This window comes from Salmo trutta, chromosome 10 (assembly GCF_901001165.1).
Source record: "Salmo trutta chromosome 10, fSalTru1.1, whole genome shotgun sequence".
In the NCBI taxonomy this organism is placed as follows: domain Eukaryota; kingdom Metazoa; phylum Chordata; class Actinopteri; order Salmoniformes; family Salmonidae; genus Salmo; species Salmo trutta.
Window position 1 is genome coordinate 4,651,222 of NC_042966.1, and position 68,069 is coordinate 4,719,290.

At 44.5% G+C, this 68,069-nt stretch overlaps 1 protein-coding gene across 1 annotated transcript; it reads right to left on the bottom strand.

Annotated features, from left to right (window-relative positions):
• Nucleotides 1–23,350: 23,350 nt before the first annotated feature.
• Nucleotides 23,351–41,413, bottom strand: LOC115200982 (26S proteasome regulatory subunit 8). The gene is made up of 12 exons (XM_029764152.1): nucleotides 41,329–41,413; nucleotides 40,687–40,758; nucleotides 40,498–40,567; nucleotides 40,179–40,276; nucleotides 40,016–40,072; nucleotides 39,489–39,719; nucleotides 39,005–39,131; nucleotides 38,491–38,681; nucleotides 31,619–31,717; nucleotides 30,306–30,416; nucleotides 28,939–29,025; nucleotides 23,351–23,554 (listed from the first exon to the last, which is right to left on the bottom strand). The coding sequence occupies exons 1-12, from the start codon at nucleotides 41,353–41,355 to the stop codon at nucleotides 23,501–23,503; spliced, it is 1,224 nt and encodes a 407-aa protein (XP_029620012.1). The 5' UTR covers nucleotides 41,356–41,413; the 3' UTR covers nucleotides 23,351–23,500.
• Nucleotides 41,414–68,069: the final 26,656 nt, after the last annotated feature.

The window sequence follows — 68,069 nt, forward strand, 5'->3', positions numbered from 1 at the left end:
TGTTCCGGGCATACTCCACCCAGACCAGGTGTCGGCTCCAGGTAGTGGGGTTGGTTGAGACCAGGCATCTTATGGTGGTCTCCAGGTCCTGGTTAGCTCGCTCCGACTGGCCGTTCGACTGAGGATGGAATCCGGAGGATACGCTGGCCGACACCCCAATAAGGCTGCAGAATGCCTTCCAGAACTGAGGACCCCCGGACAGAAACCATATTCACCGGGGGTCCATGGATCCTGAAGATGTGCTGTACCATGAGCTGGGTCGTTTCCTTGGCAGACGGAAGTTTGGGGAGAGGGATGAGATGAGCGGGCTTTGAGAACCAATCCACCACTGTCAGAATGATGGTGTTGCAATCAGACGGGGGAAGCCCAGTGACAAAGTCCAGAGAGATATGAGACCAGGGACGATGCGGGACCGGTAGTGGCTGAAGAAGGCCAGAAGGAGCTTGCCGTGGAGTCTTGTTCTGGGCACAGATCGTGCACGCGGCGACAAAGGCAGAGACGTCAGAAACCATTGTGGGCCACCAGAAACGTTGTCAGAGGAATGCTATGGTACGGAGGAAACCGGGATGACAGGTCAGTCAGGAGGAATGAGCCCATTCCAGGACCGGACTGAGTTAGGGACAAACAGCAGGTTAGCCGGGGCCCCCTTCAGGTCCAGGCTGGGAACGTTGTGCCTTGCGAACCAGGGTCTCAATACCCCAACCCACTGAGGCTGCAAGGCATGAGGTAGGGAGTTTGGTTTTGGAGACTGAGGGTATGGCAGAGGAACTGTATAGGCAGGAGATGGCGTCAGGCTTCACATTCTTGGACCTGGTCAGTACGAAATGGTGAAGTTAAATCTTGTAAACAAGAGAGCCCACTGGGCCAGCCTGGAGTTAAGGCGCTTGGCTGTATGGAGATATTCCACATTTTTATGGTCGGTCCAGACCAGGAATGGCTGTTCTGCTCTTTCCAGCCAGTGCCTCCACTCTTCCAATGCCATCTTGACCGCCAGTAGTTGCCTACATCGTAGTTCCTCTCTGCAGGATTGAGATGATGGGACAGGAAGGCACAGGGATGAAGCTTTTGGCCTGGGCAGATTGCTGGGACAGGATGGCCCCCACTCCAACATCAGAAGCATCAATCTCTACCACAAATTGACGGGACGGGTCTGGATGGGTGCGGTGGTGAACCGATGCGTCAGGTCCACAAAGGCTCTGTCAACAGCTGGAGACCATGTAAACGGTACTTTGGGAAAGGTGAGTGCAGAGAGGGGGCCCGCCAGGGTGCTGAAACCCCAAATGAAACGGCGGTAGAAGTTAGCAAAACCCAGGAAATGTTGGAACTGCACCCTGGACATAGGTTGAGGCCAATCCACCACTGCTTTCACCTTTCCAGGATCCATCTGAACATTACCCTTGATGACATATCCCAGAAAGGAGATGGTAGAGCGGTGGAACTCACACTTCTTGGATTTTACGAACAATTGGTTCTCCACGAGGCGCTGAAGGACATGTCTGACATGAAGAACATGTTCCTGGGCAGACCAGGAAAAAAACAGGATGTCGTCAAGGTAGACAAACACAAAACGGTTTAGCATGTCCCGGAGCACATCGTTTACTAGTGTCAAGGGGTGCGTAACTGGTGGCAGGGAAGTCAGATGCAGGAGAGCAGAACTTGGTAATAGCCGGAGCAGTTTAATTGCAAAACCAACATAAAGAATAACTAACATGGGTACAAAACCCATCGCGCACCAGTAAACATGTGCACAAGCACTTACAACAAGCAATTCCGCACAAAGACATGGGGGGAACAGAGGGTTAAATACACAACACTTAATGAGGGAAATGAGAACAGGTGTGTAGGAAAACAAGACAAATGGAAAATGAAAAGTGGATCGACGATGGCTAGAAGACCGGTGACGCCGACCGCCGCCAGATCAAGGAGAGGAACCGACTTCGGTGGAAGTCGTGACAACTAGAGCCTGGAAGACAGCGTGAGTCCACTCATAATGTCCGCTGTGTCACGGTTGTCGTCGGTGATGGAGGACCAAAACGCAGCAAGTATGTGCAGGCTCATCTTGACTTTTATTAACTATCAAAATGAACGTACAAAAATAACAAAAACACGAACGATCAACAAAAACAGTCTGGTAAGGCACAAGGCGAAACACAGAACAATCTCCCACAAAAGACAAACACAAACACACCCACATATATGGGACTCTCAATCAAAGGCAAATAGACAACACCTGCCTTCAATTGAGAGTCCCAACCCCAATGAATCCAAACATAGAAACAGACACACTAGACTCAACATAGAATTCATGAAACTCACCCAGTGCCCAAAACCCCGGAATACTAAATCAAATGCCCTCCTAACTCATACAACACCCAGAACCACATAAAACAAATACCCTCTGCCACGTCCTGACCAAACTACAATACTAATTAACCCTTATACTGGCCAGGACGTGACAGTACCCCCCCCTTAAAGGTGCTAACCCCGGAAGCACCTTAAAAACAAAAAAACAACAACCCCAAACAACAACAACAACAACAAAAAATTCCCCCTTACTAAAGGGAGGGAAGGGAGGGTGGCTGCCGTCAACGACGGCACTGTGCTACACCCCCCCTCCCCAACCCACCTATATCAGGAGGTGGCTCCGGTTCTCGCCGTTCCAGGCAGTCAGGCCACTCTGGCAGTTCGGGGCAGTCTGGCCAGTCTGGCCGCTCGGGGCAGTCTGGCAGCTCGGTGCAGTCTGGCAGCTCGGGGCAGTCTGGGCAGTCTGGCAGCTTGGGACAGTCTGGGCAGTCTGGCAGCTCGGGACAGTCTGGCAACTCGGGACAGTCTGGGCAGTCTGGCAACTCGGGACAGTCTGGGCAGTCTGGCAACTCGGGACAGTCTGGGCAGTCTGGCAACTCGGGACAGTCTGGGCAGTCTGGCCACTCGGGACAGTCTGGGCAGTCTGGCCACTCGGGACAGTCTGGGCAGTCTGGCCACTCCGGCAGTTCAGGGCAGTCTGGCCACTCCGGCAGTTCAGGGCAGTCTGGCCACTCCGGCAGTTCAGGGCAGTCTGGCCACTCCGGCAGTTCAGGGCAGTCTGGCCACTCCGGCAGTTCAGGGCAGTCTGGCCACTCCGGCAGTTCAGGGCAGTCTGGCCACTCCGGCAGTTCAGCGCAGTCTGGCCACTCCGGCAGTTCAGCGCAGTCTGGCCATTCCGGCGACTGTTGACTGGCGGGCAGCTCCGACGACTGTTGACTGGCGGGCAGCTCCGACGACTGTTGACTGGCGGGCAGCTCCGACGACTGTTGACTGGCGGGGCTGGGTTTACGCACTTGAAGGCTAGTGCGGGGAGCGGGAACAGGACGAGTCGGACTGGGTTGACGCACTTCCGGGTCCGCACGAGAGACAGGAGCTGGAAACCCAGGGCTATGGAGGCGCACAGCCGGTCTAGATCTTACCTCCTGCACAACCCGCCTTGGCTGGATGGAACTAGTAGCCCTGTACGAGCGGGGTGCTCGTACAGGGCAGACTGGGCTGTGCAGGGGCCTGATGGTAGCCGTGCGTAGAGCGGGAGTTGGGTAGCCTGGTCCTCGGAGGCGTACCGGCGACCAGATGCGCTGCGCAGGCATCCTCCTACCAGGTTGGATGCCCGCTCTAGGACGGCACCTGCGAGGGGCTGGAATAACTCGAACCGGACTGTGCGTGCGTATGGGTGAGATAGTGCGCTCCTCAGCGAAACATAGCGCTCTCCACCCCATACGCTCCTCCATATAACCACGGGTAGCTGGCTTCCGGCTCTTCCTACGCCTAGCCAAACTACCCATGTGCCCCCCCCAAAAAATTTCTTGGGGGTGCCTCTCGAGCTTCAACGCTAGTCGTGTACCTCGGAAACGTTCCCGGTCCATACCAGCCTTTCGCCTTTCCTCTGTCTCTCTTACCACCTGTCCCCATGGAAGGCGATCTTTTCCGGCTTGGATCTCCTCCCAAGTGTAGGAGCCTTCTCCCTTCAAGATCTCCTCCCAAGTCCATCTCTCACCATAGTCCAACTCAAAATCCCACTGCTCCTTCTTCTGCTGCTTGGTCCTGGTTTGGTGGGAGATTCTGTCACGGTTGTCGTCGGTGATGGAGGACCAAAACGCAGCAGGTATGTGCAGGCTCATCTTGACTTTTATTAACTATCAAAATGAACGTACAAAAATAACAAAAACACGAACGATCAACAAAAACAGTCTGGTAAGGCACAAGGCGAAACACAGAACAAATTCCCACAAAAGACAAACACAAACACACCCACATATATGGGACTCTCAATCAAAGGCAAATAGGCAACACCTGCCTTCAATTGAGAGTCCCAACCCCAATGAATCCAAACATAGAAACAGACACACTAGACTCAACATAGAATTCATGAAACTCACCCAGTGCCCAAAACCCCGGAATACTAAATCAAATGCCCTCCTAACTCATACAACACCCAGAACCACATAAAACAAATACCCTCTGCCACGTCCTGACCAAACTACAATACTAATTAACCCTTATACTGGCCAGGACGTGACACGCTGGCTGTGTTGAAGGCTGTCTTCCACTCATCTCCTTTGCGTATTCGAACCAGGTGGTAGGCATTCCAAAGGTCCAGCTTGGAAAAAATGGTGGCCCCCTGGAGAGGTTCACAAGCAGAGGAGAGGAGTGGTAGGGGGTAACGATTCTTGACTGTAATGTCATTCAGACGCCGGTAGTCAATGCACGGACGCAGGGCCTTGTCCCTCTTCTCCACAAAGACAAACCCTGCGCTGGTAGGAGATGCAGACGGACGGATGGCCCCAGTAGCCAGAGACTCCTCTATGTACTCCTCCATGACCTTGGTCTCCGGCCCAGATAGAGAATATATCCTACCACGAGGCAGCGTGGTGCCTGAGAGGAGATCAATGGCACAATCATAAGGATGGTGCGGGGGAAGAGAAGTAGCCCGTGCCTTGCTGAAGACTTTCAGGAGGTCGTGGTACTCTGTGGGGACAGCAGAGAAATCTGAGACTTGACTTAAGCCCTGAGGAGGCCGTCTCGGGGAAGGCTGCGCTGCTTTGAGGCAATGGGAATGGCAGAACGGACTCCAACCCAGGTGTGAACTTGTGGTCCAATCAATAACGGGTTGTGTTTCTTGAGCCAAGAAAATCCCAAAACAAGAACATGTGGAGACTCACTGAGGAGAAGTTGTATAGCCTCCCTGTGATTTCCTGCAACCCGCAATTTAACTGGAACAGTGCTACCAACTACCAATGGAGCGCCAGTCCAGTGCTCTAGCGTCCATGGGAACAGAGAGGAGTTGAGTGGGGAAACCGAATTCAGAAACTAGGGTAGCATCCATAAAACTCTCATCCGGCCCAGAGTCAATGAGCACCCGGAGAGATTTAGACTGGTCTCCCAAGAGCAGTATCACAAAAATGGAGTGCAGTTGATGGGATTTAGAGGATTCCCAGTCTGGCTCACCAGAGTACTTGTACCAACTACAGAAATAGGTCTCTTAACCGGGCAGGTGGCTATATAATGTCCCGCAGCCCCACAGTACAGACAACTGTTGGAATTTAGCCTATGTGAACGGTCCCTAGGCAATAATCTAGCTCTGCCCAGTTGCATAGGTTCCGGAGTATCTGACTCACCCGTCGCCGATGATTCTCGAGGGAGCTCGGGTGGCTTTGGATCCTCTCAGAAAAACAGCCTTCGGGGACTTCCGGATTCCTTCGAAGGTGAGCGAGCCATTCCAGATGAACTAGTGTGCCCTAGGCCAGACCTCCTCTCACTCCTGCGTTCCCATAGACGTCCATCAATTAAAAGAAAAATATTTATTTAAAATTTCACCTTTATATAACCAGGTAGGCCAGTTGAGAACAAGTTCTCATTAACAACTGCGACCTGGCCAAGATAAAGCAAAGCAGTGCGACAAAAACAACACAGAGTTACACATAAACAACCATACAGTCAATAACTGTCACGTCCTGACCAATTAAAGGGGTTATTTGTCATTGTAGTTTGGTCAGGGCGTGGCAGGGGGTGTTTGTTTTGTGTGTTTTGCTGTTTTTGGTTTATGTTCTATATTTTCTATTTCTATGTTGGGTTTTCGGCAATGACCTCCAATTAGAGGCAGCTGGTTGTCGTTGTCTCTAATTGGAGGCCATATTTAGTTGGGTTTGTTTTCACTTGTGTTTTGTGGGTGGTTATTTTCTGCATAGCCTGGGAGCCTTATGGAACTGTTATCTTCATTTGTTTATTTTGTTTTGAGTGTTCTTTAATAAATTAAGAAGATGAGCACTTTACCCGCTGCGCCTTGGTCCAATCCTTACGACGTCCATGACAATAACACAATATAATTTTTTTTTTAAATCTATGTACATTGTGTGCAAAGAGTAGGGAGGTAGGCAATAAATAGGCCATAAATAGGCCATAGAGGCGAAATAATTACAATTTAGCATTAATACTGGAGTGATAGATGTGCAGATGATGTGCAAGTAGAGATTCTGGGGTGCAAAAGAGCAAGAGGGTAAGTAATAACATGGGGATGAGGTAGGTGGGTGTGCTGTGTACAGGTACAGTGATGGGTAAACTGCTCTGACAGCTGATGCTTAAAGTTAGAGAGGGAGATAAGTCTCCAGCTTCAATGATTTTTGCAATTCGTTCTAGTCATTGGCAGCAGAAAACTGGAAGGAAAGGCAGTCAAAGGAAGTGTTGGCTAGAAAACTGGCAAAGATAAAGCAAAGCAGTGCGACGAAAACAACAACACAGAGTTACATATAAACAAAAGTACAGTCAATAACACAATAGAAAAAATCTATGTACAGTGTGTGTAAATGTAGAAGATTAGGGTGGTAAGGCAACAAATAGGCCATAGAGGCGAAATAATTACAATTTAGCATTAACACTGGAGTGATAGATGTGCAGATGATGATGTGCAAGTAGAGATACTGGGGTGCAAAAGAGCAAGAGGGTAAGTAATAATATGGGGATGAGGTAGTCGGGTTGGCTATTTACAGATTGGCTGTGTACAGGTACAGTGATCGGTAAGCAGGTGTTGGCTCTGGGGATGACCAGTGAAATATATCCGCTGGAGCGCGTGCTGCGGGTGGGTGTTGCTATGGTGACCAGTGAGCTAAGGTAAGGCGGGGCATTACCTAGCAAAGACTTAGATGACCTGGAGCCAGTGGGTTTGGCGACGAATATGTAGCGAGGGCCAGCCAACGAGAGCATACAGGTCGCAGTGGTGGGTAGTATATGGGGCTTTGGTGACAAAACGGCTGGCACTGTGAGACTGCATCCAGTTTGCTGAGTAGAGTGTGGGAGGCTATTTTGTAAATGGCATCGCCGAAGTCAAGGATTAGTAGGATGGTCAGTTTTACGAGGGTATGTTTGGCAGCATGAGTCAAGGAGGCTTTGACTTGAAATAGGAAGCCGATTCTAGATTTAATTTTGGATTGGAGTTGCTTAATGTGAGTCTGGAAGGAGACTTTAGTCTAACCAGACACCTATGTATTTGTCCACATATTCTAAGTCAGAACCGTCCAGAGTAGTGATGCTAGGTGGGCGGGCGGGTTCAGGCAGCAATTGGTTGAAGAGCATGCATTTAGATGTAGGAGAGTAGGGAGGTAAGGCAATAAATAGGCCATAGAGGCGAAATAGTTACAATTTATCATTAACACTGGAGTGATAGATGTGCAGATGATGATGTGCAAGTAGAGATACTGGGGTGTTAGAGAGGGAGATAGAAGTCTTCAGCTTCAATTATTTTTGCAATTTGTTCCAGTCAAGGAAAGGCGGCCAAAGGAAGTGTTGGCTTTGGGGATGACCAGTGAAATATACTTGCTGGAGCATGTGCTATGGGTGGGTGTTGCTATGGTGACCAGATGAGATAAGGCGGGGCTTTACCTAGCAAAGACTTATAGATGACCTGGAGACAGTGGGTTTGGCGACGAATATGTAGCGAGGGCCAGCTAACGAGAGCATACAGATCGCAGTGGTGGGTAGTATATGGGGCTTTGGTGACAAAATGAATGGCACTTTGATAGACTGCATCCAGTTTGCTAAGTAGGGTGTTGGAGGCTATTTTATAAATTACATCGTCGAAGTCAAGGATCGGTAGGATAGACAGTTTTACGAGGGTATGTTTGGCAGTCAAGGAGGCTTTGACTTGAAATAGGAAGCCGATTATAGATTTAATTTTGGATTGGAGTTGCTTAATGTGAGTCAGAACCGTCCAGAGTAGTGATACTAGACCGGGCGGGTGCGGGCTGCAATCGGTTGAAGAGCATGCATTTGGTTTTACTTGCATTTAAAAGCAGTTGGAAGCCACGGAAGGAGAGTTGTATGGCATTGAAGCTCGTTTGGAGGTTTGTGTCCAAAGAAGGGCCAGATGTGTACAGAATGGTGTCGTCTGCGTAGAGGTGGATCAGAGAATCACCAGCAGCAAAAGCAACATCATTGATATATACAGAGAAAAGAGTCGGCCCGAGAATTGAACTCCGTGGCACCGCCGTAGAGACTGCCAGAGGTCCGGACAACAGGCCCTCTGATTTGACACACTGAACTCTATCTGAGAAGTAGTTGGTGAACCAGGCGAGGCAGTCATTTGAGAAACCAAGGCTATTGGGTCTGCCGATAAGAATGTGGTGATTGAGAGTCGAAAGCCTTAGCCAGGTTGATAAAGACGGCTGCACAGTACTGTCTTTTATCGATGGCGGTTATTATATCATTTAGGACCTTGAGCGTGGCTGAGGTGGAGAAGGTACGGTGGGAGGTTGAACAGGCTAGTAATTGGGTTTCAACGATTTCGGTGGATCATTTTAGAAAGAGAGGGTCCAGATTGTCTAGCCCAGCTGATTTGTAGGGATCCTGATTTTGCAGCTCTTTCAGAACATCAGCTGTCTGGATTTGGGTGAAGGAGAAGCGGGGGGGGGGGGGGGGGGGGGCTTGGACAAGTTGCTGCAGAGCTGTTGGTCGGGGTAGCCAGGTGGAAAGCATGGGAGGAGGTTCTGTCATTCTCCATGGACTTTACAGTGTCCCAAAACTTTTGGGAATTAGTGCTACAGGATGTCAATTTCTGTTTGAAAAAGCTAGCCTTAGCTTTCATAACTGACTGTGTAGATTGGTTCCTGACTTCCCTGAAAAGTTGCACATCGCGGGGGCTATTCAATGCTAATGCAGAACGCCACAGGATGTTTTTGTGCTGGTCAAGGGCAGTCAAGTCTGGGGTGAACCAAGGGCTTTACCTGTTCTTAGTTCTACAGTTTTTGAATGGGGCATGCTTATTTAAGATGGTGTGGAAAGCACTTTTAAAGAGCAACTAGGCATCCTCTACTGACAGGATGAGGTCAATATCCTTCCAGTATACCCGGGCCAGGTCAATTAGAAAGTGTTAGAAAGTGTTTTAGGTAGCGTTTGACAGTGATGAGGGATGGTTGTTTGAACGTGGACCCATTACGGACGCAGGCAATGAGGCAGTGATCGCTGAGATCCTGGTTGAAGACTGCAGAAGTATATTTAGAGGGCAAGTTAGTCAAGATGATATCTAAGAGGGTGCCCATGGTTACGGATTTAGGGTTGTACCTGATGGGTTCCATGATAATTTGTGTGAGATTGAGGGCATCTAGGTTAGATTGTAGGACGGACGTTGTGTTAAGCATATCCCAGTTTAGGTCACCTAACAGTACGAACTCTGAAGATAGATGGGGGGCAATCAATTCACACATGGTGTCCAGGGCACAGCTGGGGGCTGAGGGGGGTCTATAAAAAGTGGCAGTGTTGAGAGACTTGTTTCTGGAGAGATGGGTAGAAGCTTGAATTGTTTTGGCACAGACCTGGATAGTATGACAGATCTCTGCAGTAAATTGCAACTCCGCCCCCTTTGGCAGTTCTATCTTGTCTGAGAATGTTGTAGTTGGGGATGGAAATTTCAGGATTTTTGGTGGCCTTCCTTAGCCAGGATTCAGACACAGCTAGGACATCAACGTCGCAACAGAAGAGCCTGTTGAAATCACCTCGGACGATTACGTCGGCAGACCAGTCATGATGGATTGGCGAGGCTCCAGGTCGGCAGTAAATGGTCCAGGCCAATTGGCAAAAGAGGCATTGTAGCCCAAGAATTGGCTGGTGGATCTCTTCGGCTAGCCGGGAGATGGGCCTAGCTCGAGGCTAGCTCAAGGCTAACTGGTGGTTGCTTCGGGCCAGAGACGTTAGCCAGGAGTAGCCACTCGGATTGCAGCTAGCTAGCTGCGATGATCCAGTGTAAAGGTTCAGAGCTTGCGGTATGAATCCGGAGATGTGGTCGAGATAAAGCAGTCCAATATGCTCTGGGTTGATATCGCGCTGTGCAGACTGGCAGGTATTGACTGATCTGAGGCTGGCTGGTGTCCGAGTTAACGGTTGAAGACCGCTAGCAGTGGCTAACTGGCTACTAGCTAGTTAGCTGGCTAGCTTCTGATGGGGGTTCCGGTTCTAAAGTATAAAAACAACAGATCCGTACCACATTGGGTGAGGCGGGTTGCAGGAGAGTATGTTCAGTCTGTAGATGGAAAGTGAAATTAAAATATATCTGAATTATATATGAAAGAAAACGATATTTACACAGGACAAGACAAAACACATGTCCGACTGCTACGCCATCTTGGATCCAGACTCACATGAGGCTCAGGTGCACGTAACGATGGTGACAGGTGTGCGTAATAATTAGAAAACTGGTGACAACGAGCACCAGAGAGGGGGAGCGGGTGTAGACGTGACAGTACCCCCTCTCTGACGCGTGGCTCCAGCCACAGGACGCCAACCAGAGGGACGGTCCCGGGGACCAGGAGCGGGCCGGTCGCCTCTGCTGAGGTGCGGGAACCTGTAGAATCAGTTTAGGCGTGGGAACCTGCAAATCCAGCTGAGGCGCAGGATTCAGTAGATCCGGCTGAGGCATGGGAGCCTGACGAGCCGGCTGAGGCATGGGATCCTGACGAGCCAACCGAGGCTTGAGAACATGACGAGCCAGCTGAGGCTTGGAAGCCTGACGAGCTGGCTGAGGCATCCCTGGTAGCTTCGGCAATGGAAGCCTGATGAGCCAAACGAGGCTTGAGAACCTGTCAAGCCAGCTGAGGCTTGAAAGCCTGACGAACTAGCTGAGGCATCCCCGGTTGCTTCGGCAGCGGCCCATGGACCCGACGTAACCAGTAAAAAATAAACCCCTGTTGCTTCCCTTTGGTGAGGTGTTATTCTGTAACGTGTACACTAATAATCGGGAAGCAAGTACAGGGAGTGAATTTAACAATGTACGAACATGGAACAAAACAAGAAACACGAGTAGCGTACAGACTTGAAACATATAAATAGACACAGAGTCAGGATTCTGAAACGTATACGCTGGGAGTCAGAAAGCAAGTGCAGGTGGTGAGTTTAAATGTTTATTTTGTAATTTATTTTATTTTTATTAAAATATATTTTTATTTTGGAAAAATGTTTTGCAAGTGCAGGTGGTGAATTTAATTATAAGCGGAGCATCGAACTGTCACAGGCATCGATGAAGGGGGACCAAAACTCAGCGGGTATAGTGCTCATCTTCTTTTATTACTTAATAAAGTGAACACTAACGAAAACAATGAACCGACAAACAACAGTTCTGCAAGGTACACAGACTATGCAGAAAGCAACCACCCACAAAGACACAGGAAAAACAGGCTGCTTAAGTATGGCTTCCAATCAGAGACAACGAAAGACACCTGCCTCTGATTGGAAGCCATACCTGGCCACACATAGAAAAAGAAACATAGAAATAGAAAACTAGAACCAAAATCCCCTAGAACCAAAAAACCCCAAAACACACCAAACAAACACCCCCTGCCACGCCCTGACCATACTACAATTACAAATGACCCCTTTGCTGGTCAGGACGTGACACGAACAATATAACAAACACGAGTAGCGTTTAGACATGAAACACAAACAGAAACAATAACGCCTGAAAAAAGAACCAAGGGGAGTGACAGATATAGGGGAGATAATCAGGAAGGTGATGGAGTCCAGGTGAGTTTCATGAGGCGCAGGTGCACGTAACAATGGTGACAGGTGTGCGTAATAATGAGAAAACTGCCGACTATGAGCGCCAAAGAGGGGGAGCAGGAGTAGACGTGACAAAGAGTTTAAATATATATCCAGCTGGAAATTGTAGAAATTGTCGTGAAATACCCACCGCATTTACCATGGCAAGGTGACTGGGAATATGGCAGAATACAAACAGGGTAGTCATTCCCTCCGCAAGGAGATCTAACAGGAAAAACGTCAGTATAGAGACAAAGTGGAGTCGCAATTCAACGGCTCAGACACAAGATGTATGTGGCAGGGTCTACAGACAATCACACACTACAAAAGAAAAACCAGCCACGACACCGACGTCTTGCTTCCGGACTCGCTAAACACGTTCTTTGCCCGCTTAGAGGATAACACAGTGCCACCGACGCGGCCCGCTACCAAGGACTGTGGGCTCTCCTTCTCCATGGCCGACATGAGTAAGACATTTGAACATGTTAACCCTCGCAAGGCTGCCGGCCTAGACGGCATCCCTAGCCGCGTCCTCAGAGCATGCGCAGACCAGCTGGCTGGTGTGTTTACGTACATATTCAATCTCTCCCTATCCCAGTCTGCTGTCCCCACATGCTTCAAGAGGGCTATCATTGTTCCTGTACCCAAGAATGTAAAGGTAACCGAACTAAATGACTGTCCCCCGTAGCACTCACTTCTGTCATCATGAAGTGCTTTGAGAGACTAGTCAAGGATCATATCACCTCCACCTTACCTGTCACCCTAGACCCACTTCAATTTGCTTACTGCCCCAATAGGTCCACAGACAATGCAAAAGAACCTCTAACTCAACGTCAAAAAAACAAAAGGAGGTGATCGTGGACTTCAGGAAACAGCAGAGGGAGCACCCCCCTATCCACATCGACGGGACAGCAGTGGAGAAGGTGGAACGTTTTAAGTTCCTCGCCGTACATATCACGGACAAACTGAAATGATCCACCCACAATGACAGTGTGGTGAAGAAGGCGCAACAACGCCTCTTCAACCTCAGGAGGCTGAGGAAATGTGGCTTGTCACCTAAAACCCTCACAAACTTTTACAGGTGCACAATTGAGAGCATCCTGTCGGGCCGTATCACCGCCTGGTATGGCAACTGCAACGCCCACAACCGCAGGGCCCTCCAGAGGGTGGTGCAGTCTGCACAACGCATCACCGGGGGAAAACGACCTGCTCTCCAGGACACCTACAGCACCCAATGTCACAGGAAGGCCAAAAGCTTCCTGCCATCCAGGACCTCTATACCAGGCAGTGTCAGAGGAAGGCCCTAAAAATTGTCAAAAACTCCAGCAACCCTAGTCATAGACTGTTCTCTCTGCTACCGCGAGGCAAGCGGTACCGGAGCGCCAAGTCTAGGTCCAAAAGGCTTCTTAATAAGGATCAGACCCTTTTTTCAATTTTCGCCTAAAATGACATACCCAAATCTAACTGCCTGTATTTCAGGACCTGAAGCAAGGAAATGCATATTCTTGATACCATTTGAAAGGAAACACTTTGAAGTTTGTAGAAATGTGAAATGAATGTAGGAGAATATAACACATTAGATCTGGTAAATGATAATACAAAGAAAAAAACATGAGTTTTTTTGTATTTATTTGTACCATCATCTTTGAAATGCAAGAGAAAGGCCATAATGTAATATTCCAGCCCAAGCGCAATTTGCATGTTGGCCACTAGATGGCAGCACTGCATTTGCAAAGTTTTAGACTGATCCAATAAACCATTGTATATCTGTGCAAAATGTTGTATCAAGACTGCCCAAATGTGCCTAATTGGTTTATTAATACATTTAAGTTCATAATCATAAGTTCACTCTCCTCAAACAATAGCATGTCATTCTTTCACTGTAATAGCTACTGTAAATTGGACAGTTCAGTTAGAATAGCAAGAATTTAAGATTTCTGCCAATATATGATGTGTCTATGTCCTGGGAATTTTTTTTGTTTCTTACAACTTCATGCTAATCACATTAGCCTATGTTAGCTCAACCATTCACGGGGGGGACACCGATCCCGTAGGGGTTAACAGCTTCTACCCCCAAGCCATAAGACTCCTGAACAGCTAATCAAATGGCTACCCAGACTATATGCATTGTCCCCCCCCACCCCCTTACCCTGCGGCTACTCTCTGTTTATTATCTATGCATAGTCACTACTCTCTGTTTATTATCTATGCATAGTCACTTTAACTCTACCTACAGGTACATATTACCTCAATTACCTTGACTAACCTGTGCCCCCGCGACCGGTACCCCCTGTATACAGCCTCGCTACTATTATTTTACTGCTGCTCTTTAATTATTATTATCAATTTTTTACTGTTACAAGAAAAGCTGTATTAAAAATAGCCGGTTTGATGAACTAATAGCTCAATTACACAGATAAGCAGATACAAACAAGTAGCAGTCATTTTGGTTGTGAACTGCATTATCAAAAAGCTTTGTCCCTTCTTTAAAACAAAATGCAATTTGCTACTTGGCTGTCTATTCTATCACCCTGTCACAGGCCCTCCCAGTCAACATCACCTCATAAGACGAGGAAGTACATTGTTTATGAGGATTGCCTGCTGCAGTTGTTTGAGAGTTTGCAGCCGAACATGCAACATTGAGAACCAGCAAGGGGACCCTCAACATCACGCAGACATGCCCTCGCTGTGAACATTCCTGTAAATGGAACAGGGAAGACACTTGAATCAGGTTGGTGACAGTTTTGTCCCAATTCCCTTTCATAACCTCGCATGGTGGAATCAAGCTGATTGCTGTGTTTACCATTCTACCCGGGCATGGTCGATTACATTATTGATGGTGGTTATGATTAGCATGGTGGAATCAAGCTGATCGCTGCATTCACTTTTCTATTTCACGTCAGATATCATAATTACATCGATAATGTAATCAGTGCTCTCTGTGTGTGTGTGTAAGACCAGTATCTTTGATGAGGGGCCAGGAGCTGACCTACCCGGCTATGCCCATCGATGGGGCGCTGGCAAAGACCTCACCTCCAGCCTCATCTCTTGCTTGCTTACCAATTGTCGTCGATGGGGAGACCAGAATTAGGTAGGTTTAGGCTGACCTGTTCAAACTTCAACATAGGTGATATCTGACAAACAAACATATACTATCCTAACTGCCATTGGTAATAGAACAGTGACTGTAAGTGCCTTGCAAAAGTATTCATCCCCCTTGGGGTTTTTCCTATTTTCTTGCATTACATACTGTAATTTAAATGGATTTTTATTTGGACAAAATAGTCCAAATTGATGAAGTGAAATGAAAAAAATTACTTGCTTAAAAAAGTTCAGAACAAATAAAATAAAACGAAAAGTGGTGCGTGCGTATGTATTCACCCCCTTTGCTATGAAGCCCCAAATTAAGATCTGGTGCAACCAATTACCTTCAGAATTCACATAATTAGTTAAATAAAGTCCACCTGTGTGCAATCTAAGTGTCACATGATCTCAGTATATATACAGCTGTTCTGAAAGACCCCACAGTCTGCAACACCACTAAGCAAGCGGCACCATGAGGACCAAGGTGCTCTTCAAACAAATCAGGGACAAAGTTGTTGAGAAATACAGATCAGGGTTGGGTTATAAAAAATATCAAAAACTTTGAACATCCCACGGAGCACCATTAAATCCATTACTAAAAACATTGAAAGAATATGGCACCACAACAAACCTGCCAAGAGAGGGCCGCCCACCAAAACTCACGGCCCAGGCAAGGAGGGCATTAATCAGAGAGGCAACAAAGAGATCAAAGATAAAAATAAGCAAACACGGTTGGTGTTCGCCAAAAGGCATGTTGTTGACTCCCAAAACATATGGAACAAGGTATTCTGGTCAGATGAGACTACAATTGCGCTTTTTGGTCATCAAGGAAAACGCTGTCTGGCGCAACCTCAACACGTCTCATCAACCCGAGAACAGCATCATGCTGTGGGGATGTTTTTCCATCGGCAGGGACTGGGATACTGGTCAGAACTGAAGGAATGATGGATGGCGCTAAATACAGGGAAATTCTTGAGGGAAACCTGTTTCAGTCTTCCAGAGATTTGAGACTGGGATGGAGATTCACCTTCCTGCCGGACAATGACCCTAAGCATACTGCTAAAGCAACACTCGAGTGGTTTAAGGGGAAACATTTAAATGTCTTGGAATGGCCTAGTCAAAGCCCAGACCTCAATCCAATTGAGAATCTGTGGTATGACTTAAAGATTGCTGTACACCAGCGGAACCCATCCAACTTGAAGGAGCTGGAGCAGTTTTGCCTTGAAGAATGGGCAAAAATCCCAGTGGTTGGATGTACCAAGCTTATAGAGACATACCCCCAAAATACTGGTTTAGTCTGCCTATCCTACAGTAACTGCTATTGGTAATAGAACAGTGACTATGTGTGTATGTGCCCACAGAAACATGTATGGAGCCAGCACATGGAGACTTGCAGACTGAGAGACGGGCTTGATACTGATGTCTCTAAATGGCACTCGGCATTACAATTTTACTTGACACAACTTTTACTTATAATGTATTTTCTTTTCATTATTGAATTGAATGGTATCAGTCAATATGGGGTGTGAGTGAGAACCCTGTTTTTTCTGCAACATGATTAGGGAACTCCTGTTGTACAGTGCCTTAAAAGTATTCATACCCCTTGACCTAAACCACATTTTGTGTTACAGCCTAATTTCAAAATGGGTTCAATTGACACAATATCCCATAAGGACAAATGTATTGAAAATTAAAACAGAAATCTTATTTACATATGTATTCACACCCCTGAGTCAATACTTTGTAGAAACACCTTTGGCAGCGACTACAGCTGTGAGTTTTTTCGGGTAAGTGTCTTAGAGCTTTCCACACCTAGAGTGTGCAACATTATTCTTTTCAGAATTCTTTAAGCTCTGTCATGTTGGTTGTTCTTTGCTAGACAACCATTTTTAAATTTAATTCAAACCTGGAACTCGGCCACTCAGGAACATTTACTGTCTTTGGTAAGCAACTCCAGTGTAGATTTGGCCTTGTGTTTTAGCTTATTGTCCTGCTGAAAGATGAATTAATCTCCCAGTGTCTGGTGGAAAGCAGACTGAACCAGGTTTTCCTCTAGGATTTTGCCTGTGCTTAGCTCCATTCCATGTCTTTTTTATCTTGAAAAACTCCCCAGTCCTTAATGATTACAAGCATACCCATAACATGATGCAGCCACCACTATGCTTGAAAATATGAAGAGTGATACTCAGTAATGTGTTGTATTGGATTTTCCACAAACATAACAGTGTTCAGGACAAAAAGGAAATTGCTTTGCCACATTCTTTTGCAGTATTACTTTAGTGACTTGTTGCAAACAGGATGCATGTTTTGATTCTGTACAGGCTACCTTTTCATTCTGTCAATCAGGTTAGTATTGTGGAGTAACAACAATGTTGTTGATCCATCCTCGGTTTTCTCCTATTACAGCCATTCAACTCTGTAACTGTTTTAAATTGGCCTCATGGTGAAATCCCTGAGCGGTTTCCTTCCTCTCCGGCAACTGCGTACGGAAGGATGCTGTGTCTTTGTAGTGACTAGGTGTATTGATACACCATCCAAAGTGTAATTAATAACTGCATCATGCTCAAAGGGATATTCAATGTCTGCTTTTTATATATATATGTTTTTACCCATCTAACAATAGGTGCCCCCTGTTTTTGAAATCCACTGCTTAACTGAGGGTCCTTACAGAGATGAGTCATTGAAAAATCATGTTAAACACTATTATTACAACGTATTAGTCCATGCAACTTATGTGACTTAAGCATATTTTTACTAATTTAGGCTTGCCATAAAAGGGGTTGAATACTTACTGACTCAAGACATTTCGTCTTTTAATTTTTTATTAATTAATAAAACATTTTAAAAACATAATTCCACTTTGACATTATGGGGTATTATTGTGTGTATGGCAGTGACAAAAAACAGAAATGTAATCAATTTTAAATTCTGTCTAACACAACACAATATGAAAAAAGTCTAAGGGTGTGAATACTTTCTGAAGGCACTGTATACTACACACGAAGGTATGACCACTGTGACATTGTTTGCGAAGGTACTGTAGACCCATTAACGCCAGACAAAATACCACAAGGCACAGTATCTGTATCGCCTGGGAATGAAACTGACCACATTTACATGTGCCCAGTATTCCGGATAGTGGCTCATATCTCGCTTAAGGTCGTATTTGGGATAAGCTGTTTACATGCACAGTTGATATCCCACTCACAAGAACCATGAATAAACAGAGTATTCCTAATTTAAGTTCATATGGGTTAAATGGCATAGTAACTGAAATATGGACACACTGTAGGCCTATAACCTCTTACAGGTATTGAAATATAATTTTTACTAACTGCATAATTATGCATTTCTTGCAGTAAAATTATAGAACAAATGTTAATTTTATCGCAGGAACAGAGAAATATGATGCATTTCTTTCAGCATCTCTTGAGAAAATGTGAATGCGCGCGTAGTTTATCTTTGACACTGATATGAAAGCAGACAGTATTTCAACCACATAAAATATGTTTTTGAGTTGACGCATATGTTTACATTTACATTTTAGCCATTTAGCAGACGCTCTTATCCAGAGCGACTTACAGTAGTGAATGCATACATTTCATACATTTTTTATTTTTTTTTACTGTGCTGGCCCCCCGTGGGAATCGAACCCACAACCCTGGCGTTGCAAACACCATGCTCTACCAACTGAGCTACAGGGAAGGCCGCGTCAACTCAAAAACAGAATACTTCAGGATTCTGAATAATAATGGAATATTGGTGTGCATGTGCTGACCTATGCAAAGCTTCTTCCAGCATCTCACCATACATCTGCCTGTAGTTAATGAACTCAACCTGCAGGAGGTTTGTTTGTTGTGATTGAGTGGGGGTTAACAGCTGTGGGCAAGGTTCTGACAGATTGGTGTGTCTTGGTGGTGGCAAGAACACACACAAGAAACACTCACATCAACCCATACCCCCAAGCCAACTCATGTTTGGCTTCTGTCATGGCCGCCAGCATTTCTTGAGGAGCAAGCCCAAAAATGAGGCCAAGTCTGCGGTTGCAGTTCCCTTTAAGTCAAACTCAACCTATGGGGACACGCCCACCCCCATAGGGACAGCAATCGCATCCTATTGACATACATACTTTGAAAAAGTGAAAAGCAGCTCAGTTTCACAATTTGAGAACAAAATAGGCAAAATTCATTCAAATGGACAGGATAATACCTACGTACAGGTAGCTGCCAAAATAAATGAAACATCAATGTAGGGCGTGGAGCTACCATGAGCCAGAACAGCTATAATGCACCTTGGCATATATTCTACAAGTGTCTAGAACTCTATTGAAGGGATGTGACATCATTCTTCCGCAAGGAATTCCATAATTTTGTTTTGTTGGTGGAGGAAAGCGCTGTCTCAGGCACAGCTCTAGAATCTTAAATGGGTTGAGATCTGACAGACGGCCATGCAATATGGTTTTCTTTCTTATCAAACCATGTGGAGGTCCTGGGCTGGCGTGGTTACACGCGTTCTGCGGTTGTGAGGTCGGTTGGGTGTACTGCCAAATTCTCTAAGTTGGAGGCAGCTTATGGTAGAGAAATGAACATTCAGTTCTCTGGCAACAGCTCTGGTGGACATTCCTGCAGTCAGCATGCCAATTGCACACTCCCTCAAAACTTGAGACATCTGTGGCATTGTATTGTGTGACAAAACTGCACATTTTAGTGGTCTTTTATTGTCCCCAGCACAAGGTGCAATGATCATGCTGTTTAATGAACTTTTTGATATGCCACACCTGTCAAGTGGATGGATTATCTTGGCAAAGGAGAAATTCTCATTAAGAGGGATCCAAACAAATTTGTGCAAAACAGTTCAGAGAAATAAGCTTTTTGTGGATAAGGAACATTCATGGGATCTTTTATTTCAACTCATGAAACCAACATTTTACATGTTCAGTATACATGAACCAAAACATGATGAGAGGTTAATTGATTAATTAATCCAGGAACCACATCTGTGTGGAAACCCCTAGTTTCAATACACTTTGCAATCCTCATTTACTCAAGTGTTTCCAGCAGCTACAGTAAAACCAATACTTTTAAAACATCTGATACTCCTGAATCTCTCGCTCTCCACTCGCTCTCTGTTCCATGGCTAGGAGGACCTTCAGATGAGGCAGTCGGTCGAGTGTTATGGCCACCTAATCACATTTACATTTACATTTAAGTCATTTAGCAGACGCTCTTATCCAGAGCGACTTACAAATTGGGTTCTAGTGAAGGAGGACTAAGACAGCGACCATGTAAACTCAGCAAAAAAAGAAACGTCCCTTTTTCAGGACCCTGTCTTTCAAAGATAATTTGTGAAAATCCAAATAACTTCAATCTTCATTGTAAAGGGTTTAAACACTGTTTCCTATGCTTGTTCAATGAACCAAAAACAATTAATGAACATGCACTTGTGGAACGGTTGTTAAGACACTAACAGCTCACAGACGGTAGGCAATTAAGGTCACAGTTATGAAAGCTTAGGACACAAAAGAGGTCTTTCTACTGACTCTGAAAAACACCAAAAGAAAGATGCCCAGGGTCCCTGCTCATCTGCGTGAATGTGCCTTAGGCATGCTGCAAGGAGGCATGAGGACTGCAGATGTGGCCAGGGCAATAAATTGCAACGTCCGTACTGTGAGACACCTAAGACAGCGCTACAGGGAGACAAGACAAACAGCTGATCGTCCTCGCAGTGACAGACCACGTGTAACAACACCTGCACAGGATCGGTACATCCGAACATCACACCTGCAGGACAGGTACAGGATGGCAACAACTGCCCGAGTTACACCAGAAATGCACAATCCCTCCATCAGTGCTCAGACTGTCCACAATAGGCTGACAGATGCTGGACTGAGGGCTTGTAGGCCTGTTGTAAAGCAGGTCCTCACCAGACATCACCGGCAGCAACGTCGCCTATGGGCACAAACCCACCGTCACTGGACCAAACAGGACTGGCAAAAAGTGCTCTTCACTGACGAGTTGCGGTTTTGTCTCACCAGGGGTGATGGTCGGATTTGCATTTATCGTTGAAGGAATGACTGTTACACCGAGGCCTGTACTCTGGTGCGGGATCGTTTTGGAGGTGGAGGGTTCGTCATGGTCTGGGGCGGTGTGTCACAGCATCATCGGACTGAGCTTGATGTCATTGCAGGCAATCTCAACACTGTGCGTTACAGGGAAGACATCCTCCTCCCTCATGTGGTACACTTCCTGCGGGCTCATCCTGACATGACCCTCCAGCATGACAATGCCACCAGCCATACTGCTCGTTCTGTGAGTGATTTCCTGCAAGACAGGAATGTCAGTGTTCTGCCATGGCCAGCAAAGAGCCTGGATCTCAATCCCATTGAGCACGTCTGGGACCTGTTGGATCGGAGGGTGAGGGCTAGGGCCATTCCCCCCAGAAATGTCCGGGAACTTGCAGGTAGGTGCATTGGTGGAAGAGTGGGGTAACATCTCAGAGCAAGAACTGGCAAATCTGGTGCAGTCCATGAGGAGGAGATGCACTGCAGTACTTAATGCAGCTGGTGGCCACACCAGATACTGACTTACTTTTGATTTTGACCCCCCCTTTGTTCAGAGACAATTATTCAATTTCTGTTAGTCACATGTCTGTGGAACTTGTTCAGTTTATGTCTGTTGTTGAATCTTATGTTCATACAAATATTTACACGTTAAGTTTCCTGAAAATAAATGCAGTTGACAGTGAGAGGACGCTTCTTTTTTGCTGAGTTTTGAACTCCGGGACATCCTGCAGAGGGTTGAGATTGAGGTCCACAGGTTGCTTTGCTGGGTTCAAACCACCTAGCATACAATCCCTGGAGCTACAGAGGGGCTATTGCATATAATACAATAAAGCTCCATTACTTTAAGTAAACCATTACTGTACGTAAACCATAGAAACTAGCTGGTGATAGAGATAATGGGAATGGATTTGGACTTAAGTGTTTCACTGTCATTGTGCCATAATCTCAGAAACCAGAACAAAATCTCACATGCACTTACGTTAAATCACAAGAGACCACCACTGCCAGAGAGATGGTGTTGGTGGTGGCAAACGGACATTGAGATGAGTGGAGAATAAAGAGGGAACTTGGGAATGGGACCTTTCCACAAGGTGAACAGCTATCGGTGGTGACTCAAGTGAATACAGTGGAATCAAATGAAACTGCGTGGGTTTGCCTAGCTCGACAATGGATGTCTGTTTGTGAGACTTGTCGTTGCCATTACAAGTTGGATCAGAAGTATTGGATGTTGTCACCTCAAATTATTTTGCATTGTGGACTGTTTTTAAAAAATTGTACTGCTCATTCTTTCTCATTGTATGAGCTTGTCCTGTTTACTGAATTTATTTTGTGTCTCTGTGCAATGAGGAGTTGTGGATACTGGCTGGACTTGTGTAGTTCATAATAGGCCTAATCCTAATTGGCAATGTGACAACCATGAAAAAGCATGTTGGAAAATGGTCTTGAAAACGTAGTGTATATACTATTTATCAGAGCTATGCCCTCTATAATAATCTAGAATGTGTAGATTAGTCTAGTAAGTACAAGTATTGGTTTAAATGAAAGAGATGTTGACAAGATGAAGATATTGATTATGAATGATCAATTATTAATTGTATGCAAAATAACACTGATGACCGATTGTGAGATCTCAAATTTAACCAAACCATTCAAGAAAATCTCTTCCATAAAGATACAAGGTGACCTTGTTTATTTGGCCTCACTTGTCATTGACCTTCTAGCCCCGGTTATACCTTGCATTAAGATGTGGTTTTCGTAAAATGATGATAAGGTTGTGGGCGTGTAAAAAGTGGTTCACGACTTGTGGAGTAAAACTGTTACAGCATAGGGCTCTACTAGGCCCTGCACAAACCAATGGATGAGAGTGGTGAGAAGATGGGACACAAGGAATCGAGGAAAGAAAAGATAAAGAATCTTGGAATTCTGCTAAGAGCAGTATTCCTTATTCAGGCCAGGATTCAATCAGAAACGAGGCTATAGCGCACTTGACATTTAAAAGGTCATTTCCAATTGAGCCAACATCTGCAGCATTTACCTTGAATGCGGTGGGAGAGAGCCTGTATAGCCAACGCCTATAGTTGTGTAGGCTACCAAGCACAAACAGACCTTGAATCAGGCTACAGGAGAGGAGAGAGGGTGGGAAAAAAAAGGGAAATGGGGAACTTGTTTCTCAGTGGGGAGACACCATTTTATTTTAGACTTAATTTTGGGTAACAATTATAAACCAATCTTAAACAAAAGAGTAAAAATATACATGTTTGACTTTGCAGGTAAATAAATATCTGCGTTCGGATCCCAAAAAATCCCAAAGGTCTACTTCCAGAGTTTCTTGATGGACATGTTCTTCTCGCTGTCCTTCTGCATCACCTGGAAAGACACAGGGCAGGGGTCGTTAGCCAGTGATAATGGACCTTATCATAAGGAGCCAAATTAAAACCAGTGATTAACAAAACAACAAACTCTGGGGAAAAGGGTCTGTCCATTTGAATCCCTAAAAGTATAAACCTTTATAATAAACTAATGTAAAGACATTAGTTTATTATAAAAACTAAAATGCTGATACAAATACCAGTCATTTGTGGAATATTGTGTTTCTATACTGTGTAAAAGCACTATTTTCATATTGAGATAAATTATAGAAAATTGTACAAAATCTCTTTAAAAATGTCATGTTTGACAATGACATGCAAGAGATGTCATTCATTCATTGCTATTATCATTGATATCCTGTAGACCTAGTGCCTTCGAAAAGTATTCAAACCCCTCGACTTTTTCCACATTGTTTTACGTTACAGCCTTATTCTAAAATTGATTACATTGTCCCCCCCTTCAATCTACACAATACCCCATAATGACAAAGCAAAAACAGGTTTTTAGAAAGTTATGCCAATTTATAAAAAATACAACTGAAATATTAAATTTACATAAGTATTCAGTCTTTACTCAGCACTTTGTTGAAGCATCTTTGGCAGCGATTACAGCATTGATTCTTCAAGGGTATGGAACTATGAGTTTGGCACACCTGTATTTGGGGAGTTTTTACCATTCTTCTCTGCAGATACTCTCAAGCTCTGCCAGGATGGAATGGAGAATTGCGGCACAGCTATTTTCAGGTCTTTCCAGAGATGTTTGATCGGGTTCAAGTCCGAGCTCTGGCTGGGCCACTCAAGGCTGTGTGTTTAGGGTCGTTGTCCTGTTGGAAGATCAACCTTTGCCCCAGTCTGAGGTCCCGAGCAGGTTTTCATCAAGGATCTCTCTGTACTTTGCTCTGTTTATCTTTGCCTTGATCCTGACGAGTCTCCCAGTCCCTGCCGCTGAAAAACATCTCCACAGCATGCTTGCTTCACACTCATGGTCTGAGTGTCTTTAGGTGCCTTTTAGCAAACTCTACCCCGATTGCTTAATTTGGCCGGGCGGAAGAGTCTTGGTGATTCCAAACTTCTTCCATTTAAGAATGATGGAGGCCACTGTGTTCTTGGGGACCTTCAGTGCTACAGACATTTCTTGGTACCCTTCCCCAGATCTGTGCTTCGACACAATGCTTTCTCGGAGCTCTACGGACAATTCCTTCGACCTCATGGCTTGGTTTTTGCTCTGACATGCACTATCAAGTGTGGGACCTTATATAGACAGGTGTATGCCTTTCCAAATCATGTTCAATTAATTGAATTTACCACAGGTGGACTCCAATCAAGTTGTAGAAACATCAAGGATGATCAATGGAAACATTATGCACCGGAGCTTTATTTCAAATCTCATAGGAAAGGGTCTGAATACTTTTTTACTTTTAATAAATTTGCAAAAATTTCTAAACCCGTTTTTGCTTTGTCATTATGGGGCATTTTGTGTAGATTGCTGAGGGATTTATTTTATCCATTTTAGAATAAGGCTCTAACAATGTGGTCAAATTAGCTAGCAAGTCAATGATGTAATGACTAAAAAGTTTTTAAACAAACGGTTAACGATGCCTGAGTAGTTTTATCAGCCCAGATCTGTTAAAACTACTCGGGCGTGTGCTAGAAGCAAGCTGTTTTCGCTGTAGTAATGGTACAATCATGACGCTATCGAATTTGCACTCACTTTTTTCTCTCTAGAACAATCAGAAACAACGGTACAGCGGAGACTTATAACAATTATCTGGGAGATTTTTTTTCCTGGTCGCACAGCAAAATATTTTGTTGCATATGCGACCAAATTGGTCGCACTTTAGACCACTGGCTATAGCCCATAGAAATGCATTAAATAACCCATTGATACATGGTAAAACAGACAGTCAAAAAATAAAAAAGGTTTTGAAATGTCTGTCCTATATCTAGGAGATACAAGAAAGCTCAGGAAATATATATTTTGACACATTTAACCCCTTTTTGTTGGCACAAAACTACTTCCATACTTCCAATCCTTTTTTAAAACCGGTACCGGGTTACCTTCAGAAGAGTCCTGTGACACTTGTAGGGGGTAACACGGAGAGATCACCATCGTGTTCGTGAGTCTCCCGTTTCCATAGTTTGGTCAGTGTTGCAATGTATACCGAAACTTCTGTACTTTTTCCGATACCAAAACATGAAAAAACGTTTGGTACTTTTGTCATGTGTCTCACGTCATATACGGATTGAGAGGATCGAGTCTGTCTAGTAATTTTCTGAATCTTCAAGGGGGCAGTAGCTACAAGGCTGCGCTTGCGCATGCAGCTAACACAGCGTAAGCCACATTTGATAAGCAAGCCAGAGAGAAAAAGCAGACAGCATGGCTGGGTTAAATGCAAAAGACACATTTCAGTTGAACGCACTGTTGTACAAATGACTAGGTATCCTCCTTTCCCTTTCTTCTAACGAAAACACCTTACCACCATGCCCGCAGCTTGTTTACAAAACTGGCTACAGAAGCAAACTATGGGAATACTTTGATTACAGAGCAGATGAGGGCCTAACCACAGAAACAACAAAAAGGTGTAACAAAGCAGTGCAAGGGAGGTTTAGCTCCAAAATGATTTTACACATTACATTTATTGTAATGTTGTCGTTATTCCACTAAATGTGAATCATTTGAGTGACAATGACATGAAAATATATTCTGCATGACATTCATGTGAGCATTATGATTACACAACCCAAAAGTAATGTGAAATGCACTCATAACTTCACAGCAATATACTTGAACTACTTTGTGTTTGTCTAGGCTTGCTAGCAGTAGTCAGCCCTGGAAGGCGCATTGCACTCTGGGAATCGTAGTATGCTGTGTAAATTCCATTGTATTTCTATGGCATTTAGACTACATGTCTATTGCAATATAGAAGCTTCAGAAATGAGCTTCAAAGTGTTTGTCGTTTTGGAACTAAACTTAATTGAATACATTCAATTATTTAGCTGTAATAAATGTCAGACCAAATATTATGGCCACAGATTAAGAAATTAACCCAGATAATGTAATTTTACCATATTTTGTCTGCTCCGAGTCTCCGATATGGTTTTGCAAAAAGGTTAATTGATGGGATTCTTCTGTTATTTCATATGGCATTCTATTTTTGTAAGAAATTTAATACAGAGTAGATATTCTACTTGTTCGTCCAGTTACCAACATATTGCTCAATGTTTAAAAAAAATGAAGCCCAGCGGTTCTTATTTTATTGCTGTGGTATCATTACGGTATTGAGTATCGTTAAGATAGAGTATTATGATACTAAACCTGGTATCAAAGTAAAACATCTGGTGTCGCAACAACAGTAGTGGTCATTAGTTTGTAGCCCAAACCTTTCTGACGCTACAGACAGAAGTTGGCACATAGTTGGTATTGACTTCAGATGAGTCCCGTGGGGGACGTAGAGCAAAACGCTAAAGACGTACTCCTGAGAAGACAGATTTTTGGGATGTCTCCTGATCTGACAAACAGCGCTGTAGCTCTGCCACAGGCACATGCAGTGGATTGAGACGCAGCCCACACAAAAATAAATCCAACTTAAACACTGATTTTTATGGGGATTTTTGTATTATTATAATGTAATTGACACGCTGGCGCGTCAATCAACTTTTTTTGTTTTTGACAAGATGGTCCAAAATCTGTTTGAGCTTTGTATAGCCAACTCCTATGGTTGTTGTTGTGTCAAACTGTTTGGCATGACAATGACCATAGTAGATGGAAAGACTACAAACCGATCTGGGACCAGTATAGATCCTTTTTATTTTATACAAAATCTCTGATCAAGACTAACTACACTGTACAAAAATAAACGCAACATGCAACAATTTCAAAGACTTTACTGTACGTTCATATAAGGAAATCAGTAAATTGAAATAAATGCATTAGGCCCTAATATTTGGATGTCATATGATTGGGTATACAGATATGCATCTGTTGATCACAGATGACTTAAAAAAAAAAAGAAGGTAGGGGCGTGGATCAGAAAACCAGTCAGTATCTGGTGTGACCACCATTTGCCTCATGCAGCGTGACATCTCCTTCACAGAGTTGACCAGGCTGTTGATTGTGGCTTGTGGAATGTTGTCCCTCTCCTCTACAATGCCTGTGCGAAGTTGCTGAATGTTGGCGGGTCTTGGAACACGATGTCGTACACGTTGATCGAGAGCATCCCAAACATGCTCAAATGGATGACATATGCAGGCCATGGAAGAACTGGGTCATTTTCAGCTTCCAGGAATTGTGTATAGATCCTTGCGACATGGGGCCGTGTATTATCATGCTGAAACATGAGGTGATGGCTGCAGATGAATGGCACAACAATGGGACTCAGGATCTCGTCAAGGTATCTATGTACTTTCAAATCGCAATCGATAAAATGCAATTATGTTCATTGTCCGTAGCTTATGCCTGCCCATACCATAACCCCACCGCCACCATGGGCCACTCTGTTGACATCAGAAAACCGCTCGGCAACACGACTCCACACACGCTATGCCATCTGCCCGCTATAGTTGAAACTGGAATTCATCCGTGAAGAGCACACTTTTCCACTGGCCATCGAAGGTGAGCATTTGGCCACTGAAGTCGGTTACGACATTGAACTGTAGTCAGGTCAAGACTCTGGTGAGGACGACGAGCACGCAGAAGAGCTTCTCAGAGACGGTTTCTGACAGTTTGTGCAGAAATTCTTTGGTCGTACAAACCCACAGTTTGATCAGCTGTCCAGGTGGCTGGTCTCAGATGATCCTGCAGGTGAAGAAGCCGGATGTGGAGGTCTTGGGCTGGCGAGGTTACACGTGGTCTGCGGTTGTGAGGCTGGTTGGACATATTGGCAAAATTCTCTAAAACGACGTCGGAGGCAGCTTATGGTAGAGAAATGAACATTCACTTATCTGGAAAGAGCTCTGGTGGATATTCCTGCAGTCAGTTAATTGCATGCTCCCTCAAAACTTTAGACATCTGTGGCATTTTAGAGTTGCTCATTATTGTCCCCAGCACAACGTGCACCTGTGTAATGTTCAGCTTCTTGATATGCCACACCTGTCAGGTGGTTGGATTATTTTGGTAAAGGAGAAATGGTCACTAACAGGGATATAAACATTTGTGCACAAAATTTGAGCGAAATAAGCCTTTCGTGCATATGGGACATTTCTGTAATCTTTTATTTCAGTTCACAAAACATGGGACCAACACTTTATATGTTGCATTTATATTTTCGTTCAGTGTAGTATTGATTATATTAGGCATAATATGGACAAAAGGGAGCTAGAGGTAAAATAGAGACAAACTGTCTCTTGGAGCGTGTTAAGACAGTAACACGATAGAAGACTAACCTTGGCGACAGCCATCTCAAAGTCCTCCTGGTTGACGTGCACTCTCCTCTCCCTGAGGGCGTACATACCTGACTCGGTGCACACACCCTGAGAAATAAGATGGAACAGAAACACAAAGGTTTTACCATGGTGAAATAAGAGTAAGTAAGGAACATGGTTACCAATCCCTGGACTAGGGGATGTTTCAGGATGGCTAGTTGTACATAGGGCTGTCATGACATTTTGTCAGCCAGTCTCATGGTAATTTACAGGTAATTAACATAAACACGTTTTGCATCTCCAGGCCGCCTGACCTCAACCGTATTGAACACCTTTGATGAATTGGAACGCTGACTATTAGTGCCCGACCTCCCTAATGCTAATGGCTGAATGGAAGCAAGCCCCCACAGCAATGTTACAACATCTAGTGGAAAGCCTTTCCAGAGGAGTGGAGGTTGTTATAGCAGCAAAGGGGAACCAACTCCATATTAATGCCCATGATTTTAGAATGAGTTGTTCACTACTTTTGGTCATGTAGGTGATCTTAAATCAGTTTTTTTTATTTGCTGTGTTTAATATGCGGTAGGCTATAACGGCACAATCATTATTTTAATTCATGGTTTTTTTCGGGCTTGGGCTCATACAGTATATAGGCCTATGTGTTTGCGTAAGCTCTAATATGTATATGGTTGTGTTTCATTAATCATCAACTTAGAAAGCTCTGTCCATTTAATTGTTAGGCTTTGAAACAACATCCTCAACGACCATGTTTTACACTCAGTTTCAACCTGCTGTTGAACTTCTTTCTTCATATTGATCAATCCCGGTGAGGTGAGTTTTAAAAGCACATACTGGTTTGATGATAAGTGTTTGATGTGATTTTCGACTGCATCTGCATTGATGTCAGAGTGGTTAGAGGGACAATATAGCCCTGAGTACCATCCATTAGCAACTTGAAGATCTTTAGCGAGTTGGGTACACATGTCCAGAGTGCATAAGAGGATATTATCGTGAATTTTACTGCGGTCATGACTGATAATATGGTCAACGCAACAGCCCTAGTTGTACATGTTCTGCCCTTGTGCATGTGCTAGCCCTAATGTGGTGGGCCCCATTCAATAACTTGTGGAGTATCAAGTCTGTGGTTATTCTCTCCTGATATTCCGTAAATGTCAAACCCAGTTGGACATGTATCCACTACAATGAACTACTACAAAACGTACAATGGTGAAACAAACAGATCCACAACTGTGGGGTAGGGGTCATCTCTGGATGGGGCCAAAGTTTTCCCTACTAGCCATCATACACTGAACCCCTCATACACTGAACTGTCTGTGCTAGCCATCATTTGGTGGGCTCATTCCAAACTGTGCGTCTCAGTCTATTACCTTAACTTCAGCCCCAGAGGCTCCGGGCATCAGTTCTGCAATCTTCCTCAGGTTAATTCCACGCGTCAGGTTCATCTTCCTTGAGTGGATCTTCAGGATGTCCAAACGGGCCTGAGGAGGAGCAGAAAGAAATGGGATGGGGCCAGAATTAAGACACTGTAGTAGCAAGCTGCTTACATGAAGCTGAATAAGTGTCAACGCAAATACAACACTATCTGAGTGTGAGGAGACCATGAGGATGCAGGACTAGACTCATTGGTATAAATCCTTAATTTAAATGATTTTTTAAATGAACAAATGGTATAGAACACCAACAGATCCTTACTACCAACAGTCTAAATATGGTGCATTGTGCTGTCTTGCCATACCAAGGCGGGGATTCAATTCAATCAGCATGATAGTGTGCTTGACATTTAAAGGTAATTTCCAATTGAGCCGACATATGCAGCGTTTACAGTGAATGAGGGGGGGGGTTAATGTGGTTGTCTTGTGTGTTGCACGTGGCAAGCTTTTGTACAGTCACCCTGACAAACCAGTACGCAGTTATAGTCACTCACCCTTCTAGATAACTTGAAACAGTCTAACCAGGTCTTGCGTCTTGAAGTCACCTAGTATAGCTAGTGCTAGCCAACTTCTTCAATTAGCTTCAGCTGGCTGGTGTGCGACTGTGGCAAAATTGGTTTGATATTGGATAGTCAATCTCTGGGGCTAATTAGGGTCCGTCAATAATATTTTCATGTTGTACATCTTTTAGTTGTCTCAAATGCGTTCAATATTTGTATATGAATTTGTACAATTTATACTTGGTTTGAGGTTAAGTCATTGAAATTTGGAGTTATTGACAGTTAAAAATAGTGACCCATGTACATAGTGTAATTTATTGATGGTCCCTAGCTAGCCCCATAGGGATATCGAATATCAAACCAAATTGACCACGGGCATTACGACTAGGTCTCATGGTGCTGCGCTCAGAATTGATGATTACTTTGATGCCAGTTGTGGACTGAATTTAAATAAACCCAATTTAAGGACAACTGTTATGGTACCCTTCATTCCGTGACATAATTTCCCAACTCTATGATCTCGCAAATCTGTTTTGAACGAGATTGACACTAAAATAAATGTTTCTGACTGAAATCGATGCCACATAGGCCATTTTATAAAGGAGGAGTTGCTTTTAAGGGCAGCCACTCTTTAAAAGGTGCATAGTTAACAAAGCGCCAACGGATTGAATACCGGCCCAAGGCAGATTTTTACTATATTGATAATCACAGAATGTTTTAGGGGCAAAACAAATATGTGCCAGTACTGACCTCTTCATTGGGAGGGGGGAACTCGATCTTCCTGTCGATGCGGCCGGGTCGGAGCAAGGCAGAGTCTAGGATGTCAATACGGTTGGTGGCCATGATGACCTGAGGCAGTAAAAACACATTTAACATACAATATTAGTCCTTTGGGTCTTATTCAGCTTCTTTATTTTATTTATTTAGACTTTATTTAACCAGGTAGGCCAGTTGAGAACAAGTTCTCATTTACATCTGCGACCTGGCCAAGATAAAGCAAAGCAGTGCGACAAAAAACACAGACTTACACAAACAAACGTACTGTCAATAAAACAATAGAAAAATCTATGTACAGTGTGTGTAAATGTAGAAGATTAGGGTGGTAAGGCAACAAATAGGCCATAGAGGCGAAATAATTACAATTTAGCATTAATACTGGAGTGATAGATGTGCAGATGATGTGCAAGTAGAGATTCTGGGGTGCAAAAGAGCAAGAGGGTAAGTAATAACATGGGGATGAGGTAGGTGGGTGTGCTGTGTACAGGTACAGTGATGGGTAAACTGCTCTGACAGCTGATGCTTAAAGTTAGAGAGGGAGATAAGTCTCCAGCTTCAATGATTTTTGCAATTCGTTCTAGTCATTGGCAGCAGAAAACTGGAAGGAAAGGCAGTCAAAGGAAGTGTTGGCTAGAAAACTGGCAAAGATAAAGCAAAGCAGTGCGACGAAAACAACAACACAGAGTTACATATAAACAAAAGTACAGTCAATAACACAATAGAAAAAATCTATGTACAGTGTGTGTAAATGTAGAAGATTAGGGTGGTAAGGCAACAAATAGGCCATAGAGGCGAAATAATTACAATTTAGCATTAACACTGGAGTGATAGATGTGCAGATGATGATGTGCAAGTAGAGATACTGGGGTGCAAAAGAGCAAGAGGGTAAGTAATAATATGGGGATGAGGTAGTCGGGTTGGCTATTTACAGATTGGCTGTGTACAGGTACAGTGATCGGTAAGCAGGTGTTGGCTCTGGGGATGACCAGTGAAATATATCCGCTGGAGCGCGTGCTGCGGGTGGGTGTTGCTATGGTGACCAGTGAGCTAAGGTAAGGCGGGGCATTACCTAGCAAAGACTTAGATGACCTGGAGCCAGTGGGTTTGGCGACGAATATGTAGCGAGGGCCAGCCAACGAGAGCATACAGGTCGCAGTGGTGGGTAGTATATGGGGCTTTGGTGACAAAACGGCTGGCACTGTGAGACTGCATCCAGTTTGCTGAGTAGAGTGTGGGAGGCTATTTTGTAAATGGCATCGCCGAAGTCAAGGATTAGTAGGATGGTCAGTTTTACGAGGGTATGTTTGGCAGCATGAGTCAAGGAGGCTTTGACTTGAAATAGGAAGCCGATTCTAGATTTAATTTTGGATTGGAGTTGCTTAATGTGAGTCTGGAAGGAGACTTTAGTCTAACCAGACACCTATGTATTTGTCCACATATTCTAAGTCAGAACCGTCCAGAGTAGTGATGCTAGGTGGGCGGGCGGGTTCAGGCAGCAATTGGTTGAAGAGCATGCATTTAGATTTACTAGCATTTAAAATCAGTTGGAGACCACGGAAGGAGTGTTGTATGGCATTGAAGCTCATCTGGAGGTTAGTTAACACAGTGTCCAAAGAAGGGCCAGATGTATACAGAACGGTGTCGTCTGCATAGAGGTGGATCAGAGACTCACCAGCAACAAGAGCAACATCATTGATGTATATAGAGAAAAGAGACGGCCCGAGAATTTGAACCCTGTGATACCCCCTTAGAGACTGCCAGAGATCCGGACAACAGAACCTCCGATTTGACACACTGAACTCTATCTGAGAAGTAGCTGGTGAACCAGGCGAGGCAGTCATTTGAGAAACCAAGGCTATGGAGTCTGCCGATAAGAATGCGGTGATTGACAGAATCAAAAGCCTTGGCCAGGTCGGTGAAGACGACTGCACAGTACTGTCTTTTATCGATGGCGGTTATGATATAGTCTAGGACCTTGAGCGTGGCTGAGGTGCACCCATGACCAGCTCGGAAACCAGATTGCATAGTGGGGAAGGTACGGTGGGATTCGAAATGGTCGGTGATCTCTTTGTTAACCTCTCTTGGGTGGGGGCAGTATTTTCACGTCCGGATGAAAAGTGTGCCCAAAGTAAACTGCCTGTTACTCAGGCCCAGAAGCTAGGATATGCATATAATAGATTTGGATGGAAAACTCTAAAGTTTCTAAAACTGTTAAAATTATGTCTGTGAGTATAACAGAACTGATATGGCAGGCGAAACCCCGAGGACAAACCATCCCCCTCCCAAAAAAAATTCAGCTTACCACTGTTTTCAATGGCTGTCACTTTTATTATAAAGGCGAAATCCTCCCAGATTGCAGTTCCTAGGGCTTCCACTAGACGTCAACAGTCTTTAGAGTTTCAGGCTGGTTTTTGGAAAAATTAGCCAGAAATTGTAGTTTTTCTAGGTGGCTCCCATTTTGGCTGTAGTGTTTCCAAACGAGTGAATGAGAGCGCGTTCTTTGGTATTTACGTATTAGGGTACCTAAGGTTTGATTATAAACGTTGTTAGACTTGTTTGGAAAAGTTTATTAGTAACGGTTTGGATTAATTTTGTATGCATTTTGATGGTTGGAGGCTGGGTGGATTATTGACTGAAGCGCGCCAGCTAAACTGAGTTTATGGATATAATGGACATTATCGAACAAAAGGACCATTTGTGATGCATCTGGGACCTTTTGGAGTGCCAACAAAAGAAGATCAAAGGTAAGGCATTTATTATATTGCTATTTCTGACTTTCGTGGCGCACCTGCCTGGATGTAATATGTTTTTCATGCTTTTGTAAGCGGGGCGCTGTCCTCAGATAATCGCATGGTGTGCTTTCGCCGTAAAGCCTTTTTGAAATCTGACACAGCGGCTCGATTAACAAGAAGTTAAGATTTTTTTTGATGTATTACACGTGATTTTAGGAAAGTTAAATATTTATAATTCTGTAGTTTGAATTTCACGCTCTGCAATTTCACTGGATATTGGCCAGGTGGGACACTTAATAATCTGTTTAACTTGGCTTTCAAAGATTTTAGAAAAGGCAGGGCAGGATGAATACAGGTCTATAACAGTTTGGGTCTAGAGTGACTCCCCCTTTGAAGAGGGGGATGACCTCAGCAGCTTTCTAATCTTTGGGGGATCTCAGATGATACGAAAGTGAGGTTGAACAGGCTAGTACTAGGGGTTGCAACAATTTCGGCGTTTCATTTTAGAAAGAGAGGGTCCAGATTGTCTGGCCCAGCTGATTTGTAGGGATGCATATTTTGCAGCTCTTTCAGAACATTAGTTGTCTGGATTTGGGTGAAGGAGAAGCGGGGGGGCTTGCTGTAGGGGGTGCAGAGCTGTTGGCTGGTAGGGGTAGCCAGGTGGAAAGCATGGCCAGCCATTGAAAAATGAATTTATTGATTATCGTAGATTTAAAATCGGTGGTGACACTGTTTCCTAGCCTCAGTGCAGTGGGCAGCTGGGAGGAGGTGCTCTTATTCTCCATGGACTTTACAGTGTCCCAAAACTTTTTGGAATTAGTGCTATAGGATGTACATTTCTGTTTGAAAAAGCTAGCCTTAGCTTTCCTGACTGTGTATATTGGTTCCTGACTTCCCTGAAAAGTTGCATATCGCGGGGGCTATTCGATGCTAATGCAGTACGCCACAGGATGTTTTTGTGCTGGTCAAGGGCAGTCAAGTCTGGAGTGAACCAAGGGCTATATCTGTTCTTAGTTCTAGATCTTTTGAATGGGGCATGCTTATTTAAGATGGTGAGGAAGGCACTTTTAAAGAGCAACCAGGCATCCTCTACCGACGGGATGAGGTAAATATCCTTCCAGGATACCCGGGCCAGGTAGATTAGAAAAGCCTGCTCGTTGAAGTGTTTTAGGGAGCGTTTTACAGTAATGAGGGGTGGTAGTTTGACCGTGGACCCATTACGGACGCAGGCAATGAGGCAGTGATCGCTGAGATCCTGGTTGAAGACGGCAGAGGTGTATTTATTCACCTTCTCCCTATAGGCTTCTTTGGTATGCCTTTCTTATCTATATTTTGTACATTCGGAAAGTATCCAGACCACTTGACTTTTTCCACATTTTGTTACATTACAGCCTTATTCTAAAATGGATTAAATACAAAATGTTAAATACAAAAATCCTCAATCTACACACAATACCCTATAATGACAAAGCAAAAACAGGTTTTTCAATTCAACATGATTGGAAAGGCACACAACCGTCTTTATAAAGGTCCCACGTGGTTCCAAAGATGTTTGGAACCACCAAGACTTTTCTAGAGCTGGCTGTCCGGCCAAACTAAGCAATCGGGGAAGAAGGGCCTTGGTCAGAGAGGTGACCAAGAACCTGAGTTCCTCTGTAGAGATGGGAGAACCTTCCAGAAGGACAACCATCTCTACAGACGGAAGCCACTCAGTAAAAAGGCACGACAGCCCACTTGGAGATTGCGAAAATACACCTGAAGGACTCTGACCATGAGAAACAAGATTCTCTGGTCTGATGAAACCAAGAACCAACTCTTTGGCCTGAATGCCAAACATCACGTCTGGAGGAAACCTGGCACCATCCCTACGGTGACGCATGGTGGTGGCAGCATCATGCGGTGGGGATGTTTTTCAGCGGCAGGGACTGGGGAACTAGTCAGGATTGAGGCAAAGATGAACGGAGCAAAGTACAGAGAGATCCTTGATGAAAACCTGCTCCAGAGCGCTCAGGACCTCAGACTGGGGCGAAGGTTCACCTCCCAACGGGACAACAACCCTAAGCAAACAGCCAGGACAACTCAAGAGGGCTTCAGGACAAGTCTCTGAATATCCTTGAGTGGCCCAGCCAGAGCCCGATCGAGCATCCCTGGAGAGACCTGAAAATAGCTGTGCAGCGATGCTCCCCATCCAACGTGACAGAGCTTGAGAGGATGTACAGAGAAGAATGGGAGAAACTCCCCAAATACAGGTGTGCCAAGCTTGTAGCGTCATACCCAAGAAGACTCGAGGCTGTAATCGCTGCATCAACAAAGCACTGAATAAAGGGCCTGAAAACGTATGTAAATGTGATATTTCCGGTTTTTCCATATTTGTGTTATGGTCTGAATTTTAAATGTCTTAAATCAATATTGTGTCACTGATCTACACACAATACCCCATAATGTCAAAGTGGAATTTAGTGTGTAATTGTTTTATTTGTATTAACACAGATTCAACCACAAAAGACCAAGGAAGTTTAATGCCTCGCAAAGGGCACCGATTGGTAGATGAGTAAAAATAATAAAAAGCAGATGCTGAATATCCCTTTGAGCATGGTGAAGTTAATAATTAGACTTTGGATTGTGTATCAATACACCCAGTCACTACAAAAGATACATGTGTCCTTCCTAACTCAATTGCCAGAGAGGAAGGAAACTGCTCAGGGATTTCACCATGAGACCAATGGTGATTTTTAAAGCAATTAGTTTAATGGCTGTGATAGGAGAAAACTGAGGATGGCTCAACAACATTGTAGTTACTCCACAATACTAACCTAAATGACAGAGTGAAAAGTAAGCCTGTAGAGAATAAACATATTCCAAAACATGCACCCTGTTTGCAACAAGACACTTAAGGAATACTGGAAGAAATTACCGGGTGTATAAAGAATGGTCCACCCCCCAAAAAACATCCACGCAACTTCACACAACTGTGGGAAGCATTAGAGTCAACATGGGCCAGCATCACTGTGGAACACTTGACACCTTGTAGAGTCTATGCCCTGATGAATTGAGGCTGTCCTGAATGTTTTTTACACTGAGTACTGTACTGCTACAGAGCAGCACTATTTTCCCTTTGATAGTGTTAAGGGTCTGATTGTCATACTGTGTGGTGTTAACCTACTCTTTCTTTCTCTGTCCACTCATCCCTCCTTCCCTCTAGCATCAGGAGAGGAGGAAGAGGGAGGTGGAGCAGGAAGAGGGAGGTGGAGCAGGAAGAGAGCCTGCAGGAGCTCGCAGAGCCCCTGGAGGTCAGGTTCGTCAAAAACGCTGCCATTCTCTCAGACTTTCGGTCCACCCCCACCATCCAGCACCCCCAGAGAGGAGTCCTGCTGGCAGTTCTAAGGCCCTGAGGATCAAAGGTCACAGCGTCCCAGAAGATCTACCACTCGATGGACTCCGTGCTGGCCAATGCCTCTGGCCAGCCCCACCACTACAGCCTGTAACTGTGCAGTAGGATCAAGCTGCCCTAGATAGACGTGGACATCAGCATGGAGTCTGAGGCAGCCTCAGAGAAGGAGGGCCAAGCACTGAACTGAACAACATGGACATAGCTGCTTTTAGTCTTTAAACATCAAATGTATATATTTAACTCATTGGTATTTTTTCTAAATATTTTTTAACTGTACTACTCTTTGACTTATCACATTTAGACAATGAAATACTTGTAATCTGCATTTATTGCTAATTTCTATAGAATTGTCTTAAAAAAAATACTGGCTGTTTTGTCTATTTGTACCATCACAGAGAACATGCCAATACAGATTGAGAGGTTGTTGAGTGCTAGACTGAGTGGGACGACAGCGAATAGAGAATAGAATATCTAGCGTGTGATTGATTGGTGAGCAGTGGAAAGAAAGTGTTGTCAGACAGTACTGACAGGAGAGTGGCAGATTGAAATCAGTGGCGAGAAGCCGCAGAGAAAGTGGTGTCAAGAGTGGTGTAGCAGAGTAATAGCATACAAATTAAGTAAGGGTGTAGACTGTGTGTGTGGTGTTATATAAGTGTGAGTTTTATTGTAGAGTAGAATTTATAAAGCATTATAAAGACGACAGTGGCGTACGAGTCACCCACCTTGATGTTCTTGGTGGCCTCGAAGCCATCCAGCTGGTTCAGCAGCTCCAGCATGGTCCTCTGCACCTCGCTGTCGCCCCCACTACCCCCCTCCAGACGTGACGAACCGATCGAGTCGATCTCGTCCATGAAGATGATGGAGGGTGCGTGCTCGCGGGCCATGACGAACAGCTCACGCACCATGCGGGCACCTGGCATGGGGAAGAGAGCAGGGTTACAGCCAGCAGCGTGATGTGAGTGAAATACTTATAATAACAGGTTCTGTTTTACCACTTGCATGGTGAGAGACATTTAGCCTACTACTTTCACCCATTGCTGTGCTCCATGAAAAAGTAGTGAAATGCACTTAAACATGCTTGAGCTAAACAGCAGCTATTTGGAGAATGGAATCAGCAAAACATATCTCCTTGATTCTGGAATTCCCTAAGTTTAATTCCTTGTTATTACGGGAATTACTTCACGGTTGGAAACCCTGTCGAATGGTAACCGAAATGGCTGACCGTTGATGACTCACCCTCTCCAATGAACTTCTGCACCAGCTCCGAGCCAGACACCCTGATAAAGGTGCAGTCAGTGTGGTGGGCCACGGCTCTGGCCAGCAGGGTCTTCCCTGTACCTGGGGGGCCGTACAGCAGCACACCCTGGTGGAGAGACACACAACAAGGGGGGTTAGACAACCTAAGAAACATGACACAGTGCATCTCAAATTTCATGATGTATTTTAGGATGATTATGCTGGAATTAACTGGAGCCACTCTCTGTTCCTTCTGGCACTTAGGACACTGCCAAAAATGTATGAAAAGGTCTGACAAAAGGTAGATTTTGGAGTGTTGCATTCCTTTCAGACATTGCCTACTCTATATGCTTATAAAGTACATTCAAATGCAAAGGATAATTGTTTGAGTTTACATTGTAAGAGTGGTTAACATATACAGATGATACAACATCTGAATTAAGAAAGAACCCAATAAGGGATTTATTCCTTTTGGGCTACCCACCTTGGGCTGTGCAATGCCAAGAGCCTCGAAGAGCTCTGGGTGCTTGACTGGCAGCTCAATCACTTCCTTGATCTCCTTGATCTGCTTGTCCAGGCCGCCAATCATCTCGTAGGTGGAGTCAGGCACTTTCTCCACCATCATGAGGGAGACCAGCGGGTCTACCTTGTTGGGCAGGATCTTGTGAAGGGTGTAGCTGTCGTTGCGCAGCGCCACGCGGCAATTTGGAGTCACCTGTTGGGAATGGGCAAAGGGGTTAATCAGTGCATACATTCATGAATAATAAGCAACGTTGATGTTTTTTCTTCTTCTGTCCAACCATCTGAATAGGATCTAGATATTTTGGGCTTTTCAACTGAATTTTGTTAACACTTATTCCAATTTGACAAAAACAAATAAATGTGGTTAAAATATGGTTCCCGTGTGTTGATAATCTGAACTGTACACAGATACATCTACCCTTGTACATAGAAACATTAAGTTCTCTCCACAATGTGGTGAAATATGAACAACAATGTTTCCATACTTACATCATTGATGTCAATATTCTTATCCACATCCACCACAAATTTTCCCTCTGGATGGACCTGGACACAAGTAATACAGTAGACTGCCAATGTCATCCAGGAGCAACTACAGTTTACCACTGAAAAGGTTTGTGTTACATTTCAGCAAAAAAAGCTTTATACACACCTTGACCAGCACTTTCTTTTTGTCCATGGCCCTCACCACTTCTCCAACATAGGAACCCTGCTCCTGTAGCAACTGCAGCTCCTCACGAAGGAGACGCACTGGGGACAAAGCAAATAGATTTGAACAACGACTGCCAATTCATAATGTGCATGTTCCTGAGTGCAATCAAATTACAGTAGTCCGACACAGCATTGACAATTTATAATCCACACAATTATGGCTACGTCACAATGAATTAACTACTAGCTAGTTAGCTACACTGCTGTTTAGAAGAGAAGTTAAGCTGTTGTTGTTCTGGATAGATAACCATAATTCCTACCTTTTGCATTGAGTTCATTCCTCTGAGCCTGTAGACGTCTGAGATTCTGACTCTTGTCATTCACTGTCAACTGGAGGCAGAGACCAGTTATTCTTAGCTTGACAATTGTATTAGTAGTGCCACTACGGTGTCAACAGACAACATGTAACGTTAGCTTGTACATTTTTATTAAAACCTGTGTTTGCTTACCTGTAACTCTTCTATTTTGGACTGGTAGTATTGCCGCAGACCAGAACCACCTTTACTCTCCTCCATCTCCATCTGCAAATACACCGATACATATTCAATAACTGAGATAGTTGTTGGAAAGTTGTCAAGTAAACAACGTATATAACGTTAGCTAGATAATTAACATCAAGGTGACTAACATTGTAGCTATAGGCCTAACTAGCTATCTAGCAAGACGACTAGCTTAAGATAAGATTTTTACCAGTTTAATGACAAAAATGTCATACTAGCGGCTAACTAAATTAGCTAGCTAACGTTACTTAACAACTAGCTATATTTTTGTCCATTATACTTAACTCATACCAAGTTATGCATAGTCACAAATATAAGGAATGTCACTGAAACAAACATAATTAATTCCATTAGCTAGCTAGAAAGCTAACAGCTAGCTAGCTAGCTTGCTAAAAGTAGCTTACAATGAGACAGCAAACTGGCAGGATTCTCTTTTTTTGACAGACCGTTTTGGTCTATTCAAAACAGTTCAACCGTCTTCTGATGAGAACCAACTTTACAGAACACACTGTTCAGTGTCTAATCAATGTCTTATCTACAATATTTTCTCAAAAGTGTGATTGTCATAATAAAGACAACGAAATCACTTACATTATGGTCCATTCCTTCCAGCGCCATCTTGAAACTCTAAACTTCCGTTGGATGAATGGGTACTTCCGAAATACCAACCTCTTCTTCAGTATATGTTCTACTATTAACATTTAAGAATTACTGACACCTGCTGTACTGGAGGTGTAGTACAGTAAAACGCACCTGAAATGTTGCTAATAATGTTACAAGTAAGTGTATGCTCTATTTCTGTCCTTTTTGCAATACCTTATCTATTTGGAGAAGCTGTGCCAGAAACAGATATGTTGAATATTGTACAATCCATTTGCATGGTCCTTTGAGTGGGCCTGATGTACCATATTACTGTAGCTATATCAATATTGTGCAATAAGTGTGCAATATACACTGCTCAAAAAAATAAAGGGAACACTAAAATAACACATCCTAGATCTGAATGAATGAAATAATCTTTTTAAATACTTTTTTCTTTACATAGTTGAATGTGCTGACAACAAAATCACACAAAAATAATCAATGGAAATCCAATTTATCAACCCATGGAGGTCTGGATTTGGAGTCACACTCAAAATTAAAGTGGAAAACCACACTACAGGCTGATCCAACTTTGATGTAATGTCCTTAAAACAAGTCAAAATGAGGCTCAGTAGTGTGTGTGGCCTCCACGTGCCTGTATGACCTCCCTACAATGCCTGGGCATGCTCCTGATGAGGTGGCGGATGGTCTCCTGAGGGATCTCCTCCCAGACCTGGACTAAATCATCCGCCAACTCCTGGACAGTCTGTGGTGCAACGTCGCGTTGGTGGATGGAGCGAGACATGATGTCCCAGATGTGCTCAATTGGATTCAGGTCTGGGGAACGGGCGGGCCAGTCCATAGCATCAATGCCTTCCTCTTGCAGGAACTGCTGACACACTCCAGCCACATGAGGTCTAGCATTGTCTTGCATTAGGAGGAACCCAGGGCCAACCGCACCAGCATATGGTCTCACAAGGGGTCTGAGGATCTCATCTCGGTACCTAATGGCAGTCAGGCTACCTCTGGCGAGCACATGGAGGGCTGTGCGGCCCCCCAAAGAAATGCCACCCCACACCATGACTGACCCACCGCCAAACCGGTCATGCTGGAGGATGTTGCAGGCAGCAGAACGTTCTCCACGGCGTCTCCAGACTCTGCCACGTCTGTCACATGTGCTCAGTGTGAACCTGCTTTCATCTGTGAAGAGCACAGGGCGCCAGTGGCGAATTTGCCAATCTTGGTGTTGTCTGGCAAATGCCAAACGTCCTGCACGGTGTTGGGCTGTAAGCACAACCCCCTCCTGTGGACATCGGGCCCTCATACCACCCTCATGGAGTTTGAGCAGACACATGCACATTTGTGGCCTGCTGGAGGTCATTTTGCAGGGCTCTGGCAGTGCCCCTTCTGCTCCTCCTTGCACAAAGGCGGAGGTAGCGGTCCTGCTGTTGGGTTGTTGCCCACCTACGGCCTCCTCCACATCTCCTGATGTGGTGGCCTGTCTCCTGGTAGCGCCTCCATGCTCTGGACACTACGCTGACAGACACAGCAAACCTTCTTGCCACAGCTCGCATTGATGTGCCGTCCTGGATGAGCTGCACTACCTGAGCCACTTGTGTGGGTTGTAGACTCCGTCTCATGCTACCACTACAGTGAAAGCACCGCCAGCATTCAAAAGTGACCAAAACATCAGCCAGGAAGCATAGGAACTGAGAAGTGGTCTGTGGTCACCACCTGCAGAACCACTCCTTTATTGGGGGTGTCTTGCTAATTGCCTATAACTTCCACCTGTTGTCTATTCCATTTGCACAACAGCATGTGAAATTTATTGTCAATCAGTGTTGCTTCCTAAGTGGACAGTTTGATTTCACAGAAATGTGATTGACTTGGAGTTACGTTGTGTTGTTTAAGTGTTCCCTTTATTTGTTTGAGCAGTGTATAATATAGAAAAAACATTATTTAACAGTTTTGATTGCATTTCAAAGAGACTGGCATCAGTTAAACAGACTGGCTTGTCTATTCCAATTATGTGTTGTTGTTGATCTCTTACCATGCTACAGGCTGAGAAACTAAAGTTTGTTCAAGCCAAGTCCCAGCAGTGCACAAGGACATACGTGTACTTAGTTTGGTTGTTATTTGAGGAGAGTAGTAAACCAGCAATATCTGTTTAATATGGTGAGTTTCTTCAAAATTTAGTTTAGCTCTTGCTGCTGTCAGCTGCTTCCAATTCTCCTCAATAGAACATATTTTATTGCAATTTTTCACATAATTTTACATATTTTTCAATAGCTAGGTTTCCATCCAATTGGCGACAGATTTTCATGCGAATATCTTAAAATCCACCTAAAACAATCAGGTGCGTTTATAAGATTTGAAGACATAGTGGGCTTAGCCCAAAGCCAGTAGGGGGTACATTCACCCAAGGCAAAAAAATAAAGAAGATCATTTCAACTGATAAATATATGAATTTGGTGCACTTTGAAATGAACATTGAGCGATTCAAACATTGAGAGATTAGATATTTTTCATGTAACTTGCACCTTCCCACATGCCACAGCAGACACTGCCAGTACTCAATTGCAGTTGCTACTGCAGGTCTCTCAACTCTGGAACACTACTCCACAGGAGGCTGCTCTGTCACGTCCTGACCAGTAGAGGGGGTAGTTGAGTCAGGACATGGCAGAAGGGAGTGTGTGTTTGTTATTGTTTCATTGATTTTGGCCGTGTGACTTCCAATCAAGCACAGCTGTAGAGGGTTGTGGTTGATTGGGAGTCACACATAAGGTGCCTACTTTGCCTTGTGGGGTTGTGGGTGGTTGTTTTTTGCACTGCTTTTATAGCCTGCAGAACTGTCACTGGTGGCACCACTTTTGTTGTTAAGTGAATGCTCTACTCCTTTATTTGAAATTAAATATGAGTATTCACATACCTGCTGCGCCTTGGTCTTCTCTCCATGACAACTGTTGTTACATGCTCAGAGGAGGACAGCTCATAATAATGTCTGGAATGGAGTTATTGAAATGTTATCTGTGTTTGATGAGTTTGATCCCATTCCATTTATTCCGTTCTAGCCATTACTATGAGTCTGTCCTCCACAATTAAGGTGCCATCAACAACCTGCACTCTACTCTCTACTCTGGAACACATACAGTACGAGTCAAAAGTTTGGACACAACTACTCATTCAAGGGTTTTCTTTATTTTTACTACTTTCTACATTGCAGAATAATAGTGAAGACATTGAATGGAAAGTTGCTGGATCGAATTTCCAAACTGACAAGGTAAAAATCTGTCTTTCTGCCCCTGAACAAGGCAGTTAACCCACTGTTGCCCGGTAGGCTGTCATTGTAAATAAGAATTTGTTCTTAACTGACTTGCCTAGTTAAATAAAGGTGAAAATAATTTTAAAAAACAGCTTCACCTGGAAAGCTTTTCCAACAGTCTTGAAGGAGTTCCCACATTTGCTGAACACTTGTTGGTTGCTATCCTTGCTTCAGGTCCTGAGCTACAGGCAGTTAGATTTGGGTATGTCATTTTAGGTGAAAATTAAAAAAAGGGTCAGATCCTTAAAGTAATGATGGACTGTCATTTCTCTTTGCTTATTTGAGCTGTTCTTGCAATAATAAGGACTTGGTCTTTTACCAAATAGGGCTATCTTCTGTATACTACACCTACCTTGTCACAACACAACCGATTGGCTCAAACGCATTAAGAAGGAAAGAAATTCCACAAATGAACTTTTAACAAGGCACAGCTGTTAATTGAAATGCATTCCAGGTGACTACCTCATGAAGCTGGTTGAGAGAATACCAAGAGTATGCAAAGTTGTCACGGCAAAGGATGGCTACTTTGAAGAATCTCAAATATAAAATATATTTTGATTTGTTTAACATTTTTTGGGTTACTACATGATTCCACATGTGTTATTTCATAGTTTTGATGTCTTCACTATTATTCTGCAATGTAGAAAATAGTAAAATAAAGAAAAACCCTTGAATGAGTAGGTGTGCCCAGATTTTGGACTGGTACTGTACATAAACAGACTCTGACCTGTCCAATGAGCCAAACTGATTAAAGAATCTCACAGTACCCAACCCCCCGCCCCTTTCTCTCACACACACCACACACAAATGGTGTAGTAATTACAATCCATAGAGTAGCTTTAAGTGATACAGTGCTTAGCTCTATTCCATTTATTTTATCCTAAAAAACTTAATAGTCCTTGCCGATGACAAGCATACCCATAACATTATGCAGCCACCACAATGCATGAAAATATGAAGAGTGGTACACAGTGATGTGTTGTGTTGGATTTGTCCCAAACATAACACTTTGTATTCAGGACAAAAAGTTAATTTCTTTGCCACTTTTTTTGCAGTTTTACTTTTGTGCTTTATTGCAAACAGGATGCATGTTTTGGAATATTTTTTATTCTGTACAGGCTTCCTTTTCAGTCTGTCATTTAGGTTAATATTGTGGAGTAACTATAATATTGTTGATCCATCGTCAATTTCTTCTGATCACAGCCATTAAACTTAAGATGGCGCCGTCCTGGATGGCCTGTGTTTTGCAAGCTCCGACCCAATTTTGTTATTTTGTGACCATTTTGTTGTTTATTTTTAGTCTATTTTCACATAATGTACCTGCTATTATTTCTTGCAACCCACAAGAACTCTTGAACATCAGGTCGGCTTCTACTTCGACTCATCTGCCCAGAGCTCTCCTGTAATTCCAACCCAATTGTCGGGCTACCCAAGAGGAAACGCCGGCATTACAGAGGCAAGAGAGGGGGCATACTGGTGAGATTAAGGCGAAGGGAAAACCGCCCACTTCTTCCCTCCATTCTACTGGCAAATGGACAGTCACTTGATAATTAGATGGATGACCTCCGATCAGGGATTCGCTACCAACGGGACTCTCGGAATTGCAATATTATTTGCTTTTCAGAAACATCACTCTCAGACAAGATACCCCTCATGGCTATCCAACTCAATGGATTCTCCATTCACCGGGCGGACAGGACAGTGGATTTGTGGAAATCGAGGGGGGAGGGGTTTGCCTCCTCATCAACTCCAACTGGTGTGCTAATTCCAGCGCGTTGGAAGTGCCAACCCAGTGTTCACCTGTCTTAGAATACTTTATGGTCAAATATCAACCCTTCTACCTCCCGAGGGAGTTTTCAGCTGTAATCGCGACTGCTGTATACATTCCACCTCAGGACTATAAAAATAATAAGCTGGCGCTTAAAGAACTGTACAAGGCTATGAACAAGCAGGAAACCCTACACCCAGAGGCTGCCTTTCTGATTTCCGGATTTTAATTCGGTGTCACTAAGACACGTGATGCCCAACTTCCATCAACACGTCTTCAATGCCACTAGGGGCAATAAATTCCTAGACCACTGCTATTCTACCCACAAGAAAGCCTACAAGGCACTCCCTCGTCCGCTTTTCGGAAAATCAGATCACGACTCCGTACTCTTGATTCCTGTTTACAAGCAGAAACTGAAACAGGGAGTACCAATGATTCACTCTGTTGAGAAATGGTCACCAGAATCAGAGGGTATTGATATAACCAGCCTGCAGATTGTGAAAATCACTGCATTCAACCCTATGTAGATCAATCAATTCTTAACGTAAAGACTTTAAACTCAAGATTCTGTAAGAGCATACCCCAATCAGGATATGTGTTTACTTATAGCTTCCTGTGCCAACTGGAAGTGCCTTAAAATGGTGTCATAGGTGCAGTTTCGAAGGGTTAAAAGGTCAGGTCTTTTAAAAACTTCATATGTGTGATTAGGCAACCCTCATGAACTGTAAATCCGTCATTTCTCCCAACATATGTCAAAGAAAAGCTCACACACACACGCGTACACACACACACACACACAGCAAGGATGGAGTGACAGAGTGCGGTGCTTAAAGACACACAGAGCCTGCAATGGCATTACCATTATCTCTAGGCTGTGCCGAGTTCAACGAGATCCCTCGCTTGACCGTAGCTCGCTCTGAGAGCAGCAACCGTGAGAAAAAGTAGGCCCAAAATGAAGCCTGGCCCTAAATTTTAGGTGCTTTTAGGGGACAGCGGTGGAACCGTTAGGGTTAGAAGGACAATTTAACCACAGGAATGTTCCTAAGGTCCTCCCGATCTGTGCAAGCCTAACCTTGACCGTGTGGAATTAACCCTTAACAGTGAAAAGAAGGTGTTAACATCAAACAGTTTGCAATGACTTTTCTCCCCATAGGAATACATTGCCCCTAAATTCAACCTGAAGCCTATGTGGGTTATGAATGCCTTATGAACCTGTCTTTGATGGCAATCCATCAGGCCACTATGAGGTCTACCTGTGTTGATTCTAAGCTTCCTGTGCCAACCGAAAGTTGTTAAAAACACCCTAAAGGTGTTTGATATAACCAACCTGCAGATTGTGAAAATCACTCAATTCAACCTGTGTAAGTCAGTCAATTCTTAACGTAAAGACTTAAAACTCAGGATTCTGTGAAAGCCTACCCCAATGACAATGTGTGTCGATTCTAAGCTTCCTGGAGCAACCGGAAGTTGTTATAAACACCCTAAAGGTGTTTTGATATAACCAACCTGCTGATTGTGAAAATCACTGAATTCAACCCTGTGTAAATCAGTCAATTCTTAACGTAAAGACTTAAAACTCAGGGTTCTGTGAAAGCCTACCCAAATGACAACATGTGTCGATTCTAAGCTTCCTGTGCAACCGGAAGTGCCTTAAATTGGGGTCACAGTAGCAGTTTTGAAGGGTTAAAAAAGTCACATCTTTCCAAAACTTCATGTGTGACTAGGCAACCCTTATGAACTGTAAGTCAGTCATTTATCCCATCAGATGTCAAAGAAAAGTTCTCTCTCACACACACACACACACACACACACACACACACACACACACACACACACACACACACACACACACACACACACACACACACACACACACACACACACACACACACAGCAAGGATGGAGTGACAGAGTGTGGTGCTTAAAGACACACAGAGCCTGCAATGGCATTACCATTATCTCTAGGCTGTGCCGAGTTCCGCGAGATGCCCCGCTTGACCGTAGCTCGCTCCGTTTGAGCGCAGCGACCTTGAATAAAAGTAGGCCCAAAATGAAGCCTGGCCCTACATTTCAAGTGCTTTTGGGTGACAGCGAGAGAACCGTTAGGGTTAGAAGCACAGTTTGACCTCAGGAACGTTCCTGAGGTCCTCCCGATCTGTGCAAGCCTAACCGCCTCGTACATTTGCAATATGTTCAATTCATTTTGACATTTAGAAATGTCCCAGAGTTGCAAGACTAGGGGCATTGAAACCGCCTCGGCCCATAGAGACGGACCCCAACGTTTCTGTCCGATAGCTCATTCAAGGACCCCGTAGCAACGCCCAGAAAAAGTGGATTTTCAGCAACAATTAAGGTCGATGCTCGGGCTCCAAATGAACAATCAAGCTGAAACTTGAGATTAGGGGTCGCCTCAGCTAGGCCTTCACAAAGTCAGAGCTGGACCCGCAGCTAGAACGTAACTACATGTTTTACATTTTTATTATGGTTTAATCTGAAGGCGCTGTGAATTATGGGCCTGCTCTGATATATGTGATAGTTGGCTTCTAAACGAGTTGGAAAAAGTGGGTTTGGTGTCAGATGGTATCAGTTTGGTGTCAGAATGATATCTAATTGACTGATGGAGTCCCACTTCTCTCATGTCACCATCGAGCAATGGAGAGGAACCACTAGAACTGCCCGGCCATCTCGAGTTCATCGGGCCAGTCAATTTTGCATTTCTGCAGTATTTTTGAGCATGTCAAATTGGTGATGGTAAATGCCCATTGAAAAATATTGCAACAAATTGCAACATATTGTACATTTGCAATATGATTCAATAGTGAAAAACATCACCAAATGGACATGATGAAAACATCACAACGAGCGATGGAGAGGAACCAGAGTCACTGCCCGGCCATCCCGAGTTCATCGGGCCAGTCAATTATGCATTTCTGCAGTATTTTTGAGCCTGTCAAATTCGTGATGGTAATGGTCATTTTGGACATTTTTCAAAAACTTCTCCCTCATCATACATGACAAATAGACCATCTAGGTTGATTCATGGCTTAACATAGGGCTATATATCATTTGGGCAGTATAAATGCCATTTGGACATGGTTCACTGACTTTTGGGTTTGGAAACCGACTTCCTATGATCGTACATGGCAAATGGACAAACATCCTGATTTGGCACATTCAATACTTTCATACATGTATAATTGACAAAAAAATGATTGGACATTTCAATTCGGCATTTCTTATGGCATTTGGCAAAAAAAATAATTTATTTTACTTTTGACTTCCTATGAAATCATGTTGCAAATGGACAAAACATATGCCTTATGTACAAGCATTAAAAAAAATTATGTCAATAAAATATGTCAAAGGTATGTTCATACAGCTCTTAAACATGTGTAATTGACAAAACAAATCGAAAGAATTTCGAAAAACGGTCCAGAAAGCACTTTTTTAAGGGGGTGATACGTTTTCGGGAAAAAATCATTTTTTTAAAATTTGACTCTTGGGTCTTGACTTGTGTTACATTTGCAATAAGAAAATTCACTGTGGAGAGCGCTCGCCATCTATTGGATATTTGCTATGATTTGGCACATTCAATACTTTCATACATGTATAATTGACAAAAAAATAATTTGACATTTCATTTGGACATTTCTAATGGCATTTGGCAAAAAAAAGTAACTTTTGACTTCCACTTTTGACATCCTATGAAATCATATTGCAAATGAACAAAACATGTACCTTATGTACAAGCAAAAACAAACCCAAAAATTACGGCAATAAAATATGTCAAAGGTATGTTCATACAGTTCTTATACATGTGTAATTGACAAAAAAAAATCGAACATTTTTCGAAAAACGGTCCAGAACACTTTTAAGGGGGTGATAAGTTTTCAAAAAACAATTCATTTTTTCAAAATTTGACTCTTGGGTGTTGACTTGTGTTACATTTGCAATAAGAAAATTCACTGTGGAGAGCGCTCGCCATCTATAGGATTTTTGGGGTGTTACACTTGGCATTTGCCATATGAAATTTGCGATATGATTTGGATGAATGTGCACCAAATTGGGTGGTATTGTCATTAGGGTGTATGATTCGTGCGGTGCCAATATGTTCCCATTCATTTGGGAACATATTGCCTTCTCTGACAAAGTCATCACTGAAAGTTGACAGTGTCGGAAATGACAACACTATCTCTTCTACTTTCACCATGATCTGGGTATGTATAATTTTCAGTTCATCTTCATATTGTGTACAGTTAGCTGTCCTCCCTCTCCCATGAGCTGTCTCCTGTAACAATATACAGTCTCTGGGAATGATACTCCTCTGTCACCACGACCTTAATTTATGAGCCCCCACAGATCTTTACTGCAGTCACATCCCATCTCACAGCCCTATGTAAACACACTGTCTCAAACACAGACCTCATATGCACATATATCATTCCATCTAAACCATTACACACTAGTCACTACTCCTAATGCACTTCTACAGTTATAAACATACTAAAACATTCTCAAATCAATTAGTCAATATACATCATTCCCTCCTCTGGAACAATGGACACCCTTGTGTTCCACGAAACCTAAAAACATATTGACTTGAAAAGGAAAGAGAAAAAAAGTACATGTTTAATAACTTAGCATCATCCACTGATGCGATGTAACATTCAAATTCAGAATACGTGGTAAAACAAAAGAGAACAAAAAACATTCATGGTTGTCCCAAGCTGTCATCCAGTGATTCCCCCAAACAAACCACCTCCCTTCAGGATGACACTTAGAGAAGGTTTATGGAGACTCTCTCGGCCAAATACATTTTAGCAGTGCCCCCACCCCTCATCGTTCTGTAGCAATTCTCTCTCGCTGTATCCCAATCACAAATAAAACATTTATAAATTATCCAACCCAAAATTAGAATGACAGTCCTAAGTGCTTACTTTGAGTCTAGGACTCGAATTCCAGCTTCTCAATTTAGCACACATCATCCCTGTTAGAACATACATTTATAAACAACCTTTTATTGCCGGTCATAACTCTTTTCATTACAGCTCCCCTTTGTCCCTGTTTTCCTGTCACGAGTGGCCTGGTAATGAAAGATCAGTATCTCACTGCATTCTTAGTCTAAATAGTTAGCAGGTTGTATAGCGGGTCAAGGTTGTACCCCCCCCTTGACCCGCGGCTCCAGCAGCGCGCTGACACCGGCCTCGAGGACGACCCGGAGGGCAAGGTGCAGGGCGATCCGGACGGAGAAGGTGGAACTCCCGCAGCATTGAAAGGTCCAACACATCCTCCACCGGAACCCAGCATCTCTCCTCCGGACCGTACCCCTCCCAGTCCACGAGGTACTGAAGGCCCCTTGCCCGACGCCTTGAATCCAGTATGGATCGAACGGAGTACGCCGGGGCCCCTTCGATGTCCAGAGGGGGCGGAGGAACCTCCCGCACCTCAGACTCCTGGAGCGGGCCAGCCACCACCGGCCTGAGGAGAGACACATGGAACGAGGGGTTAATACGGTAATCGGGGAGAAGCTGTAACCTGTAACTCACCTTGTTCAGTCTCCTCAGGACTTTAAATTGCCCCACAAACTGCGAACCCAGCTTCCGGCAGGGCAGGCAGAGGGGCAGGTTTCGGGTCGAGAGCCTCACTGCGGTGATGGTCTGCGCTGGCCTTCTGGCACAGCATGTCACGCTGAAGGTGAACATGAGCGGCGTCCCATGCTCCTCCGCACGCCGGAACCAGTCGTCCACCACAGGAGCCTCAGTCTCACTCTGATGCCAAGGAGCCAGAACCGGCTGATACCCCAGTATGCACTGGAAGAGGGAGAGGTTAATGGGGGAGTGGTGGAGCGAGTTCTGAGCCGGGGGGAGTTGCAGAACCCCGTAGTTGCAGAAGACGTGTGTAAACAAGGCCTCCGCAGTCTGTAGGGCCGTAGGGAGACCGGGCAGTGAGAGGAGACGGCAGGACTTAGAGAAACGATCCACAACAACCAGGATCGTGGTGTTTCCCTGTGATGGGGGAAGATTGGTCAGGAAATCGATCGACAGGTGTGACCATGGCCGCTGTGGAATGGGTAAGGGGTGTAGCTTACCTCTGGGCAGGTGCCTAGGAGCCTTACACTGGGTGCACACTGAGCAGGAGGAAACATACACCCTCACGTCCTTAGCCAAAGTGGGCCACCAGTACTTCCCACTCAGACAGTGCACCGTCCGACCGATGCCTGGATGACCAGAGGAGGTTGACGTGTGGGCCCAATAGATCAGCCTTCTCGAGGAAGCTCAGCCCGGCAGAGCGAAACTATGATGTGGGGGACCGGGAGCTGTTAGCTGTCAAGGCTTTGAAGGCGTGGAGACATTCGCTTGAGGGGGCTAAACACCCTTTTCTCGAGCGCGTACAGCAGACGGAAAGTACAGACGCCCAGCGGGACACTGGATGGGAGCGGGCTCTGCACGTAGCGCCTGCTCATTGTCCGCGTCCAGCTCCCACACCACCGGCGCCACCAGGCAGGAGGCTGGGAGTATGGGGGTGGGATCCATGGGCCGCTCCTCTGTGTCATACAGCCGGGACAGTGCGTCTGCCTTACAGATCTGGGAACTTGGTCTCTGAGAAAGGGTGAAAACAAAATGGGTGAAAAACATTGCCTGGCGAGGGTTCAGTCTCCTCGCCGCCCAGATGTACTCCAGATTGCGGTGGTCAGTCTAGATGAGAAAAGGGTGTTTAGCCCCCTCAAGCGAATGTCTCCATGCCTTCAAAGCCTTGACAGCTAACAGCTCCCGGTCCCCCACATCATAGTTTCGCTCTGCCGGGCTGAGCTTCCTCGAGAAGCTCCTCGGCACAGGAGCGGAGCTTCGGTGGCGTACCCGAGCGCTGAGAGAGCATGGCTCCTATCCCAGCCTCGGATGCGTCCACCTCCACCATGAATGCCAAAGAGGGATCCGGATGGGCCAGCATGGGAGCCGAGGTAAACAGAGCCCTCAGGTGACCAAAGGCCCTGTCCACCTCAGCCGACCACTGCAAATGTACCGGTCCCTCCAGTAGCAATTGGCAAACCCTAGAAACCACTGCACCTCCTTTACTGTGGTGAGAGTTGGCCAATTACGCACGGCTGAGATGCGGTCACTCTCCATCTCCACCCCTGAGGTGGAAATGCGGTACCCTAGGAAGGAGACGGACTGTTGGAAGAACAGACATTTCTCAGCCTTGGCGTACAGGTCATGCTCCAACAGTCGATCAAGCACCTTGCGTACCGGGGACACATGCTAGGCGCGTGTAGCGGAGTATATCAGAATGTCATCAATATACACACCACTACACCCTGCCCGTGCAGGTCCCTGAAAATCTCGTCTACAAAGGCTTGGAAGACTGATGGAGCAACCCGTACGGCATGACGAGGTACTCATAATGCCCTGAGGTAGTACTGAACGCCGTCTTCCACTTGTCTCCCTCCCGGATACGCACCAGGTTGTACGCGCTCCTGAGATCTAGTTTGGTGAAGAAGCGCGCCCCGTGCATTGACTCAATCGCCAGGGCGATAAGAGGAAGCGGGTAACTGTACCTCACAGTTATCTGATTAAGACCTTGATAATCAATACACGGGTGCAGACCTCGCTCCCTCTTCTTCACAAAAAAGAAACTCGAGGAGGTGGGGGAAGTGGAGGACCGAATGTACCTCTGAAGCAGGGATCCGGAGACATATGTTTCCATAGCCAACGTCTCCGCCTGTGACAGAGGATACACGTGATTCCTGGGAAGTGCAGCGTCTACCAGGAGATTTATGGCACAATCCCCCTGTCGATGGGGTGGTAATTGAGTAGCCTTCTTTTTGGAGAAGGCAAGAGCCAAATCGGCATATTCGGGGGGAATGCGCACGGTGAAGACCTGGTCTGGACTTTCCACCGTAGTAGCACCTACGGAAACCCCTAAACACCTCCCCGAAACACTCTTGCGACCAGCCCGTGAGAGTCCTCCGTAGCCATGAAACAGTGGGGCCATGACAAGCTAACCAGGGTAGGCCTAGCACCACGGGAAATGCAGGAGAGTCAATGAGAAAGAGACTGATTCTCTCCGTGTGACCCCCCTGCATCACCATGCCCAGAGGAGCGTTGGCCTCCCTAATCAACCCTGACCCTAATGGTCGACTATCTAAGGTGTGAACTGGGAAGGGTGTAGCCACAGGAACGATGGGGATCCCTAAACTATGGGCAAATGAACTGTCAATAAAATTCCCAGCCGCACCTGAATCGACGAGCACCTTATGCTGGGAATGCAGGGAAAACTCAGGAAAAGTGACAAACAAAAACGTGTGCAACAGAGGGCTCTGGGGAGAATGGTGCTTTCTCACCTGGGGTGACGCCAGAGTGCCCTGCCTGCTGCTTCGACCCCCAGAGGAATCAACCCGGCACCGACCAGCAGTGTGACCTCTGCGGCCACAGATGGTGCACGAGACGGAACCTCCTCCGGTCTCCCTGAGCGCAGCACCTCCCAACTCCATGGGCATCGGAGCGGTGGTGCTGGGGGATGGAACCAACAGACCCGATCTGGACGTCCGCGGGTAGAGCAGGTTATCCAGCCGAATGGACAGGTCCACCAGCTGGTCGAAGGGTGGTTTCCCTGCAGGCCAACTCTCGACGGACGTCCTCGCGCAAACTGCAGCGATAGTGGTCGATCAGGGCCCTGTTGTTCCATCCCGCTACGGAGGCCAGGGTCCGAAAGTCCAAAGCGAACTCCTGTGCGCTCCTCGTCCCCTGCCGTAGATGGAAAAGACGTTCACCCGCCACTCTGTAGTGTGGTTTTCCACTTTCTACTCCGCTAGCCAGCACCTCGCCTTTATAGGTGTGCGTTTCTTTTTTCTAGGGTGGTCGAAGACCGCCCTGAAACGATGGGTGAACTCCTCAAAGTGGTCCAACACCGCATCTCCTTCCACCCACACGGCGTTGGCCCACTCCAGGACTTTCCCCGAGAGGCATGGGACGAGGGCGGACACCCTCTCACGGCCGAAGGAGCCGGGTGGACGGTTGCCAGGTATAAATCTAACTGCAGTAGGAACCCCTGGCAGCGGGCAGCCGTCCCATCGTACTCCCCGGGGAGGGTGAGGCGAATCCCACTGGAACCGGGTGCAGGGGGAATGAGTAGTGGAGGCCCCTGTTGTGCTGGGGGAGGCGCTGGAGGAACTCCGTCTCTCCCAGCGGTCCATGATTTGAACAACGCGGTCCATGGCGGTGCCGAGATGGTGGATCATCGCCTCTTGCTCCAGGACGCGCTCCTCAACCCCTATACCAGGGGCACCTGCTCCTGCTGACTCCATGTTGTGGTGTGGAATTCTGTAAGGGTTGCGGAACTGGTGGCAGTGAAGTCAGACGCAGGAGAGCAGAAATAGGTAATAGCCAGAGCAATTTAATACAAAACCCACGGCAATACAAAAGAACCTACATGGGTACAAAACCCGACACGCACCAGTAACATAGACTACAAGCACTTACAAACAAACAATTCCACACAAGGACATGGGGGGAGCAGAGGGTTAAATACACAACAATTAATGAGGGAAATGGAAACCAGGTGTGTAAGAAAACAAGACAAAACAAATGGAAAATGAAAAGTGGATCGACGATGGCTAGAATACCGATGACGCTGACCGCTGAACACCGCCCGAACAAGGAGAGGAAACGACTTCGGTGGAAGTCGTGATAGTCTGGACTATAACTAGCTCCTGGTGATCCTGGAACACCATCTTCTGATAAATGTGTTTTTCATTGGCCGAGTGGACAAGGAATGATATGGCCTCTTTGCATGCATCACCAACAACTTGGTGGTCCAGGTCAGTCTTCCTCCTATGGGTTGGGCCTCCCAACTGGGGTGAAATACTCTTCTTGATGAGTCTTCCTTGATACCGTCTTCAGGCGATAATTCAGATATCCTTTGCCCGTGTCAGGATCATAGAAGGGTTCCTTAGATGTGGGAAAAGGTGACCAACATGGTAGTCAAATGGTTAGTGTTTTTAGACTTGATTCTATGACTGTTTGGTGTCCCATTCAGTCCACAGAACAAGTGTCAAAATATACTGCTCAAAAAAAGAAAGGGAACACTTAAACAACACAATGTAACTCCAAGTCAATCACACTTCTGTGAAATCAAACTGTCCACTAAGGAAGCAACACTGATTGACAATAAATTTCACATGCTGTTGTGCAAATGGAATAGACAACAGGTGGAAATTATAGGCAATTAGCAAGACACCCCCAATAAAGGAGTGGTTCTGCAGGTGGTGACCATAGACCACTTCTCAGTTCCTATGCTTCCTGGCTGATGTTTTGGTCACTTTTGAATGCTGGCGGTGCTTTCACTCTAGTGGTAGCATGAGACGGAGTCTACAACCCACACAAGTGGCTCAGGTAGTGCAGCTCATCCAGGATGGCACATCAATGCGAGCTGTGGCAAGAAGGTTTGCTGTGTCTGTCAGCGTAGTGTCCAGAGCATGGAGGCGCTACCAGGAGACAGGCCAGTACATTAGGAGACGTGGAGGAGGCCATAGGAGGGCAACAACCCAGCAGCAGAACCGCTACCTCCGCCTTTGTGCAAGGAGGAGCAGGAGGAGCACTGCCAGAGCCCTGCAAAATGACCTCCAGCAGGCCACAAATGTGCATGTGTCTGCTCAAATGGTCAGAAACAGACTCCATGAGGGTGGTATGAGGGCCCGACGTCCACAGGTGGGGGTTGTGCTTACAGCCCAACACCGTGCAGGACGTTTGGCATTTGCAAGAGAACACCAAGATTGGCAAATTCGCCACTGGCGCCCTGTGCTCTTCACAGATAAAAGCAGGTTCACACTGAGCACATGTGACAGACGTGACAGAGTCTGGATACGCCGTGGAGAACGTGCTGCTGCCTGCAACATCCTCCAGCATGACCGGTTTGGCGGTGGGTCAGTCATGGTGTGGGGTGGCATTTCTTTGGGGGGCCGCACAGCCCTCCATGTGCTCGCCAGAGGTAGCCTGACTGCCATTAGGTACCGAGATGAGATCCTCAGACCCCTTGTGAGACCATATGCTGGTGCGGTTGGCCCTGGGTTCCTCCTAATGCAAGACAATGCTAGACCTCATGTGGCTGGAGTGTGTCAGCTGTTCCTGCAAGAGGAAGGCATTGATGCTATGGACTGGCCCACCCGTTCCCCAGACCTGAATCCAATGGAGCACATCTGGGACATCATGTCTCTCTCCATCCACCAACGCCACGTTGCACCACAGACTGTTCAGGAGTTGGCGGATGCTTTAGTCCAGGTCTGGGAGGAGATCCCTCAGGAGACCATCCGCCACCTCATCAGGAGCATGCCCAGGTGTTGTAGGGAGGTCATACAGGCACGTGGAGGCCACACACACTACTGAGGCTCATTTTGACTTGTTTTAAGGACATTACATCAAAGTTGGATCAGCCTGTAGTGTGGTTTTCCACTTTAATTTTGAGTGTGACTCCAAATCCAGACCTCCATGGGTTGATAAATTGGATTTCCATTGATTCTTTTTGTGTGATTTTGTTGTCAGCACATTCAACTATGTAAAGAAAAAAGTATTTAATAAGATTATTTCATTCATTCAGATCTAGGATGTGTTATTTTAGTGTTCCCTTTATTTTTTTGAGCAGTGTATTAAAGCAAGCAAGCTCTACCAGCACTTACATAGCCTTTGGGGGGAAAAGGATCTCTCAACGAAGGAAAGATGGTCACAATTACAAGTGCCTAACGTTCTCTCTGTTGACGAGTTGGAAGCCTCCTGCTCAAAAACAGTAAAGCATAGACACGCCAAATATCTTTTTACATGTTTCTATCATAATCCCAAATCCCAGATCCCAAATAAGATCAATGTATAGTTTCATTGTTTTGATCCATTGTTTGTGGCCAGATTGGCTAATGAGAAGCTTACCCATGCATCTATTTCATGTGGCTGACTAAGATGGCAATCATCTCTCTCCTGGTTCTGTGGTCCAATGTTTTGGTTGACTGGTACTCTTCTAATACGTCTTGCACTCCAGGTCTACTAGTCAGGGCATCTCGGATCATCTATTAAGACAATAGAAAAGTATAACAATTTAGGGTTGGTTTATGCTGTCAGAATCTCCATGAAGAGCAAACACAGAAATGGGATTATCAACATCCAATATCAGTTATAATTATACCTCTTTTGCTGCTGTGGAGTCGATGGCCTCATCTCCTAAGGTTGTGTTGGCCTTTTTAGATGGTCTTTCTGGAGATTTCAGGTCTAAATCACTTGACGAGAGGGCTAATGTGTCTGCGCATGAACTAGGTGTCGAACAGCCTGCAAGAGAAAAGTCTGAGCACAAACAATGGATCAAAGCAATCAACCTATACATACATTCATGTTATTTGATATCATTATGTGGGACTAGAAAGATACCTTATTCAAGATCTTTGATTGTGAGGCACAGGTCTGGATTGGCCTCAATCAGGTCCAGTAGGACATCCTCTTCCACCTCAGTTTGGGAATCATCAAAAATGTGTATTTGTGCTGCAGACGGCAGTCCAAACCTATTTTGGACTACAAAAAAGAGAGTCTAATCAGAACACAGGGAGATAAGCCACCTAGGGGGAAACAGAATGGGTCTGACACAAATCAAGCTCAAGGGTTCAATAAAGAAAATACATCCGACAGTTCATATATTCACCTTGATCTCCATAAGAGATGAACTTCTTGCATTTTTGGTATTGGACCTTACACTGCATTTCTGCAAAATGCAATTACACACAATGTCATATTGAAGTTAAATTTGGTTGCAAACATTTTATGGTGTAGCTGTACATGACACAAAATGCCCCTTTATACCCTCTCCCCTTTGTCTTCCCTGCAGTGGATCAACCATTTGTTCCAAATGCCACTTTAATGATGTAAAAGGTGTCTGCCTGCCTGCGGATCTGGAGCTTGGCAAGGCAATATTCCAGTGAAATCAACCAACTTATCTAGCTAGCTATCTAATTGCTACAAACATTTACCACAACCACTCAAATCTATAGGAAAGAAATTGGGCAATACATTTCAAGCCGTACTGGCTTGAACACAATGTCTGATCTGTGATCAACAACAAGCACACACCATAGACATGTTAATCTAAATGACCGAGGACAAGCCTATCACGTCTGGCCACGTGTCCTAGCTAGCTAACGTTAGAGCTAAGTTACAAGATGTTGAGGTCAGTGTTGTAGCTAGCTATATAGCTATCTATCTAACAATTTTTGGCCAGACAAATATATGCATTTTGAAGAACAAATTTGTAGATATTAGCCATGTTGTTACCGTTACTTCCTGGCTAGCTACATGCTGCACCAAAATAGGCTCAAATTGATCACACTAGGTCACACCCCAATGAATACCATGCATCTGCTGCACCACTAATGTTAGTTGGCCTTGTGAACTCAACACGCACATGGTTGAAATCACCTAATGGTAAAGCCTAACTGATTCTTTAGGATTTTCATTCATTTCCTCAAATCGAATAGTTTGCTAATTTTAGCGAACTAATGAAGTTGAGACAAAGTTCCTGCTAACATTTAGCTTGATAGCTAATTAATCTAGCGCTAACTAACCACGTTAGCTAGCTAGCAAACTTCTAAATCTAAACTTTGCAGATGTAGCTATATCTACAAACAAAGATCTCGACCATTCACATAGCTGGTATAACAAGTTTGGCCACCAGCTAACTTATTAAAATATACACTACTGTTCTAAAGTTTGGGGTCACTTAGAAATGTCCTTGTTTTTGAAAGAAAAGCACATTTTCTGTCCATTAAAATAACATCAAATTGATCAGAAATACAGTCTAGACACTGTTAATATTGTAAATGACTATTGTCGCTGGAAATGGCAGATTTTTTTATGGAATAACTACATACCTTAGAGGTCCATTATCAGCAACCATCCCTCCTGTGTTCCAATGGCACGTTGTGTTAGCTAATCCAAGTGTATCATTTTAAAAGGATAATTGATCATTAGAAAACCCTTTTGCAATTATGTTAGCACAGCTGAAAACTGTTGTTCTGATTAAAAAAAGCAATAAAATTGGCCTTCTTTAAACTAGTTGAGTATCTGGAGCATCAGCATTTGTGGGTTCAATTACAGGTTCAAAATGGCCAGAAACAAAGAACTTTCTTCTGAAACTCGTCAGTCTATTCTTCTTCTGAGAAATTAAGGCTATTTCATGCGAGAAACTGCCAAGAAACTCTCAACATCAACAGTGAAGAGGCGACTCCGGGATGCTGGCCTTCTAGGCAGAGTTCTTCTGTCCAGTGCCTGTGTTCTTTTGCCCATCTTAATCCATCTTAATCTTTTATTTTTATTGGCCAGTCTGAGATATGGCTTTTTCTTTGCAACTCTGCCTAGAAGGCCAGCATCCCCGAGTCACCTCTTCACTCTTAACCCTTGCACTATCGGCAATAAGATGAAAAATACGTTTCCAGTTAAAACCGGAAGCTCAATCAACACTGCTCAGTGCTACTGCTTAACCTCTGTACAGTAACTCTCACCTGGGAGTTATATTAGTACAGAGGGTGTAAAAACAACTTTAAAATCAAAACCTCTTAACACAAAAAATGTAATACCAAGAAAATGAACACTTGTCTGGCCAATTTGCTGTGTATAGCATAAGGCATCTGTAACAGGTGTCGTAATGATCAGACCAAAACGCAGCGGGAACGTGTATACTCATCTTCTTTTTAATGTGAAGAAGGAAAAACAAACAAATCACATATACAAAAACAAACGACACTAACAGTCCTATCAGGTGCTCAGACACTAAACAGGAGACAACTACCCACAAATACCATAGAACAAACACCCCTCTTAAATAAGACCTTCAATTAGAAGCAACGAGGAGCAGCTGCTTCCAATTGAAGGTCAACCCCATTAACTAAACATAGAACGACTAGAAGTAACATAGAAATAAACTAACAAGAACATAGCCCAAAAACCCCGGAACACTCTAACCAAACACCCCTCTTACATAATACATAGCCCAACAAACCCCGAACCACATAAAACAAACACCCCCTGCCACGTCCTGACCAAACTACAATAACAAATAACCCCTTTACTGGTCAGAACGTGACAGCATCACAGAGTTAAGCATTGTTATAGAGCTTTTTATATTATCTGCATACTTTTTATTTATTTATTTCAAAATGTAAAGCTAAGAATAAGTATCCTTTTGCCCTTTTCCTTAACAAATGGTTTTAACCGAACACACCAAACCCTTCCCAGACACGGCGGTATTTAAGGTGTGCATGGTGACAGTATTGGATTTGGCTATACCGACAAATCTATGGATAGCATAATTGCATCTGCCAAACAGGCCTACCTCTTATTTTTTTTTAAATAGGAGGAAATAGGCACCAACAAAGCCCTCTTGTTGTTTGTGAAGTCTAATTAAAATGAAGACAATTGTTGAAATGAATTACTGTCAGCACCATTTGCTGTCCAGCTCTGTTTGATTATACCGCAGCCACTCGAAAGCTGTCTGCCCGCTTGCCTTTTCTTTCTTCTGCACTCTCTCTCCTCATTAATGAGTTAATGATTGAAAAAGTGTCTGTCTTTGTAAAACATTTGGTCTCCAGTCTATGGGAAACAGAAAAAACACATAGGCAACTACTCTTTCTACCGTAGGTTACATCATTTATGTTAAATTAATTTTATGGCGTGTTGGTGGAGCGCTGCAGCGCTGTGTCTCTTCAACAGCACCCTGGAGAGGCGCTGGGAATCCTCCCAGGAAACCTTAACTTTTCATGTCCTCTGAGAGGGAGGTTATTAGAGAACCCACTAGATGGTATCTTGGGCTAACCATGATGGGGTCATTGATAGTAAGGGTTTTGTTTTACCATGTAATCAGAATCCTAAAGTTAAAGTGTATCAATACATATGGCTTTCTGGATGATACAGTACAATTAATTACATACAAGGCGTATAGTCTGTGTCTTGCTTTGACACCTGAGGATGAGGATGAAGGAGACTGGCATGGAGACAAGCATCCTTTTGGCATAGAACAGAAGGGATGGTCGATTCTTGCCCCAATCTCATTCTCATCAAGGGTGGTGTGAAATTATTAAACATGTGTTTTCTCTCTTCCCTAATCAAGTCGATATGTTTTCTAGGTGGTGTGGAACATGGAGTGATCATTGTTTCAGGTGAGGGATTGTTGGAAATTGACTAATTGACAAAATTGACTATAAACTGTAAGTGGACTAGCAGTAGTGACTAACGCGTTATGGGTTAGATGGAATGATTTACAGCTGAAGTCAGAAGTTTACATACACCTTAGCCAAATACATTTAAACTCAGTTTTTCACAATTCCTGACATTTAATCCTAGTAAAAATTCTCTGTCTTAGGTCAGTTAGGGTCACCACTTTATTTTAAGAATGTGAAATGTCAGAATAATAGTAGAGAGAATTATTTATTTCAGCTTTTATTACTTTCATCACATTCCCATTGGGTCAGAAGTTTACATACACTCAAAAAGCATTTGGTAGCATTGCCTTTAAATTGTTCAACTTGGGTCAAATGTTTCAGGTAGCCTTCCACAAACTTCCCACAATAATTTGGGTGATTTTTGGCCTACTCTTCCTGACAGCGCTGGTGTAACTGAGTCAGGTTTGTAGGCCTCCTTGCTCGCACACGCTTTTTCAGTTCTGCCCACAAATTTTCTATAGGCTTGAGGTCAGGACTTTGGGATGGCCACTCCAATACCTTGACTTTGTGGTCCTTAAGCCATTTTGCCACAACTTTGGAAGTATGCTTGGGAAGACCCATTTGGAAGACCCATTTGCGACCAAGCTTTAACTTCCTGACTGATGTCTTGAGATGTTGCATCAATATATCCACATAATTTTCCATCCTCATGATGCCATCTATTTTGTGAAGTGTACCAGCCCTCCTGCAGCAAAGCACCACCACAACATGATGCTGCCACCCCCGTGCTTCACGGTTGGGATGGTGTTCTTCGGCTTGCAAGCCTCCCCCTTTTTCCTCCAAACATAATGATGGTCATTATGACCAAACAGTTCTATTTTTGCTTCATCAGACCAGAGGACATTTCTCCAAAAAGTACAATCATTGTCCCCATGTGCAGTTACAAACTATACTCTGGCTTTTTTATGGCGGCTTTGGAGTAGTGGCTTCTTCCTTGCTGAGAGGCCTTTCAGGTTATGTCAATATAGGACTCGTTTTACTGTGGATATAGATACTGTTGCAACTGTTTCCTCCAGCATCTTCACAAGGTCCTTTGCTGTTGTTCTGGGATTGATTTGCACTTTTCACACCAAAGTACGTTCATCTCTAGGAGACAGAACGCGTCTCCTTCCTGAGTGGTATGACGGCTGCGTGGTCCCGTGTTTATACTTGCGTACTATTGTTTATACAGATGAACGTGGTACCTTCAGGCGTTTGGAAATTGCTCCCAAGGATGAACCAGACTTGCAGAGGTCTACAATTGTTTTCTGAGGTCTTGGCTGATTTCTTTTGATTTTCATATGATGTCAAGCGAAGAGGCACTGAGTTTGAAGGTAGGCCTTGAATATACATCCATGGGTACACCTCCAATTGATTCAAATGATGTCAACTAGCCTATCAGAAGCTTCTAAAGCCATTACATAATTTTCTGGAATTTTCCAAGCTGTTTAAAGGCATAGTCAACTTAGTGTATTTAATCTTCTAACCCACTGGAATTGTGATACAGTGAATTAAAAGTGAAATAATCTCTCTGTAAACAATTGTTGGAAAAATGACTTGTGTCATGCACAAAGTAGATATCCTAACCAACTTGCCAAAACTATAGTTTGTTAACAAGAAATTTTTGGAGTGGTTGAAAAACGAGTTTTAATGACTCCAACCTAAGTGTATGTAAACTTCCGACTTCAGCTGAATGTGCAATTGTACATAGGGGGCCTGCGTTTTAGACAGAATTTTTGCATAAGGGTGTTAGTTGCAGATTCTAATAGGACCGATATCAGTGTATTCTATGGAGTCCCAAAAACTAAGGCGGCAAAGTTACAGGGATTCGGGAGAGAGGAATGGAATGTGACTGGGGAGGAGATCTGTGTGGCTCAAAAATTTAAGAAATGGGTAATAGAGTCTCTGGGGAACGATACCACTCCTCTGTGTATAGTAATACCAGGGGATAGCTCGTAGGAGATGAAGGACAGCTAATTGTGCACAATATAGAGACTACTATGAAGACAAGTTCAACATCACACATACCCAGATCATGGTGGGAGTAGCAGCGATAGTGTTAACATTTCAGACATTATTGGCAACTTTTAGTGAGACGTTCATCAAAGAAGGTACAACTCTTGAAAGACTAGCTACAGATTCCTGTGTACAGGAGGCCACCTCACTGGAAGGGAAGTTCAATGTAATAATAGCATCACATCTCCTGCAGAGTGGGATTAAGAAACATGTGACTGAGAGTTTTGTAAGGTTGGATACTCTTCCAACGGCACTAATCTCTCCCTCATTCCTAACCGCCAGAAGATTGGGACAGAGTGATGGTTAAAGGAAAGTGTCAGAAGGTGGCTGCTTATCAACCCAAAGCTTACACTGTAACGAGGGTGTTCATAAAGGGCTGGGTTGTAGATCGCCCTTGGGATGAGAGATGTATCTAACCTGAGCACAGGGAAGTATTATCCACAGATACTGACTGTAGCAGAACATAGGATGTCATTGGAAATGTTGGTGGCTAGAACACTGGGTATGAGTTGGGAGACAGGTAGCGAGTATCTGAAAGATTCAGTCCTAAATCTATCAGTGAACCACAAAGGCAATAGGAGATCAGGAGCAGGAGACAGATTCAATGCAATAGCTATTCTAACGGCAGTCGCTGTAGGGACAGTAACTGAAGGAGCAGTAGTTGTTGTGAAGGATGCTATAGTAACAGCATGAAACTGGACTAAGGTGCAAATGAGGGGTATATTGAAGTATGTATCATGGGTAGTGTTAGTGGTAGCAGGGGTTACCTTGTCAGCATTGCGGGGATATCACCTGAGGGCATTGATGTTGAAACGTACAGTGAGGGAAAAAAGTAGTTGATCCCCTGCTGATTTTGTACATTTGCCCACTGACAAAGAAATGATCAGTCTATAATTTTAATGGTAGGTTTATTTGAACAGTGAGAGACAGAATAACAAAAAAAAGTCCAGAAAAACGCATGTCAAAAATGTTATAAATTGATTTGCATTTTAATGAGGGAAATAAGTATTTGACCCCCTCTCAATCAGAAAGATTTCTGGCTCCCAGGCGTCTTTTATACAGGTAACGAGCTGAGATTAGGAGCACACTCTTAAAGGGAGTGCTCCTAATCTCAGTTTGTTACCTGTATAAAAGACACGTGTCCACAGAAGCAATCAATCAATCAGATTCCAAACTCTCCACCATGGCCAAGACCAAAGAGCTCTCCAAGGATGTCAGGGACAAGATTGTAGACCTACAGAAGGCTGGAATGGGCTACAAGACCATCGCCAAGCAGCTTGGTGAGAAGGTGACAACAGTTGGTGCGATTATTCGCAAATGGAAGAAACACAAAAGAACTGCCAATCTCCCTCGGCCTGGGGCTCCATGCAAGATCTCACCTCGTGGAGTTGCAATGATCATGAGAACGGTGAGGAATCAGCCCAGAACTACACGGGAGGATCTTATCAATGATCTCAAGGCAGCTGGGACCATAGTCACCAAGAAAACAACTGGTAACACACTATGCCGTGAAGGACTGAAATCCTGCAGCGCCCGCAAGGTCCCCCTGCTCAAGAAAGCACATATACATGCCCGTCTGAAGTTTGCCAATGAACATCTGAATGATTCAGAGGACAACTGGGTGAAAGTGTTGTGGTCAGATGAGACCAAAATTGAGCTCTTTGACATCAACTCAACTCGCCATGTTTGGAGGAGGAGGAATGCTGCCTATGACCCCAAGAACACCATCTCCACCGTCAAACATGGAGGTGGAAACATTATGCTTTGGGGGTGTTTTTCTGCTAAGGGGACAGGACAACTTCACCGCATCATTTGACGGGGTCATGTACTGTCAAATCTTGGGTGAGAACCACCTTCCCTCAGCCAGGGCATTGAAAATGGGTCGTGGATGGGTATTCCAGCATGACAATGACACAAAACACACGGCCAAGGCAACAAAGGAGTGGCTCAAGAAGAAGCACATTAAGGTCCTGGAGTGGCCTAGCCAGTCTCCAGACCTTAATCCCATAGAAAATCTGTGGAGGGAGCTGAAGGTTCGAGTTGCCAAACGTCAGCCTCGAAACCTTAATGACTTGGAGAAGACCTGCAAAGAGGAGTGGCACAAAATCCCTCCTGAGATGTGTGCAAACCTGGTGGCCAACTACAAGAAACGTCTGACCTCTGTGATTGCCAACAAGGGTTTTGCCACCAAGTTCTAAGTCAGGTTTTGCAGAAGGGTCAAATACTTATTTCCCTCATTAAAATGCAAATCAATTTATAACATTTTTGACATGCGTTTTTCTGTATTTTTGTTGTTGTTATTCTGTCTCTCACTGTTCAAATAAACCTACCATTAAAATTATAGACTGATCATTTCTTTGTCAGTGGGCAAACGTACAAACTCAGCAGGGGATCAAATACTTTTTTCCCTCACTGTATATACAGCGCTAATTTGCCTCAAGGTGAGGTAAAGTTGATTAAGGTTACCGCACGGGTATATCGGGTGGCCACGGGAGGATGAAAGATGGGGGCCGAAGTAATTATCTGGCATGGGAACACCTTTTTGTAACCTGTGACTATTGGGGGAAGACTGGGTGAAAGCATGAGGAGGTTTTTTAGGACCTTCATTTTTGTGGAACCCAGTAGAAAATAATCCCAAAGGTATAGAGTCAGGTTAAGAGAGAGTGGGAATCGTCATTTTATCAAACTTCGGTTTTTCTTTGCATATATAATTATGCACAGCTTCACACATTAATATTTGTTATGTTTTGCGTTTCTTTTTGTTTTTCAAGTCTTGTGCTATCACTCTCTTAGGAACCAGAAGGAGGAAATGGAGGAAGTAAAAAGTTCCAGCTGAAATGAAATGTCATTATCAGTTTTTTGAGTGTGCATTGTGTAGTTATACAGCAGAGGCCATAAGTCTCTGAGGTGTAAATGTTAATCATGTTTAATTTCTTGTTAATTCATAAGTCATTTCCAAGTTCATTTCATTTTAAATAGCATGGAGTTACTGTTAAAAGGGAGATCTGTTGGATTCTAACTTCTAACTTGAAATATCCTTATTCATGTTACCATATTATAACTGAGTGTATGGAAATCTAATGAGTGAGAAAGGGGGTGCAGAAAGTTTACATTCTGTCAAAACATGTTATTGTTAAATCTCATGTATCCTATGGAGAGGAGAAAGGCAACAGTCTGGTTTCTGTCGCTGATAAGGTAGAGCAGCCGTGAGTTAGGAAGCAGTGAGGAATGGGGCCGAGGTCAGGTCAGATGAAGTGAGTTGGAACAGTCGTCACTTGAGTTCCTGCCTAGCAACAGAGATGTATTGGCTGTCCAGATGTGCAAGGAGGAGCCTCCGCCAAGAAAGAGGGTTTTGTCACGACTTCCGCCGAAGTCGGTCCCTCTCCTTGTTCGGGCGGCGTTCGGTGGTCGACGTCACCGGTCTT

Coding starts and splice junctions, on each gene's coding strand:
- LOC115200982 (XM_029764152.1), bottom strand. CDS start 41,355: ATGGCGCTGGAAGGAATGGACCATAAT. Junction 40,073..40,178: donor AAAAGAAAGTGCTGGTCAAG/GTGTGTATAAAG, acceptor ACTTGTGTCCAG/GTCCATCCAGAGGGAAAATT. Junction 38,682..39,004: donor GCAGAAGTTCATTGGAGAGG/GTGAGTCATCAA, acceptor TCCCCATGCCAG/GTGCCCGCATGGTGCGTGAG.